General features: G+C 47.3%; 1 protein-coding gene across 1 annotated transcript; it reads left to right on the forward strand.

Moving 5' to 3' along the window:
* Positions 1–5,346: 5,346 nt before the first annotated feature.
* Positions 5,347–52,573, forward strand: PARP1 (poly(ADP-ribose) polymerase 1). The gene is made up of 23 exons (XM_024245982.3): positions 5,347–5,700; positions 11,116–11,281; positions 21,196–21,311; positions 22,897–23,111; positions 24,774–24,873; positions 27,097–27,213; positions 27,849–28,025; positions 30,434–30,581; positions 32,413–32,553; positions 33,459–33,701; positions 33,982–34,050; positions 34,349–34,481; positions 36,334–36,529; positions 39,272–39,400; positions 43,098–43,181; positions 45,288–45,410; positions 46,001–46,129; positions 47,559–47,657; positions 48,443–48,595; positions 49,529–49,656; positions 50,437–50,498; positions 51,518–51,632; positions 52,052–52,573. The coding sequence occupies exons 1-23, from the start codon at positions 5,581–5,583 to the stop codon at positions 52,131–52,133; spliced, it is 3,045 nt and encodes a 1,014-aa protein (XP_024101750.1). The 5' UTR covers positions 5,347–5,580; the 3' UTR covers positions 52,134–52,573.
* The last annotated feature ends 18,273 nt before the right edge of the window (positions 52,574–70,846 follow it).

The raw sequence follows: 70,846 nt of genomic DNA on the forward strand, positions 1-70,846 counted from the left end.
TAAGAGAGCAATAACTCCTAGACTATGTTGCATTCATTAAACATCAGCTCAAGATATTGGAAAGTAAAACATGTAATGGCTAAAATTTGTTAATCTAATGAAAGATGAACACAGCAGAAGCTTTCATCAGTGACCTAAGAAATTGACCTGAGACAGCTTCTCATTAACTTGCAAAAAGTTAGAGATAAACAGAACATATGAAATTGGGAGGGTATTTCTAAAAATGAAGCAAAGCAAATAGCCAAATCAATGATAGAAAAAAGAAAACTGTCCCCACATCTGAAGATCTGATTTTTTGGATTGCAGGGCCGTTTAGTCCTGAGGAAGAAGAATAATGTAAGATACAACTGTGGCAGACACTGCTAGTTGTCCTCGGAAATCTGTCCCTGCCTTCTTCCCAGACATAGGCCAGCCTGCACTCCCATCTCCCTTGTCTCTAGGTGTGAAATGGGAGCCCAGCTCCTCTGTGCAACTTCTGCCTCACCTGCTTAATAGGAAATCCCTGGTGTGGGGCTTTAGACATCCCCCCCAACACCATCACCACACACACATACACCAGCAGTCAGAATTGTGTGTCTTTCTTCTTTCTTTCTTTTTTTTTCTTTTTGAGACAGAGTCTCGGTCTGTCGACCAGGCTGGAGTGCAGTGGCACAATCTCGGCTCACTGCAACCTCTGCCTCCCAGGATCAAGGGATTCTCCTGCCTCAGCCTCCTGAGTAGCTGGGATTATAGGCACCACCACGCCCAGCTAATTGTTTTGTATTTTTAGTAGAGACAGGGTTTCACCGTGTTAGTCAGGCTGGTCTCAAACTCCTGACCTTGTGATCCGCCCGCCTTGGCCTCCCAAAGTGCTGGGATTACAGGCGCGAGCCACCATCTCTTCTTTCCACTCCTGTTCAATCTTGACAAAATATAAAACCAAACCAAGACAAATCAACTTTATAAAATAAAGGTAAAGTTGGAGGTCTCACACTTTCTGATTTCAAAACTTACTATGATGTGGTGTTGGAATAAAGACAAACATATAGACCAATGGAACAGAATAGAGAGCCCAAAAATAAACCCTCAACATATATGGTTAAATGATTTCAACAAGGGTGCCAAGATCATTCAGCGGGAAAAGGACAGTCTCTTCCACAGATGGTGGATCTCCACATGCAAAAGAACGTAGTTGGACCCATACCTTACACCAAATGTTTGTTGTGAGTTTCTTTACTTTTTTGTGTGTGTGGAGACAGAGTCGTGCTATGTTGTCCAGGCTGATCTAGAACTCCTTACCTAGAGACACTGCCAAGGTAAGTGAGGGCCAAGTGGACACTGAGTGATTCTGTGCCTCACTGAGCAAAAATAACTAAACATGGGCGAAGGAGAGCCCAATGATCCCAGGGGCAAAATGTCATCACGGGCATTCTGCGCACACTTGCCAGGATACAGGAGAAGCAACCAGACGCTTCATTCATCTTCTCAGAATGTTCGTTAACATGTTCAGAAAGGTGGAAAACCTTACTTGCTAAAGAGAAGGAAATTGGAGGCATGGCCAAGAGTATTCAAGGCCCTTTATGAAAAAGAAATGAAAACTGATATCCCTCCTAAAAGAGAAGTAAAACAGAAATTCAGAGATTCTAATGCACCCGAAAGGCCTCCTTTGGGCTTTCACTTTGTGTTCTGAGTACTGCCCTCAAATCAAAGGAGATCCCGGTCTGTCCACTGGCAGTGATGCCAAGAACCTGGGAGGGACATGAGTGACCATGCTGCAGATGGCAAGCAGCCCAAAAAGAAGGCTTCTCGACTGAAGGAAAAGTACCAAGAGCAGAATGCTGCATATCCAGCCAAAGGAAAGTTCATGTGGCAAAAACGATGCTGTCGAGGCCGAAGAAGGCAAGAAAAAAAAAAAAAAAAACAAAGCAGAGAAAGACAGAGAAGGTAAGGAAAATAAAAAATGAAGTCGATGATAATGACAAATAAGGTGGTTCTATGGCAGCTTTTTTTTTTTCTCTTGTCTATAAAGCATTTAACCTACCTGGACACAGCTCATTCCTTTCAAAGAAAAAAACTGTAAAGCCACATAAGATTTATTTGTAAACTGCATGATGGCGTTCTTTTTTCATTTTTGTATTATTAACAAGAATTATCAAGTAATTCTTTAGACAACCCTGTCCTGGTGGTATTCTCTATAGCCACCAACTTTGCCTGGTATACTATAGGGGTTATAAATCAGCATGGGGAATTTCAAATTTTAGGCACAGTATAAGTTAGTTGTATACAAATGTGAAGTAACATTATTAATTAAACTGTTGGGCTGCGCGAAGGGAGGGCCAACTGTGGGATTCAGTCATTCATTCGACAAATATTGGTGAGTGCTTGGCACTGTTCCAGGCACTGAGGCTATTGCAACAAAACAGACACAAGCTCCTGCCCTCATGGAGCTTACATTCTGGTGAGGGATACAGAGCCACCAAAAAGGATGGCAGCTGGGCCATGAGAAAGGATCAAAGTCAGGAAGTTAGAATTCGGGGATGGATTGAACATGGGACAAAAGAGAAGAGTCAAGTTGACTACAAAGCATTTGGCCTAAGTAATGCAAAGAATGGTGGGCCATTTCCTGAGATGGGGAGCACTAGGGCAGTTTTGGACATAAACGGAGATGCATATAAGCCATCCAAACCGAAATATTGAGAAGGCAGTAGGTGATAGCTGGCTTTCCTTAGGTTCTAGGGCAGGAATTCTTAACCTTTTGTGTGTGTGCCTAGGACCCCTTTGGTGGTCCATGAAGCCCTTTCCAGAATAAATATTGTGGAAGAACCTACCTTAATGCTATAGTAGCTTCTAGGTACATTATCAGGCAAACTATCCCAGAAGTTACAGAACAGAAAGCCTCACAGACCAAATTATGATGCTTGAATTGCAGGGTTTATTGAATCAGTTTAAAACCACTTACAGCAAGAACTTGATGGGGTGAATAACATACACGGGATAGGGTACAGGCAAGGCAGATGGACCACACCACCAGAACCTAGAATTAGGGAATCCAATCCTTTCCTCTCCTCTCCTCTCCCGTCCCCACCCCCCACCCCCCCACTTTTCTCTTCTTTTCTTTGCTTTTTTTGAGACAGTCTCACTATGTTGCCCAGGCTGGAGTGCAATGGCGTGATCTCGGCTCACTGCAACCTCTGCCTCCTGGGTTCAAGTGATTCTCATGCCTCAGCCTCCCGAGTAGCTGGGATTACAGGCACGCACCACAAAGCCCAGCTAATTTTTGTATTCTTAGTAGAGACGGGGTTTCACCATGTTGACCAGGCTGGTCTTGAACTCCTGACCTTAGGTGATCCACCCGCCTCAGCCTCCCAAAGCGCTGGGATTACAGGCATGAGCCACTGCGCCTGGCTAATATTGATATGTTTTCCCTCTCTCTGCCACATCAGCCTGTCCCACTAACAGAGTTGACGATGCTCAAGGTGGCTCAACAGAGGGTACCTGGAGCAACTCACACTACACTATCAGAGAGACACAAGTGCAAGCACACTCAGCCACAGCTGCAGCTCACCAATCAGCCTGCTGAACAGACCTGAACTTTAGCTGCATTTTTGGGGCAGAGCATATGGGTGGCAGGATGGGACCATAATCTTATCACCAATGAGTGGCCATTTAGGGATGATATAGTTGTCAACCCAGAGATGGCATGATCATGCCTTTTGACTTGGTCATTCTCTAAGTAAAACTTTTATTTGTTCCATCATATTTTCCACTTACTCTGTTTACCTTCAAAATATCTTTTTTTTTTTTTTTGAGACAGGGTCACACTGTCACCCAGGCTGGAGTCCAGTGGCACTATCATGGCTCACCACAGCCTCAACCTTCAGGGCTCAGGTGATCCTCCCACCTCAGCCTCCCCAGTAGCTGGGACTACAGGCATCTGCCATCACCCCCAGCTAATTTTTGTAGAGACAAGGTTTTGCCATGTTGTCCAGGCTGGTCTTGAACTCCCGGGCTCAAGGGATCCGCCCACCTCAGCCTCCCAAAGTGCTAGGATTATAGGCATGAGCCACTGTGCCCAGCCTACCTTCAACGTATCTAACTGGTTACTAACTTTTAGGATTCAGCCTATGTCTCACAACCTTCTTGCTTACTCAACATCCTTGTCTCTTAAGCCACTAGCTTCTTCTCTATGGTTAACATGTTTTATGAGTTTTATTCATCTGCTTATTTTTCTTATCCTCTATACCAGAATTGAATATTTTCAAATACAGCACACTCATGTTACAATCTTTGAAATGAAAAAAAAAATGCATAGGATTAGAAAAGAAACCAATTTTAATAAACTATATTTTAAAGTGTAGTTCTATATTAAACAACAAGATCTAGGCCAGGTGCAGTGGCTCATGCCTGTAATCCCAGCACTTTGGGAGGTCGAGGTGGGAGGATTGCTTGAGGCCAGGGGTTCAAGACCAGCCTGGGCAACATGGAGAGATTCCCCATCTCTTTCTTTACACACACACACACACACACAAAATATCTGATAGCAACAGGTCTAGTCATTACCACAATTTCGAGTAGTGATGAGCTTAATAATATTTTGAGTTATCACCAACAACTGTAAAGTAACATGAAAACATCTGTGATGACTATTTCCCACAAAGTCACAGGTACTGCTAATACTCCTGGGATTTGTAGTCAAATTCATAATAAAGGAAACGCTAGGTTTCAGTTGGTATTTTGTCCCGACGGTCTATGGTTAGAACGCCCGTCCAAGCCAGGGGGGTGGACCTAACACTGCAGGGTCCACCTCGGGCCAATCAACTATATTCCTGAGGGGGGGGCCCTGCGCGTCCCGGACCCAGCCGCCCTCAGGGGAGAGAGGACACACTTAAGAGTTTGGGGCCGGCGTGGTAGCTCATGCCCCTGATCCCAGCACTTCGGGAGGCTGAGGCGTGAAGAACACTTGTAGCAGGAGTTTGAGACCAGTCTAGCCAACTTGTTGAGACCCTGTCCCTAAAAAAAATTTTTTTTTTTAATGAGCCAGTTGTGGTGAGCGCATGTAGTCCCAGCTACTTGGGAGGCTGAGGTGGGAGGATCGCTGGGCTCAGGAGTTCCAGACTGCAGCGAGCCGTGATGGCGCCACTGCACTGCAGCGCGGTGAGACTCAGTCTCAAAAATAAAAGGGGGAGGGGTTGGGAGTAAAACTAGTTATGAAAACAAGTAAGACTTCCCGGGACAGAACAATCAAAGGGGTGGCGCCGGGTCCTCCAAACAGCTACTAGCTCAGCCCAAGCCCCGCCTCGGCCCCCAGGGCAGCGGCCCGCAGAGCTCCACCCGCAGGCGCCCGGGAAACTCCGCCCCGCGGCCGGCAGGGGGCGCGCGCGCCGCCGGCCCCGCCCCGTGGACGTGGGCTCCGTGGGCGTTCCCGCGGCCAGGCATCAGCAATCTATCGGGGAACGGCGGTGGCCGGTGCGGCGTGTTCGGTGGCGGCTCTGGGCGCTCAGGCGCCTGTGGCTGAGTGAGCGCACGCGGGGCGGCGAGGCGGCGGCGTGTTTCCAGGTCGTGGCGTCGGGCTCCCGGAGCTTTGGCGGCAGCTAGGGGAGGATGGCGGAGTCTTCGGATAAGCTTTATCGAGTCGAGTATGCCAAGAGCGGGCGCGCCTCTTGCAAGAAATGCAGCGAGAGCATCCCCAAGGACTCGCTCCGGATGGCCATCATGGTGCAGGTGCGGGCCGCTGTGCGGGCGGCGGGGCGGGGACGCGGCGCCCCGGGTTAACTGTGTCCGGGAAGGCTGGGGGAGGGCGGGCCCAGGGAGCGAGCGGGCCCGAGCCCGGGCCCTCGGAGCGGCACTTGGGGCCTATGGGGCCGCGGCCGCCCCTCCTCCCGAGCGGCCCGGCCGACCCTTCCGGAAGGTTTTGCTGATGTTGCAGGAAAAGCCCGGGAAATACAGTCTGCAGCTGGTGTTGCCTTTCGCTTTGTGAAAACGAGGAGCCGCTTCTCCTCCTTTCGGGGTGGTGGTGTTTTATTACTGCCGTTGGCCTCAGGGGTTGGGGGGGAATTGTACATGGTCTCTTTAAGCTAATCTGATTTTGACCTATCTTGTTCTGGAAGGTTTTTGTTCTACATAGATGGTGGCGACTGGCATGTGGGGTTTTTTTTTTTTGTTAAACCTATTTTTGGCAGTCATTTCAACACGTCATTTCAACGCTCACCCTCATTTTTTATTTTAATTAGGCAAAACTATGCAGAAAGGTGTCATTTCTGTACAGTACATTCACTTTGAGCCTAATTTGTGCTTTAAAATAACATTTTCCCCAAATTTTCCAGATTCACAGACGCGTTCTCTTGGTGCATTTGCAGCTGTCTGGTTTGAGTAAGAGTGGCTCCAGGGGGTTTCTCATGTGGGCTTTTCGATACATTGAGGATCCCCTTCTGAGGTTTCCTGAGCCTTCTGTGAGGTGGTGGGCTTGAAGGCCCCTGTCATTTCCCAGGGGCTCCTGCCTCCAGCTTCCAGTTTGCCGATGTCTGCCTTTGTATTAATAATTCTGGTTCTCACCTGCCCTGTTCCTCCTCGCTTCCAACGTATTACCCAAGCTTAGTGCTCATGGTCAAGGTAGCTTGATTTTCCTCCCTACTATGAGCTGTAATGTGTTTTAGGAATGACCAGATAGCCCTCAGTGGATTTTCAGTACTTAGAGAGTACAAGGGAGAGCGACATTTACCGAGTGGATACCCAAATGCCAGGTGTACTTCCGTTATCTTATTTCACAATATGTCGGTCATCTTGGTGTCCTCGGGGCATACCTAAGTCTGTACGTGGCACACAGTGCTTATTTGGTAGGCATTTGTTAAGTTCTAAGCACTCTGTTAGGTTTTAAGGACACAGAATCCACCTTTGGGAATTTCCAGTTTGGTTAAACGGGAATTGACTGGTAAACAAACATTACCGTAAGAAGGGATGAATGCCACCTGATGGAGCTGTGCTCTAGGCATTGTGTGCCTAGGAGTCCTAGATGACCCAGCTAAGGGTGGAAGCTTGATTAGTAGTCGTTAATTCACAGAAGTGGAGCAGAAAGATGAGGATAGGAAAGTAGACAGGGCCTACAATTTGAAGAGCCTTGTTTCCCACTAAGGAACCTAGAACTTAGCTTGAATATATAAGGCAGCCTGTTATGAAGTTCTCACTCCTGGTGCAGGAGTTCTTAACCCAGGGTCTGTGGGATGGTAGGTAGAACGCAAGAGGTCCATGAGTTTAGATAAGAAAAAATTGATATCTCCATCTCCACTAACCTATAGATAAAATTCGTTATTTTCTCTAATCATAAATGTAAGCAGCAAAGCAAAGGCATATTAGCAGTCCCTATTATTTTTTTCACCAGTGGTAATTACAGATATTTTCATATCACTTTACAGTTGGGAGTTTCTCAAAATATAATTTACTCTCATTGCTACAAAAATCACAGTTATTAGAGACAGTACTAGATCTTGTTATTTAATACTTTAAAGCTCACGGGTTACTGTACCCAAATTACCTTTCAAATGTTTTGATAATTATTTCAATATGTTTCCTTTTCGAGCCTTTTTGTTTTGTTTTTTGAGATGGGGTCTCACTGTGTTGCCCAGGATGGTCTCAAACTCCTGAGCTCAAGCGATCCACGCACCTCGGCCCCATAAAGTGCTAGGATTACAGGCGTGAGCCACCACGCCTGGCCATTTGCGAGCCTTTTTATTACGCATTTTTAAATGTTATTCCGAGAAAGGGACATCCACGGGCCTTAACAGGTGGGCAGAGTACCGTGTTCTAGTGGAAAGACAAACAGAAAACCCAAGTCCAGACAGTGTGTTGAGGCTAGAACAACACCGCTGTGGAGGAAGTTAGAGGAGGCTTAGCTGTGGGGGAGGCCGGATGGAGGAAACTGAACCTGATCAAGTTTGACATTCTGGGGCCGGGCTCGGTGGCGCATGCTTGTAATCTCAGCACTTTGGGAGGCTGGGGTGGGCAGATCACTTAAGCTCAGCAGTTCGAGACCAGCCTGGCCAACATGGTGAAACCTGTCTCTACAAAAAAATGCAATGATTAGCGGGGCATGGTGGTGCATGCCTGTAAGTCCCAGCTACTCCGGAGGCTGAAGCTGGAAGATTGCTTGAGCCTGGGAGGTGGAGGTTGCAGGGAGCTGAGATAGTGCTACTGCACTCCAGCCTGGGCGACAGACCCAGACCCAGACCCTGTCTGAAAAAAAAATAGTAATAACAACATTCTGGGCTTTCCTTTGAGAAACTCTTTATTATTAAAAGTAACTGTGATTTTTATGTAATGGTGATTGAGGGTGGATTCAGAGTTTTAATTCAGAACTTAAAGTTGGTCTGGTAGGCTGAGCTGGTGAAGGCCAAAAAGAAACAAGCCTTTTCACTTGCTTGAATTTAAATACCTTCTTTTACATTTACATGGGAGTATTGTTCTCTGAGTATCTGATACCTGATACTTTAGCCCTCATGCCTGGGGCATCTTGGGAGGGATGAGCTGGGCCCTCCAGCATTTTGGTGGGAGGAGGATGGCGGTAGACCTTTGAGTTGCTCTGTCCTGGGAGGGTTTGAGCACCCGGAGGCATGCGATGAGGTCAGTTCATTCTCACTGTGGCGTAGGTGGACAGGTAGCATGGCCTGTTCTGCACAGAAAGGAACCCAGTTCATCAGTGCTGGTTGGGTGAGGACCCTGGTATGTTAGGTGCTCAGTTTTTGCTTGGGTGCAAAGCCAAAGATTCTGCGCCTTGCCTGGGCTGTGCAGCTAACAAATGGAGTCGATAGTCTTGTGACCTTGGTCTGGTGCCTTTCTGCCACATCATTCTCAGTCCTGAGTTTTAGGGCAAAGCATTGCTTTGGTCAGGGATGCTTCTGCTGAGGCTCTTGTCCTCTAAGCTTGTGCTGTGATTGCACCATTGGGCAGCACCTCTAGGGTGTCCAGCACTGTGCCAATGGTTGGGGGAGACAGCACCCAGACCAAAGGGCAGCAGGTCTGGGGCCCCTGGCAGAGCCAGGAAGAAGTGCCATAGCCATTACCTGTGCCCTTTTATACAAGGGTAACTAGAGCATTGCACAGGAAGGGTAGACAAGGGGTAGACAAGCAGGCAGAGCCAGGTCGAGGCCATTGCATGATAGCCAGATGCTTAGGGATCTGTATCAGCAGCCTAGTTGAGATCTGGTGGAACGTTTGAGAGCTGGAACATGAGTATGCTCTCAGAAATGCCATTTGTTGTCTCTTCTACAGCAGGAATTTCCACATCCTTCCTTTTTTCTTCCATCTGACTTGGAGCCCTAAGCAAACACTGCGTGCCCTCTGTGACAGATGTTGCTAGAGAATAGCAAGATAGGCTCTTATGAAATAATCACCAAATGCATAGTTCTTAGCGAGGGGAGCTGTGGAAGGGGCACTGGGGGATCTGAGGGAGTGCTCTGAACAGGGCCGAGGAGCATTCCAGACCCAGGGGAAAGCTGACATTGAGGAGTCCTTGAGCTGCCATAGTCTTAGCTGTGCATTCTAATACATCACATCCAGAAAGAGGCCACTCACAGTGGAGAGAGGCCACCTTATCATTGCTTTTCCAGAGTATTTTCCCTGTCCCCACAACTCCATCCCAAAAATTCAGCACATTTACTTTTAATGCTGTTTTAATACTCTTATTGCATCTGTGTGACATTTAGCTTTATGTTCTATAAAAGCAGATGTTTGGGACTTCCCTTACTTTAGTCAGATCACAGTTGGTGTATTTTTAAGTAGCTCTTCCTGCCGGGCAGTGGAGTGTGGTGGGAGGAATCATAGTGTCAAATCATTCATTTGCTGCCTCTGTAACTCCCAACCCCCCAGGCAAGGATTTCCAGCCCCGCTGTCTCCATGTGAATGAAAGTGCTGGTTCCCACCCAGAGGCAGATTGTGGGATTACACAGGATGGCTTATGAAAGGCGCAGGGACCCACATGACATGCTGTGTCTTCCCCTTCTTCCCAATCGCTGTCACCGTCCACTCTGTAAAGCCAGGACTGGGTGCAGTGGCTCACGCCTGTAATCCCAGCACTTCGGGAAGCCGAGGCAGGCGGGTCACGAGGTCAGAAGTTCGAGACCAGCCTGGCCAACATGGTGAAGCCCCATTGCTACTAACAATACAAAAATTAGCCAGGCGTGGGTGGCACGTGCCTGTAGTCCCAGCTACTCAGGAGGCCGAGGCAGGAGAATCGCTTGAACCCGGGAGACAGAGGTTGCAGTGAGCTGAGATCGCACCACTGCACTCCAGCCTGGGCGACAGAGCAAGACTCGGTCTCAAAAACAAAGCCAGACAGTGCTCGAGGCCTAAGAGCAGAACCTGACCCTGTCACAATGAAAGGCCTAGTGGGAAGCAAACCACCTGGAGAGGGGAACTGTGTTCCCTGTGGCCAGACTTCCCAGGTCCTGCACCTGGGAAACTGCGCCCCGGAAGGCCAGTGAGCAGCTGACTCCAGCTCCAGGCATGCTGCCCTGAACCATCCGCTGTCACAGTTGCCTCATAGACCTCCATTCATTCCACTCCCATCTGTGTGGCTGCTGCGAGCTTGACACTTTTTTCTGACACACTTTCTCTGCTTTGCTCATTATCTGGGTCTTGTTCCTCGTTATTCTTAACTGCAGAGGCACTTAAAGAGCCCTTTTCTGGGACACACAGGCCCTTTGAGTCCAGGCATGCCTGGAGCAGTTGTCTCGCTGTTCCCAGCAGATGCTGCAGGATTGTGACTCTGCACAGGTGTCTTCTGTGCATTTCACTAGGCCACAAGGCAGCTCACCACTAAATGTAGCAGTGTGTGGTCAAAAGGGACGTGGGGCAGAGCTCAGTGGTAAAAGGCCACCTTTTTCGTGGCTGTGTTTGGTGTCCCAAGAGAATGAGCTCAAGAACAGTGGGCTACAGTCTTCTGAGCCTTGGGGAAGATCGTGAGAAGGATGCTGCGGCTCTTCATGTGAGAGCAGAGGCTGTCCTTTCACAGATAGGAGAACAAAGGTTTCATGTGCTATCCCATGACTGGGGCTGGGACTGGGGTCGAGGTCGACATCAAGGTCTAGTGGGTCTAAGCCAAAAGTTAACTGCTCACTTACTTCCCTCTGTTTCTCTTCCTTCTAGTCGCCCATGTTTGATGGAAAAGTCCCACACTGGTACCACTTCTCCTGCTTCTGGAAGGTGGGCCACTCCATCCGGCACCCTGACGTTGAGGTGGATGGGTTCTCTGAGCTTCGGTGGGATGACCAGCAGAAAGTCAAGAAGACAGCGGAAGCCGGAGGAGTGACAGGTGTGTACAAACTGGGGCAGCACAGGCATTCAGCCCCCACCCTGAAGCTCCCAGGAGGGCCTCGTCTCAGAGAGCAAAGCAAACCTCCCCCAGCTTGTCCTCTCCCACACGTGCAGATCAAGAGTATGGTGCCCATGTTATTTCAGTAACACCTCCTGGACTCAGCATCATCTGTTGCATGGTATTTGGTATTTTGTTTTTCCAGATGCTTGGAATGTAGCCTTTAAAGTTGTTTTGTTTTTAATAGACTTTATTTTTGTTCATGGCAAAAGTAAGCGAAGAACAAAGAGTTTCCAGTACCCCCTCCCCCTCCCACCACACAGGCTCTTCCTTGTCAACACCTCCCACCAGAGGAGTACATTTGTTATAATTGAGGAACCTACACTGACACATCATTATTGCCCAGAGTCCAGAAATTCCTGATGTTCTACATTCTATGGGTTTGGACAAATGTATGATGACATGCATCTGCTGTTATAGTATCATACAGAGTAGTTTCAGACCTGCACCCTTCTGCAGCCCCCTTAAGATTAAGGAAGAATAACTCATCTCTGAGAGGGAAATGAGGTAGGAGGTGGGGCTCAGACACCAAACCAAACCGAGGACTAACTAAAGCAGGGACAGAGACGAAGCAGCTTTCCATAAAACACCCACCAGTGTGCCATATCAGTTCACCATTGCCATGGCAATACCCGGAAGTTACCACCCCTTTCTGTGACAACAATCTGATGACCTAAAAGTTACCACCCCGTTTCTTAACATGTCTGCATAGTCTGCCCCTTAATTTGCATATAATTAAAAGTGGGTGTAAATATGACCTCAGAACTGCCTTTGAGCTGCTGCTCTCAGCACACTGCCTGTGGGGTAGCCCTGCTCTGCAGGAGCAGTCACAGAGCCGGAACACTGCTGCCTCAATAAAGCTGCTTTCTTCTACACCAGCTCGCTCTTAAATTCTTTCCAGAGCGAAGCCAAGGACCCTCCCAGGCCAATCCCCGATTTAGGGCTGGCCTGCCCTGCATCAGTTTCACTGCTCTAAAAATCCCCTGTTTATCCCTCCTAATTCCTGACAACCACTGCTCTTTTTACTGTCTCCACAGTTTTCTCCTTTTATGTCTTCTCCCATGTCTTAGTACAGGTCACGTCAGGTGACATAGAGAGCAGAGCAGAAAGCAAAGCTATTAAAGGCTTTATAAGGAGATGTAATCCTAGGACAGCAAGAGAGAGGGAGGAAGGGGAGGCAGGAGGGCAAGCACAGTGCCATATGTTGTCAAGCTGGCCATGGCTTCATGAGAAACAGCCAATGGCTTGGTCATGCAGGATGCCCTCATGCAAGTCCTTTGCCACCAAGCTTCAGAAAAGCCCCTTGGAGCAGGAGGAAGGGAGCAGCATTATCCATTGGTTCTTTCTGTCTGTTTCTCATTGGTTTTAGCTCACCTGAGGTGCTGTGGTTCTCTGCACTTCCAGATTGTGTTACTGGCCTCTGCACAGTCACACCCTGCAGCCAGAGCTGCCTCTAGATCTGGAAGTGGTGGGAGGACTCAGAGTCCCTGGTTTTGAAAGAGTCGGCCTGTTGGTGACAGTGCTGTGTTTGTTACTGTGGTGATCACTACAGGATGGGTACGCCAGGGTGTGGCCCTTACCCTGAGGTAGTGACAATGCTAGGGAACAAGGCTGTGGCACCAGCAGCCACTGTCAGGTAGCCCAGCCTGGAGATACAGATGAACTACATCCAGTATGTGTAATTTTATGGTTCCTTATTTCTTTTAACATCTAAATGTTTACTCTGTTTGAAAGTTATCCCGGTGTGTGCTGATGTGTGGTGTGAGGCATGACTCCAGTTTTATTTTTTTCCAGATGGTGATCTAGTTTCCCTACTTTGTTTTTCTGTTGTTGTTTTTTGTTTTTGTTTTGTTTTCGAGATGGAGTCTCACTCTGTTGCCCAGGCTGGAGTGCTGTGGCATGGTCTTGGCTCACTGCCACCTCCGCCTCCCAGGTTCAGGCGATTCTCCTGCCTCAGCCTCCCGAGTAGCGTGGTGCCTGCCACCATTCCCGGCTAATTTTTTGTACTTTGTTTATTGGCTTATTCATCTCCCCCATTGAGAGGTGTCTTGTATCATGCACAAAATCTCTGTATTTTGGGGTCCTTTTAAGAATTTCTGTCCCATTGTCTGTTTAACCTTTTTTTATATGTAAACTTTTTTTTTTTTTTTGGAGACGGCATCTCACTCTGTCACCCAAGCTGGAGTGCAGTGGTGCGATCTCGGCTCACCGTAAGCTCCGCCTCCCAGGTTCATGACATTGTCCTGTATGTAGACTTTTTTTCTTATAGCAGTTTTAGGTTCACAGCAAAATTGAGTAAAGTACAGAGTTTCCATATACCCGCTAGCCCTCCCCACCCCACACATACACAGACTTGTCCACAATCAACATCGCCACCAGAGTGGTCCATGGTTATAGCTAATGAGCTATATTGACACATCGTTATGGGAGTGGTCCATGGTTATAACTGATGAGCTACATTGACACATCGTTATCCCTCGAGGTCTGTAGTTTACATGAGGGCTCACTCTTTGCATTGTACATTCTGTCAGTTTAAACAAATGTACATTGACATGCATGTACCTTTATGGTAGCCTCCAGAGTCCTTTCACTGCCTGGGAAATCTCTGTGCTTTGCCTAGTCATTCCTCCCTCCCCTCTAACCTCCAGAAACCACTGATCTTTTTGCTTTCTCCATAGTTTTTCCTTTTCCAGAATATAATATAGTTGGAATCATACAGAAGGTAGCCTTTTCAGATTGGCTTCTCTCACTACAATGTGCTCTTAAGATTCCTCCATGTCGGGCCGGGCACAGTGGCTCACGTCCGTAATCCCAGCACTTTGGGAGGCTGAGGCCAGCGGATTACGAGGTCAGGAGTTCGAGACCAGCCTGGCCAATATGGTGAAATCCTGTCTCTATTAGAAATACAAAAATTAGCCGGGTGTGGTGGTGTGCGCCTGTAGTCCCAGCTACTCGGGAGGCCGAGACAGGAGAATTGGTTGTACTGGGAGGCGGAGGTTGCAGTGAGCCGAGATCATGCCACTGCACTCCAGCCTGGCAACAGAGCGAAACTCCGTCTCAAAAAAAAAAAAAAGATTCCTCCATGTCTTGTCATATTGATACCTCATTTCTTTTTATTACCGAATAATATTCCATTGTCTGGATTACCACAGTTTGTTTATTCATTGACCTGCTGAAGGACATCTTGATTGCTTCCAAGTTTTGGCGATTATGAACAAAGCTGCTAGAAACATCCACCATGTGCAGGTTTTTATGGGGACATAAGTTTTCAACTCCTTTGGGTAATCGAGTACAATTGCTGGATCATGTGGTAAGGGTATATTTAGTTTTGTAAGAAACTGCCAAGCTGTCTTCCAAAAAGCTGAACCATTTTCCATTCCCACCATCAATGGATGAGAGTTCGTATCATCGTACATCTTTGCCAGCATTTGATGTTGTCATTGTTTTGGATTTTGGCCATTCTAATAGATGTATAGTATTTTATTATTGTTTTAATTTGCATTTCCCTAATACTATAATTATCTTGAACATCTTCTCATATGTTTATTTACCATCTGTATATCTTTGGTGAAATGTCTTTTGCCTGCCCCTACCCCCACTTTTTTTTTTTTTTTTTTTTTTAAGACTGTCTTGCTCCGTCGCCCAGGCTAGAGTGCAGTGGTGTGATCACAGTTCGCTGCAGCCTTGACCTCTGTCTCCCACCTCAGCCTCTTGAGTAGCTGGGACTACAGGTGCGCACCACCATGCCTGGCTAATTTTTTTAAATTTTTTGTAGAGACAGGGCCTCACCTTGTTGCCCAGACTGGTCTCAAACTCCTGGTTTTGCTCTTTTTAAAATCACATTGTTTGTTTTCTTACTGTTGAATCCTAAGAGTTCTTGGTATATTTTGGATAACAGCCCTTTATCGTATGTCTTTTGAAAGTATTTTTTCTCAGTGTGTGGCTGGTCTTCCGCAGAGCAGAAGTTTTTAATTTTGTGAAGTCTAGTTAATCAGTTACTTATTTAGTGGGTTGGGCTTTTGGTGTTGTTTGTAAAAAGTCATCACCAGACCCAAGGTCATCTAGATTTTCTTCTAGAAGTTTAACAGTTTTGTGTCTTACATTTAGGTCTGTTACCCATTTTGAGTTACTTTTTGTGAAGGGTGTAAGGTCTGTGTCTAGATTCCTTTATTTTTTTTCTTTTTTTTTTCGCATGTGGATGTCCAGTTGTTACAGCTCCGTTTGTTGAAAAGACTATCTTTTCTCCATTTTTGCCTTTACTTTTTTGTCAAAGATCAGTGGACTGTGCTTGTGTGGCTCTGTCTCTGGGCTCCCTGTTCTGTCCCACTGATCTACTTATGCTTTTGCCAGTACCACACTGTGTTGACTGCTGTGGCTTCATAGTAAGTCTTTAGGTTGGGTAGTGTCAGTCCTCCAACCTTGTTACTGTCATGGCAGAAGGCAGAGGAGAAGCCGGCAGTTGACATGGCCGGAGCAGGAGGAAGAGAGTGAGAAGGGAGGTGCTACACATTTTTCAACAACCAGATCTCAGGAGAACTCACAAGTATCATGACACAGCACCAAGGGAGAAATCTGTCCCCGTGATCCAGTCACCTCCCACCAGGCCCCACCTCCAACATTCAGGATTATAGTTTGATAGGAGATTTGGTGGGGACACAGATCCAAACCATATCACTGTCTGCCCTTCTTGCAGCAGCTGGTCCTTGCAGCTGTTGGTATGTCTGACTAGCTGCTTGCTGCAAACAGATTAGTAACGGCTCAGAATTGGGAATTTTAAAAAGTAAATAAATTTGCCAAGAAAGGGTTCAGAGGGTGAGTATGTCAGTTTTAACAGAGGACAGTTCTCATTCTGTTGCCTAGGCTGGAATGTACTGGCATCATCTTAGCTCACTGCAGTTTCTAACTCCTGGGCTCAAGCAATCCTCCCACCTCAGCCTCTGGAGAAGCTAGGACTACAGTTGCCCAACTAATTTTTTAACCTTTTTTTTTTTTTTTTTTTTTTTTTTAAGATAGAGACAGAGTCTCACTGTGTTGCCCAAGGGATCTTGCTTGGCAAGACCCCAGGCCGGTCTCAAACTCTTGCCTTCAAACAGTCTCACCTCTGCCTCCCAAAGCACAGGGTTTATAGGCATGAGCAAATACACCTGGCTGACATTTTTCTTGTTCTGTGGCTGTTTTCTCTTTTGTATTCAGGATAGAAGAAGTTGTAGGTTTAGGGGCATAGATATGTTATATCTAGTTATAATTTAAATATACCTAAGTACATAGACAGATAGATAATCTCTGTCACCCAGGCTGGAGTGCAGTGGTGCCATCTCAGCTCACTGCAAACTCTGCCTCCCGGGTTGCTGGGATTACAGGTGTGTGCCACCACACCTGGCTGGGTGTTTTTAGTAGGGATGGAGTTTCGCCATGTTGGCCAGGCTGACCTGAGTATAATTTTATAATATGAAAAGGCATAATAATTTCACTGAAAATGTGTCTGTTTGTGAAACCATCATAACCATAGTTAGGATACTACCTACCAATTGTCCGGGGATTTTTCATCCAGAGAGCCTAACTTACTATTTTTAGATAGATGAAAAGTTTAATTCATCCCAAATCCTCTAATTCAGAAATGACTTATTAACATGTGGGATATCTCCTTAGAAAATACCAATTTGCTTGTGAGTGTGCTTGATTTTCTTTCTTTCCTGCAGAATTGAGATCCTACTCTAAGTATCACTTTTCTTACTTGATTTTTTTTTTTTTTTTTTTTTTTTTGGTGGCAGAATAGGCATAACATAAAATTTACCTTAACCCTTTTTTTTTTTTTTAATTTTTTTTTTGAGACAGGGTCTTGCTCAGTTGCCCAGGTTGGAGTACAGTGGCGCAATCATGGCTCACTGCATCCTCTGTCTCCCGGGTTCAGGCGATTCTCCTGCCTCAGCCTCCCAAGTAGCTGGGATTACAGATGTGCGCCACCACGTCTGGCTAATTTTTGTATTTTTAGTAGAGGTGGGGTTTCACTATGCTGGCCAGGCTGGTCTTGAACTCCTGACCTCAGGTGATCTACCCACCTCGGCCTCCCAAAGTGCTGGGATTATAGGCATGAGCCACTGCGCCTGGCCTGTCTTAACCATTTTTAAGTGTAGAGTTCAGTGGTATGAAGTAGATTCACATTGTTAGGCAAACATTACCATCATCCAGCTCCAGAACTTTTTCATCTTCCCAAACTGAAACTCCCAATCCATTAAGCAATAACTGCCTGTTCTCCCTGCCCCTCATGACCACTGTTGCTTTTGTCTCTGTGAAGTTGACAACTAGCACCTCATGTAAGTGGAGTTAGACAGTATTTGTCCTTTTGTGTCTGGCTTACTTCACTCAGCATAGTTCTTCTAGGTTCATCTGTGTTGCAGCATGTGTCTGAATTTCCTCCTTTTTAAAGACATAATAAACATTAATTGCATGAATATACCATATTTCATTTGCCCATTCGTATGTCAGTGGACATTTAGGTGGTTTCTGCACTTCGTTTTTTGTTTTTTTGAGACAGAGTCTCACTCTGTTGCCCAGGCTGGAGTGCAGTGGCCTGATCTCAGCTCACTGCAACCTCCACCTCCTGGGTTCAGGTAGTTCTCCTGCCTCAGCCTCCCGAGTAGCTGGGATTACATGCATGCACCACCACATCCACCTAATTTTTTTGTATTTTTAGTGGAGACAAGGTTTCACCACATGGGCCAGGCTGGGATTACAGACGTGAGCCACCGCACCCGGCCAGGTTTCTGCATTTTGGCTATTATGAATGGTATTCATAATATTCATAACAATGATAATGAATATTATTAATAATGCTATAATGAACATCAGTATACAGATATATGTTAGAGACCTTGCTTTCACTTCTCTGCTGTATATACCCAGAAGTGAAATCACTGAATCATGGTAATTCCATGTTTAATTTTTTGAGTAGCCTCCATCCTGTTTTCTACAACAGCTCTTCCATTTCCACCAGCAAGACAAGGGGGTTCCAATTTGTCCTCATTCTTATGAACACTTTTTTTGTTTTAAATAATAGTCATCCTAATGTGTGTGAAGTAGTATCTCACTGTGGTTTTCGATTTTCATTTCCCTAATGACTAGTGATGTTGACCTGTTAGTACTTTTATAACTTGATATTTACTTTTCTCATGTTAAAAGTTACAGATTCCAGTGCACCGTAGTCATTTAGTGAGGTTTTGCTAAATTTCATGCAGTATTCCAAGTACTTGACATATTAATTTAATCGTGTCGTTTGTCAGTTTTTACAGGTGAGGAAGTTCAGGCACAGAGAAGTTAGGTAACTGACCCAAGGTTATACTGGTAGTAAATTCCTGAGCCAGGATTCAAATCCAGTCTGTCTTGCTTTTTTTATTTTTTTTCAAGACAAGATCTTGCTCTGTCACCCAGGCTGGAGTGCAGTGGAACGATCACAGCCTCCACTCCAGCCTTGGCCTCCTGGGCTTAAGCAATCCTCCAGTCTGCTGAGCAGCTGGGACTACAAGTGTGAGCTACCGCACCCAGCCCTGTCTTGCTTTGAGACTAGAATTTTAACCTTTTAGTTATATTACAGATAGAGCTGCTGCAAACTTCTTGTACATCCCATGCACCTGTACAGTTATTTCTTTAATTCTAAGATGTGCAGTTACTGTTCAGAGATGAACAATTTTAAGGCTTTCTATGTATGTGCCAAATTGCCTTCCAGAAAAGGTTGCTTCAATTGCACATACTATACCAGCAGTATATAATGTACCCATTTCTCTACTAACATACCATTCCTAAGTGTTTCTTTTTTTTGGAGTCAGGGTCTCACTCTGTCACCCAAGGCTAGAGTGGAGTTGCACGATCCTAGCTCACTGTAGCCTTAAACTCCTATACTTAAGCAATCTTCTTACCTTAGCTTCCTAAGCAGCTAGGAGTACAGGCGTGTGCCACCATGCTGGGGTTTGGTTGTTTTGTTTGTTTCTTCCTTAAATGGAGGAGGTCTCTATGTTGCCCAGGCTGGTCTTGAACTCCTGGGCTCAAGTGATCCTCCTGCCTCATCCTCGCAAAGTGCTGGGATTACAGGTGTGAGGCACCATGCCTGGCCTTGTCTTTTTCTTAAGGAAATGTAAAAGATACTGACTCTTTGTCATAACATTTTACAAATATTTTTCCAAGTTTGACATTTTCTTTTAATTTTTGTCTATTGTATTTTTTTTGCCTCATTAAAGTTTCATCTTTCACTAACATTTGTGTAGTCATGTCTGTCTTCTCATTTGTGGTATGTCTTTGGTATTATATCTGGAATATTAAAAATGATTTACATAGTTACATGCACAGATCTTACGTATACAGTTCAGTGAGTTTTGACAAATGCTTATACATATCTAGCATATACCCCATTGAGTTATAGACATTTCTGTCACCCTGGGAAGTTCCCTTGTACTTTTTCTAGTCTTTTTTCCATGACTCAGGTAACCACTGTTCTGATTTCTATCCCCATAGATTAATTTTGCCTGATTTAGAATTTCAGGAAGAAAAGGAATTGTATACCCTCTTACATGCTTTCTTCACTCAGAGCAATGCCTGTGAGATTCATCCAGGTCATCTTGTATGTCATTAGTTCTTTTTATTTCTGGGGAGTAGTCCTTTGTTTGGATATCTCCATTTGTTTATCCATTTTTCTGTAGGTGACTTTGGGGTTGTTGCCAGTTTGGGGCTATTACAAATACAGCTGCTAGGAATTTGATTGGCATCTCACTGGATCCGTGGATCAAACTGCAGATAATTGACATCTTAACAGTCCATGAACATGATGCATCTCTTCATTTATTTAGGTCTTCTTTGATTTCAGCAAAGTCTTATAGCTTTTAGTGTAGAGATCTTGCACATCTTTTGTTAAATTTATCTAAGTGTTTTATGTATCTTAACGCTGTTTAAGTAACAGTGCCCTTGCCTTTTCCAGTATGTTTATTGCTAGTATTAGACATTTTTGTATGTTTGTATATTGACAGTGTGCCCTGCGTATTTGCTAAATTCACTTAATTTAGTAGGTTTTAAAATAGATTTCTCAAGATATCTCTTAGGAATATCAAATAGAATCATCTACAAGTAGAGATGGCTTTACTTACTATTTTCCGAACTTACACCTTTTGTTTCTTTTTCTTTCCTTAATGCACTTACTAGAACCTCCAATACAATGTGGAATAGAAGTGATGGGAAGATAGCTTCGTCTTATTCCTAATCTTAGGCAAGAAACATTCAACTTGGGAATTTATTTTTATAATAAGAGAAGAATCCAGTTTTTGTCCCAAATGGCTAGCCAGTGATCCCCAGAGCTCTTTGTTGAATAATTCAACCTTTTCCCACTAATTTGAAATGATACCTTTAGTACCTATTTAATTCTTACATATACTTGTGTCTGACTTATATCAAAATATTTCCTTTAATTCAACACTTTGGTAAATAGAAGTATAATGGAAATTAGAAGGCTTAGTGAGACGTCAGTATGCTTCCAGGCTTTTAAGGTATGCACCTAATAAGTGCTTTCTAAAGCGTGGGAGGGGCCTCCAGAGGAAGGGGAGGAGGTGGAATGTCAGACAGCTGACCACCCCCTGATATGCTGCTCTTTCAAGGAGCTCAGTCTGAGAAGGGTCGTTTATCTCCAGAAAAGAAGCTCTATTAGCTGACCATGGTTGTTACAAACAGACAGATGAGATGGACCAACTGTAGTCTCCCAAGGCATAAGGTGTCCCAGTGGAAGGATCCTGGGGAGGTAGAAGAGGACAGGGGGCTCCTCTGAGCTGCATTTTGGGGCTGTTGAGATGAGCATTGCTGTCTGTTTGATTCTCCAGGCAAAGGCCAGGATGGAATTGGTAGCAAGGCAGAGAAGACTCTGGGTGACTTTGCAGCAGAGTATGCCAAGTCCAACAGAAGTACGTGCAAGGGCTGTATGGAGAAGATAGAAAAGGTAAGATCTTGGGGGCTCAGATCCCTGAACTTTATGGATTGCTTGCATTGATGTTATTGGCTATCTCAAGAGAAAAGAAGAAATGGGGGCTTTAGGGTGCTAGCTCAACGCAAGTGATTAAAAATAAAGTGAAGACATTAGTATTGACCAGATATGTCAGTGACTTCCAGACAGGTCTGGTCTTCCTTATCACGGTCCTGTTCTCATGTATGTATGCATCTGCTCTTGGAAAGTGTTAACAAAAGGAGTCTCTTTTGGACCCAGCAGTGGCTGGGGAGAGACTGTTTGTCTGTGTTTTATGGTAGAATTAGGTATAAGGAGTGTGTTTACCCTGTTATGAGCCTCCAGCCTTCTGTTTAATCAAAGGAACTTCATTAACCAGGCATTCCCACCAGCTCTAGTCCTTGAAGGCTGACAGCCAGTCAGAGAAAATGGATGGAGACACAGGTAGAAGGGAAGGCTTGTGCCCCACAGCCTTCTCACCCTTCTCTAATGTGACATGCATATATTAATTGATTCATTTAAGGCATTAATTGAAAGTTTCTGCCTCCTGGAGGCATTGCACAGAAAACTGAGGTTAGCCAATGGGTATTTAGAAAAGAAAAACATGGAATTGCTATATCTTCTCCAGCTACCTTCAACCACCAAAAATTTAAGGCAAACATTAAGATCCTCTTTACCTCAAGGGGAGTGCCGGATGGTATGTGCTGCTGGGTTACTGGTTTTATGTAATGCCAGGAGCCCCTCCTGCTGCATTCTCTGGATTGAGCCTCCCAGGCCTGGAACTCTCCTGGGAATATCAGGCCTGGGGACTGGGGACCTGGGCAGGCTGGCAGGACTGGATTCTTGCCTGTGGGTTTATTACTCCTTAGGGGGTGTCATCTGTAAAGAGACTAAGGAGGCCATAGGAGGGTGGGAGTGGACAGAAAGTCCCTGCTAGTACAAAAGCGCTGCATTGGGGGCTGGGCACGGTGGGGTGGTAGGCTGAGGCAGGAGTATTGCTTGAGTCCAGAAGTTCTGGACCAGCCCGGGCAACATAGTGAGACCTCATCTCTGCAAAAAAATTAGCCAGGCGAGGCCGAGGTAGGAGGGTCACTTAAGCCTGGGAGGCAGAAGTTGCAGTGAGCTCAGATCAAGTCACTGCACTCCAGCCTAGCACTCCAGCTAGGGCAAGACCCTTGTCTCACAAAAAAAAAAAAAAAAAAAAAAGTGCTGCATTGGAAGCCCATGCAGGTGTGCAAGGCTCTAGCTCTGCCCAGCACACCATACCATGTGTTTTTATGCCTGCCCCAGGTCAGCAGAAACATCTTAAGGGGAATGTTAGCAATTCTTCACATGTCCAGGCAGGTAGGTAGGTCGCCAGCCATTTGGAATTTAAGGAACCCTGAGTCTTGAGGGTGGGTAACATACAATACTTGATGACCTGAGAGAGCTAAACCTCTCAAAAGCCCGTGAGTCTTCAAGTTGGCGAGCAGGCCTTGGCTTGGACCCTCAGCTCCTCACTGGCTGGAGCACAGGCTGCCCGTATCATGTTCACTATCCTTCCTTGTCGCTCCCTTGGTACCACATATGGTTTTTCCTGCAGGGCCAGGTGCGCCTGTCCAAGAAGATGCTGGACCCGGAGAAGCCACAGCTAGGCATGATTGACCGCTGGTACCATCCAGGCTGCTTTGTCAAGAACAGGGAGGAGCTGGGTTTCCGGCCCGAGTACAGTGCGAGTCAGCTCAAGGGCTTCAGCCTCCTTGCTACAGAGGATAAAGAAGCCCTGAAGAAGCAGCTCCCAGGAGTCAAGAGTGAAGGGTGGGTGGAGCACTGCGGGGTTGCCCTGGGGCTTCAGTGAGGGGTTCGAGGGAGGCCCAAAGGCTCTACAGGTTCCATATCACTCCTCTGTTTCCCTTCGCTGACTGTCAGTAAGCCAGGGAGATGCAAACTGAGGAACGGTGACAGCAGAGATGTGAGGGCAAAGGACAGGGTAGGGAAGGACAGCCAGGGGTTCCCATGGCCTCTGCCGAGAGCCCTCTGCCCTGTGAGACCTGCTTCCTGGTGGTCTATTCCCCTTCCAACATCTGAGCTCCATGGACAGGCTAACTACACTTTTCCCACCACAACCCTTTAGATACTTAAAAGACCACCCTCCTTCCCTGGGTGAGTATTTGTTTTGCCTGGGTTGATCACTATTCAGAACAATGCTGGGAGAATCATGACCATTTTTAGTTAGGGGATGGGCAGTGGATAATTTTCCTGGCTTAGAGTTCAGAATGATAAGGGTTTTGCATGGTGTTAAAATTTAGAATGGGAAGGACCATCAGTGACTGTCTTGAATCCATGGACACCTCTTGCTCTCTCCAGTTTACCCTCTGCTGGTCCCTCAGCCTCAGTCTGGAGAATTGTTTGTTAACAAGCACACCAGGGGTGGTGTGGCAGAGCCTGCTATGCACCCTGCTCCTTGGACGGTGACTGGGCAACCATCGAGCAGCCATCACACATTATCTCAGTTCATAACGCCTGTTCATTGCAGCAGCACATGGGGATCTAGAATGTGCAAGAAAACTGAAAAATCAGGCCATGGGTCAAAAAGCCCACAGGGCATTGCAGCACATGATATAGGTGTTGGAGTTCATCAGCTCCCACTTACGCCATGATAACTGCCAGAATGTGTTGAGCGCATTTCGTATGCCAGACACTGTATCAAGCCCTGTATTTGGACTGTTTTCATTTGCCCATCACCAGAGTTCTGTGCGGCAGATGGTATTCTTTTCCCTATTTTAGGTTGAGGAAAGTGCAAGGGTTTGTGCTCAGGTCTGTGTGATAGCTGAGACTGACAGACCACTGTGGCCGTCTTGCCCCTGTATTTTGGGGGCAGGTGATAGCCTCAGAGCCGTGTTTGCTGAGCCAATTGGGGCAGGCTGGTTAGCACTGCTTTGACTGTCACTTCTTGTCAGGGCTTTATGTGGCAGTACAGCCCCACCTCTGTGAGCAGCCTTTTTCCCTTGCTCTGTATTTTAGCTCGAAAGGCCTAGCCCCCTGGACTTGTGCTTTGTCTTTCTGCAATCCCTACCCCCTAGCCATGGGCTTACCTCTAGCCTAGTCCCTGCTAGAACCTTCCAGGCCAGGAGATACATGGTTTTTTTTTTTTTTTTTTTTAACCTCAGATGGGGCCTGAGCCCTGGATTCTTGTAATGGGTTGTTCTGAGTCCCTGGAACAACCCTAGCCCCTTTCCCTGGCTGGGAGAGTATGTTCTGAATTGGATGGTGTCTTCTGCTATCTTGGTTGCAAATACTCCCTGAGTAGACAGTGATCGCCTAAGGGCACTGAGTGGGGCAGGGGTTAGGGAGTGACAAGTGTGAGTAGGCCCTACAGGGAGTTGATAGAATGACATTAAGATACTGCATCACCGCAAGTCATTGGGTGTCAGACTTTTAATGGCTCTGGCTCTCTCTCATATCCTGTGTCTCCTTCAGAAAGAGAAAAGGCGATGAGGTGGATGGAGTGGATGAAGTGGCCAAGAAGAAATCTAAAAAAGAAAAAGACAAAGATAGTAAGCTTGAAAAAGCCCTAAAGGTGAGTTCTCAGCTCTATGTCTCCTTTCGACATTCTGCTGCCTGGATTCTCTTTCTCATTCTGGGAAGACAGTTCAAGGAGTTGTGTCCCACTTACTAAGACATTTAGCAAATTGATGGCAGTTATTAAATAGCATGGCTTTTCCCCAGATTGTTTTCCCTCCTCCAAAAGAAACCATTTTTATTTGGAAGAGAATCCACATTAGGCTGTAGGTGTCTGACCTGCAGCCAGGCTTGAGCAAGGGCTGAGTGCTCTGTTTCCGCTCACCAACCTCATACTGGGATGACAGAGATTCATGCTTTGGCCAAATTATGCACTACTGTACACCCTGCACCTTTGTGGTCACTTGCAAACTTTGGAAAGTGAATACTTAATTAGAGGATGCCAAAGATTCTTAGCATAGACAAATGGCTTGAAGAGATCAAGTGTCTCCAAATTTTTTAAATGAAGATCTTCATTTTTAAAAAAGGAATAGACTGATAATGACAGAAGAAAACTATCCATTAAATCAGTGGTCCTTGACCAGAAAGATTCATCCTTGTGTTGATTATGTGTGTGTTGAAGCAAAGCAAAAATTATTAATCAGAAAATGCTGGGTGTCTGGGAAATTGGGGGAGAACAGTTGGTCTCTCTTGAGAACATGATTTCCATGAGCCATCTGTTTGTGTCTCTTCTATAAGTATTCAGTTTTTACTAGTGGTACTAAAATTAAAAGCAATTTCTTATATGGTTCTAGTTGCTAAATAAGAATCACACATTTTGTTCAATTGTCTTATGGTAAAAAAGTGTCTGTCATGCACCAAAACTGGCTGCAGGAGAACTGTGGTGCCACTTCACATTGGCCATTTGGTGAGATTAGTGTCCTTCTCTCTTCCCTAGTGATATCAGAGATGTATAGAGAGTCAGAAAATTAAAATGCCCCTCAGCGTTCCCACTGTGGCACATCTGTGTCTGTTGGCTCTCCCCCCTTGGTCACCTAGGTGACATTGTTGTACTTCTTCCGTTTAACCCTGTGTCACTAGACCTTTTCCTCATCCTCTCATGTCTCCATTCCTGGTGTCCCAGTGTATGCTGTGTGTGATGGAGAGGAGATGTCGAGAGACCCCTTAAAAATGAAGCTGGGAAACAGGTGCAGACGTGTGTGCCTGTACCTTTGCCAGTGGAGTTAAAATCCTCCTTTGGTACTAATAGCAACCCTATGGGATATGATAGGGCTGGCATTTTTGTCTCCATTTTGCAGAGGTGGAATCTGAGCAGAGATGGTGAATAACTTGCCCATTTTCCTGGGGAAGGAGGAAACTCACCTCAGCCTTTAAAATGGAGAGGCTGATAGCTTCCTCAGCAAGCTTGATTGTTATGAGAATAAATGAGATGAGGCCGGGTGCAGTGGCTTGAGCGCCTGTAATCCCAGCACTTTGGAAGGCCGAGGCAGGCGGATCACTTGAGGCCAGGAGTTTGAGACTAGCCTGGCCAACATGGTGAAACACCGTTTCTATTAAAAATACAAAAATTAGCTGGGCGTGGTGGTGCACACCTGTAATCCCAGCTACTCAGGAGACTGAGGCAGGAGAATTGCTTGAACCCAGAAGGTGGAGGTTGCAGTGAGCTGAGATCGCACCACTGCACTCCATTCTGGGCGACAGAGTGAGACTCCATCTCAAAAAAAAAGAAAAAATAAGTGAGATGACACGTAAAAGCATCCAACCAAGAGTAGGCACTTAATAAAGATTAAAACTTCCATTTTCAGAAGAGCTTAAATACATTCCTGCATGATACTGAATATAATATACCATCAAGGAAATTGGTGTTTGTGAATCATTCCTACTCTAAGATTGGTGGAGAATGGCCATACCCTGCCTCCTCTAGTTGCTGATAAACGTGGGCCGTGGGCTCAGCCTAGCACTTCCAGGCTCTTACCTGGTGTTTCTGGGGATTGATTTCTGAGGGTTGGTTCCAGGAGCCTTGGTGCAGTCTCCCCCACACCCTTAGGGCTTCCTCATCACCTTCCACAGTATTCTCTGAGAGACCACACAGCAGGTTTAATTTGGTGTCCACAGGAGCATGACCGGGAGCCAAATCCTGTGCTAATCACCCAGATTTGCAGGGGCAGCTCGCTGGTGCACAAGGGTATAACTGGAGGCTCAGCATGACCAGGGCTCCTCCTCCAGTTGGATTCTTCCTTTGAAAAGAGCTGGCCTCTCAGCCCCTGGGTCTTGTCCATAGGCTCAGAACGACCTGATCTGGAACATCAAGGACGAGCTAAAGAAAGTGTGTTCGACTAATGACCTGAAGGAGCTACTCATCTTCAACAAGCAGCAAGTGCCTTCTGGGGAGTCGGCGGTGAGCTGCCTTTGTGTTAAGTGGGACACGCATGTGAGGCAGACCCCGTCGTTGTGGAGTGACTGTCCCAATGGAGTGTGGGAGGCCCTCCGTGTGAACACCTGCTGGTATTAATTGCAAGGAGTATAAATCGTGGTTGTGTTGCACGGTCATCACCACCATCGTGGTCACCATTTTTCTGGGGTGGATGGGGCCGGCATTCACACGCCCCACTAGACATCTTCCACGTTAGTGCTTGCTCTAGAGTGTCAGGCCTGTGAAGAGAGGAGCGCCCCCTCCTGAGGAGTGGCATGACAGCATCCCATCAGTGTCCCCAGCTGGCCCTTCTCTGCTGTCATTCTTGGAGTTGGCTTGGCACTGTACTTTTGCAACGCCAGTGGATGCTCTCCCTTCATTTCTAAATCACTGAGGGATGGGGGCACTGCAGGAACACTTGGAAATAAGGTCTCCTACATTACAAGAATCCAAGCTCCATTGTTAACCAAGGGGGGGTGGGGTGTTAAGAGCCCCACAGCAAGAAGCCTCTCTTCTTTGTAGTGAGTGGAATCTGTGCAAGTTCCTCCATCCCACATTAGTAAGTGTCCTGTTCTGTAGTCCCGCATTTGCCCTCTGACGTGTTTCTCCACTGGCTGCAGATCTTGGACCGAGTAGCTGATGGCATGGTGTTCGGTGCCCTCCTTCCCTGTGAGGAATGCTCGGGTCAGCTGGTCTTCAAGAGCGATGCTTATTACTGCACTGGGGACGTCACTGCCTGGACCAAGTGTATGGTCAAGACACAGACACCCAACCGGAAGGAGTGGGTAACCCCAAAGGTAAGGGGTAGGGGAAGATCCTGGGATCTGTTGGGAGAAAAACCTGGCCCCACTTTCTGCGCTTGTTTATACTTCAGGTCCCTGAGATTGCAGGGCCATGTTCCTCAGACTTCTTTACAGTTGTGTCATCCTGTTAACCAGAATATAAAATTATATGTTTGCAAACTACACAAATGTAGAACCAAAGCTCCTCTAAGTATGGAGTAGAGGTTTGTCCATTTGGTATAAAATGTTGCTTGCAAAGACCATGAATAGTTTTTATTTATTGAATGCCTCCTATGTGCCAGGCACAGTTCTAGGCTTGAGGGACATATGGTGAAGAAATGGATAGTAATTCCTGCTTTCTGATACAAGTTTTTTTCAAGGATTTTTCCTTACCTTAGTGCTAGCAGGAGAATTGGATCCAGGGTTCACATATCTCCTGGTATTGCACGTTCTCTCTTTTTTTAATGGAACTGTTTATGGAATTCTCAATGCAAAATACCTCCATGGGGAGCCTCCTTTGGAGCCATGCTGGTGGGGTTCTGGCAGTATCTTTGTGGGGCTGGCTGCTCTGAGGCCCTCACCTGTGCCCCCTCAGACTCAGCAGGATCCAGGCCCAGCAGCCTGGGTAGGTGCAGAGCTCTGCCACTCACCAAGCTGCTTCCCTCGCTGTTGCCTGCTCCTGGGTGGAGCACTTGGAACGGCGGCACACAGTACACGCTCAGGAATCGTTACCCGAGTAACAGTCGACATTACTCGCTCTACACCTACAACTGAACTCCATTTCCATCGGCCCCTGGCTCACTTGTTCACTGCCATGATTGCATGATCCCTCCTAGTTTTCTCTCTGTGCCTTTGAGTGCTTCCTCTAAAATAAATCTGACCTTGTCACTTCCCCCACCCTTAAAATCTTATACTGATTCCCCAATTTTTCTGGGTATGCAAATCTTACAGACCCTTACATGGTATTTGTATTTCTTTTACTATCTTTGATGGGGAAATAGTAAGATGGCAATAAGCAATGTGCCGTTCCTAGTATTTTGTATGTCAATTGTAGAGCATCTATATACATTTTTAAAGGTTATGTGCATGTGCAAGACAGGTTTTCGGTTATATGTCAATTGTAGAGCATCTATATACAATTTTAAAGGTTATGTGCATGTGCAAGACAGGTTTTCGGTCTGGCAGTGCTTGCTGCCCATGCAGTGACACTGTTGCCCCGAGGCACTTGTCCCACAGAATCAAGGCCAGCTCTGTAGCTTGTCCTCAGAGCCCTGTGATGCGGCTCTGCTGACCTTCTGCAGCCTCTTTCTGCCACCCTTTTTCTCCTTCTCACATACCCCTCTCCCCACCCCACTGCCAGTCTTGCTCATTCTTTTTAGGAGTACCTAGCAATAGGGCGCCTGGCCAGGGCGCCCCACATGCCACCTGTGCTACACAGATGGCTGTGCTTAGGCAGTCCCCTGTGTTTTCAGCTCCCAGCGGGCTTAGCAGATCACTGCCTCCAAGTGCATGCTAGCGTTCCCTGTCTCACATCACCTTAGCACACCTCTGGCATAGTTTAGCTCCTGTGTTAAAGTTCACCTTCCTATAGCTGATGCTTAAGTCACAAATGAGATACTTTCTGAAGAGCAGAAACTGTCTTTTTAACCAAACTATGGTTGGTAGCACATATTAGGTGGTCAGTGTGTGTTGGAAGCAATCTGTGACCTCTTGTATCCAACTGACACCCTGAACACGGGCATAGCTGGAAAGGGCAGTTTCTTGATTGGATGAAGACCTGGGAGCACAGTGTCTTTCCCTGAGCTTCATGTATTTGATACTTACTGAGTGACCATTTAGAGCAAGGCCCCTTGTAAATCACTCGGAGTGAAGAGTGAATTGTGCTGATGGAAGAATTTATAGTGAATACCACAGGGCTCTCTGCATTCATTTTTCCTTCTTCTAAAAAGGAAAGCAAATACTGTGATTTCCTTTTGGGTAATAATCTCCCAGTGTATATAGTATTCGGGGTCTCGGAGTTCTGGAGTAGGCGTGTGATCCCACAGAGGCCTGTTAACTCTCGAAGGGAACAACTCAAGAATGAGGCCAGGGAGGCTGTAGTCATACAGCAGTTCCAGTGGTGGTTCCCTGACCCAGTTGGCCACTGGTTTCTGTTTTTGTTTTTTTTAGGGAAAGATTTTTCTCTTAAAGCAGCCACAATATCAGCCCTATTATAAATGTAAAAGTACCAGAAATAAGTACTGTAGCAGCAATAATACTGTCTTTCATCCTTAAAGCCTCACATTTTTCTATTTTTTGTTACTCTTTATTGTAAGAAGAAAAAAAGAGATTCTTTAATTTGGACAAGCCAGATCCTCTTTGGTCTATGGGGTGGTTACTTCAAGGGAGAGCTGGCTTCTTAACTAAAACTTAATATTTTTTAGGAATTCCGAGAAATCTCTTACCTCAAGAAATTGAAGGTTAAAAAGCAGGACCGTATATTCCCCCCAGAAACCAGCGCCCCCGTGGCAGCCACGCCCCCGCCCTCCACAGCCTCGGCGCCTGCTGCTGTGAACTCCTCTGCTTCAGCAGGTACAGCATTTGGGGCCCCGGTCTTAGAGCTGCTTTCCAGGAATTGTTTGCCCACTACTTGCTGGTGGTGTGGAGCTGGTGAAGAAAGTATCCGTCAGGGGTCTCTCTTTGCTGACCCCAGCATGGGAAAGCCTTGCCCTGCAGGGGATAGGCCTTTTGGCTTGTTAAACCCCCGACCACAGCAAGGTGGGAGAGTATTAAGAACATAGCATCAGCTGGGAGCAGTGACTCACACCTGTAATCCCAGCACTTTGGGAAGCTGAGGCAAAAGAATTGCTGAGGCCAGGAGTTTGAGACCAACCTGGGCAATGTAGCGAGACCCCATCTCTACAAAAATGTTTAAAATTAATCCGAGTGTAGCAGCATGTGCCTTTAGCCCTAGATACTCAGGAGGCTGAGGCGGAGGATCCCTTGAGCCTGGGAGGTCAAGCCTGCACTGAGCTATGATCACGCTACTGCACGCCAGCCTGGGCGACGGAGTGATACCCTATCTCTAAAAATAAACATTGTAAAAGAACAAGCACCTCTTATTCTGGGAGGCTAGGAGAGGGGCTCCTAAGAAAGGCTAGGTCGAAAGCCTTACCTGGAGTTGGGCGCAGGGTCTCCTGCCTGACTGCACTGCAGAGCAGCATCCCAGGCCTCACGCTCCAGGCCGCCCTGCGCCCACCAGTCATCCAGGCCCTGGTGTGATGCTCAAGTCTCTGTTGTATGCAGAGGGAGTTACTAATCAGCACTAGTGAGAAATGCCCCAAGCCAACCAAGACAGTGAGAGCAATGTATTTTTTTGGCAGGAAAAGTGACCCACTGCTTATTTACTCAGAGACATGTGGCATAGTCTGTTGGTGAAGGTCACAGTTTGGTGGGTGGAGGATGAGGGTTCCTTCCTTGAACGATAAACCTGTTATTGACCTCCTTTTCGTATCTTGAGAGGGGACCAGTGGTCACTGCAGTGTGTGTGGGTGGTCATCCCGAGTCCATTGTGCTGCTGGCAGCCTGGGTCCAGGTGCCCACATGAAGGGCCAGGTGGGGGCTGGCATTCTGACCCCTCCATGGAGGGTTCCCTCCTCTGCTTTCCCCTGACTTGCAGTTCAGCATAAATCAATAATTTTGTTCTTTGGAGACCTCAGCAGTTTCAGTTAAACTGTCTGTCAGTGTTTCCTAGTTGTTTGCCCTCACAGGGAAGGCAGGAAGGACTTTTCCTTGCAGCATCTCCAGTTCTGGAAGGGTGTCACCAGCACTGTGTTGTTTGCTGTGAACAGAAGGCAGACCCCTGTCCAGGCCTTTCTGGCCTGGGTCAGTGCACACCAGGCTGCTGCTTTTCTCCTAGAATCGGTTAGCTCAGCTCCGTGTGATTGTGCTGGCCACTGCTTTGAGGGACTATCATGGATATGTCTCATTTTAAAATGGGGTTAATTAATAAGAATTGCAGTTTGTTTGGGAGAATAACAGAAGGAATTGGGGGTTCATGTGACCTTACCCCTCTTCCCATCCGACTCCAGCCTCCTGGTCCCTTGTCCGCAGATGCAGCCTCCCTAGCCTGACCTTGGTGCGGACCTGGGGTAACCCGCAGCTGCCCGGCTCACACCAGCAAGGCTGGCCTGGCCATGGAGTGGTATTTTGTGGCTTGCTCCCTGCCCAGTCCTTTCTGTGTTGAGGGACATCTGTAGGTGCTCAGGTGGCAGCTTGCTGTCCCGTCCTGTTTTCTCGCGAGTATATTTTCATAGGCTTTTCCCAGGAGCTCGCTGCTTGGCTCACCTGCTCCTCCACGTCCCCTTACTAGGGAGCAGCACCAGAGCTGGCGTTGCTGAATGATTCTCTCCTTTCATCCCAGATAAGCCATTATCCAACATGAAGATCCTGACTCTCGGGAAGCTGTCCCGGAACAAGGATGAAGTGAAGGCTATGATTGAGAAACTCGGGGGGAAGTTGACGGGGACGGCCAACAAGGCTTCCCTGTGCATCAGCACCAAAAGTGAGTTGAATCTGAATTTGTGCAACAGGGATAATGCTTCTGTATCTTAAGGTTGTGATGACGAGTCAGTGAGGAAGAGTCGAACACAGTGCTGAAAAACTGGATCTTAACATCATCATCGCTCTGGTTCTTTATGAAGGGAAACCAGTATTTGCTCTCAGTGTTGCTGCTTTGTACTATAGATTCACATGCGTTGCATGTTCTCAACTAAAGACGGTAAGCTGCTATAGGTTGAGTCTCCCTAGTCCCGATGTCCAAAGAAATTGCCTCAAAATTCAACACTTTTTGAGTGACAACATGATGCTCAAAGGAGGTGTTCATTGGAGCATTTCAGATTTCAGAGTTTTGGATTAGATGTTCAGTCAGTAAATATGAAGCAAGTATTTTAAGGTCTGAAAGGTTTCTGGTCTCAAGCATCTCGGATAAGGGAATCTGCTCAACCTGTATTCTCATCACTTCGCACTGCTCTGTAAGACGTGCGTAGATATCTGCCAAAACAGAAGTTCACGGTTCAGGTATGTTTGGAAAAGGTAGGGTGAAACAAAGGTAAACAGGTTTCTGTGTGGGTTTATTATGCTGATTACCACTGTAGGTCTTCAGGAACCAGAGGAATAGAATACAGGATTTCCCATACATATTTGACATCAGGGTGTTTTTTCTTTGGAGTGTCTGTTAACATCGTGCTGTAGAATGGTTTGGAGAAGGCTGCCCTGGCTCATCATACCTTAGAAAAGGGGGAATGTTGCTGATAAAAACACTCTTGGGAGCATTAGACTTGGAAGCAAAGGAGAGCTGTGAATGCTGAGGGTTTGAAAGTACACAGTAAATATAACTATAGTAATTTGAGGTTTCAGTTTTGTTTTAAACTTGTATTTTGGTTTTTTTTTTCCTTTCAATTTGAACAGAGGAAGTGGAAAAGATGAATAAGAAGATGGAGGAAGTAAAGGAAGCCAACATCCGAGTTGTGTCTGAGGACTTCCTCCAGGACGTCTCCGCCTCCACCAAGAGCCTTCAGGAGTTGTTCTTAGCGCACATCTTGTCCCCTTGGGGGGCAGAGGTGAAGGCAGAGCCTGTTGAAGTTGTGGCCCCAAGAGGGAAGTCAGGGGCTGCGCTCTCCAAAAAAAGCAAGGGCCAGGTCAAGGAGGAAGGTGAGGGCCCCAAGCTGCCCCCTCCAGGGCCAAAAGCCGGGGACATTGGTGGCCAGGTTGGCCTGCACGGAACCTCTCCCTTTGTGTCCCTGACATGGCCTGTTGAGTGCTGCAGAGCAGGACACAGAATGGCAGGCGCTTTGGGGTGGCGGGAGGAGCGTGTATATAGAAGCCGAGTTGACAGATGATGGGAATGAGAACAACTAATTTGCCTTCTACCTTCCCCTTACTTTTTAGTTACATTTAACTTCATGTTTACATTTTTCTGTTCCCTTCCAAGGTATCAACAAATCTGAAAAGAGAATGAAATTAACTCTTAAAGGAGGAGCAGCTGTGGATCCTGATTCTGGTAAGCAAACAGGACTGCCAGCCAAGTGGGCTGTGCCGCCCCCCAACCCCCAGCTGACTAGGAGCACGCATCCGAATGCCCACAGCATACCTGGGGCAGTGTGGTCGTGCCTTTTTCCTTGCTCAGGCCTTCTTCACCAGCTCCCCCAGTCCTGAGAACACACATTTGTGGGGAGCCTCCCGAGGGTGGTGTTAGTGTATCCAAGAGGCGTGAACCTCAGGCCTGCAGATCCCTTCTCCGTGAGAGCGCTAGCCCCTCAAGGGGAGAGAAAACTGTAGGTGCTTTGCCTCCGGGACAGGACTGGAACACTCTGCGCATGTCCTGGAGAAAGGTGGGAAGGTCTTCAGTGCCACCCTTGGCCTGGTGGACATCGTTAAAGGAACCAACTCCTATTACAAGCTGCAGCTTCTGGAGGACGACAAGGAAAACAGGTGAGTTCTGCAGGTGTAGCCTGGTTGTGCAGAGACATGGGCCCGTCCTGCATTGGTTAGTGCTGTGCCATCAGCCTTGTGAAACCCGTTAGGCCCAGTGCCTGGGGAATGAAATCTAATCACAGAGATCAAAAACAAATTATAAGGCCTTTGCTTAAAGGGGAGAAAGAAGCCACTTACTAACCAGTAGCATTGCTGTCCTTGTACAGTTGTCCCAAGGTATGGTTTCACGTATTCTTCTGCTGGCTTTTCTTTTTGTTTGGTGTTTTGTTTTTTGTTGCTGTTGTTTTCCAACTATTTGTTTTGTTTTTTGAAATAGTCTTGCTCTGTTACCCAGGCTGGAGTGCAGTGGCGTAATCACAGCTCAGCGGAGCCTTGACCTCCCAGGCTCAAGCAATCCTCCCACCTCAGCCTCCTGAGTAACTGGGAGTATAGGTGCGCACCACCATGCCTTATTTTTTATGGAGACAGGGGCCTCGCTGTGTTGCCCAGACTGGTCTCAAACTCCTGGACTCAAGTGATCCTCCCGCCTCAGCCTCCCAAAGTGCTGGGATTACAGGCATGAGCCTCTGCACCCAGCCCCAGCTGGCTTTTCTTTCAGCTACTTGAGTCAAGATTTTCTGATTTTACGTATGTTTTAAAACTTTGAAGCAAATAAAGGTTGGCAAGCGTTGAACTTACTCTTTAATGTTCAAACTCCCTAGTAACTAAAGAGTTTGGATTTGCCTTTTTTTTTTTTTAACATGGTGAGACAGGCAAGGTTGGAGTCTGGATCGTGGGGTACAGCAGCTGGGAGGTGGTGAGAGGGTGGGCTGGCTTTTGTCCTTATGTTTCTAGGCAGAGTGGTCCTTATCTAGCGAGTTCATTGCCCCTCAGTACAGCCACTACAAAACAGGATTTATGTGTCAGTGTAAAGGCACGTGGAAGGAACTCTTACTAAATTCTAACGTTGATTGTGGATGTGGACATTTTTCTGGTGGCTTAGATTTGCTGGTGTTAAGTGAAAGGGTGGTGTAGGCTGTTAGGGTCAGAAAAAATTTTCAACGTAGATCAAGGTAGTGCTTCTCAAAAATTTTCACAGGAAAAACCAAGCAGAGAATGAATTTTTATACCCCTGTTCAGTAGCCCAGAGAATGGCCAGGGAGTCCCAAATTTTCTTTGAAGTCTGTAGTTCTGTCTTTAAAATGTACACAAATCTTGTATGTGGGTTTATGATATATCTATATTTATTATGAAATGATAATTAAGTTTTGCATTACCTCTGCTTTGAGTTAATCAAAAATTAGCTCATCCAAAGCTGAACAGCACAGTAGCTGGGTATGTGCGATGTGTACCCTCAATTGAGCTGGAATTTGAACATGACAGCCTGCATCTCTAGGTCACCGGACCTGAGGAGCCATTGCCACTGCCCTCCTCATTTCATCATGTCTTGGCCTTGGATCTGAGTTGAAAGTTCATTATTTTTAGGGTACAGATGTAAGGGTTGACTCCTTGAACACATGACTTCCAGATAGTACTTTGTATTTCTTTGGGGAGAGGAGTAGAATCATTTTTATGCAAAGGTCTACAGACTCCAGGATTCAGTCCTCAGGCTTGGCTGCCAGAACCAAGTTTAAACTATTCTTTGGCATTTTTTATAGTCAATATGATTTGAAAGTTTAATGAGAAGTAAAATAAAGACCCTTTATTGTTATAGCAGTTCCGTTTGTTCTGTGTTAATCACCATCCTTTTGGGGTGTGTAAAATTCTTCTCCACCTGAATGTAATGGCAGGAAATGGGAACTCCTCCTGAAATGGGACAGCTGACCCACCTTCCTTCCCACCCTCCTTCCCACCCTCCTTCCCACCGCAGGTATTGGATATTCAGGTCCTGGGGCCGTGTGGGTACGGTGATCGGTAGCAACAAACTGGAACAGATGCCGTCCAAGGAGGATGCCATTGAGCACTTCATGAAATTATATGAAGAAAAAACCGGGAATGCTTGGCACTCCAAAAATTTCACGAAGTATCCCAAAAAGTTCTACCCCCTGGAGATTGACTATGGCCAGGTAACCACATAATGCCCTTACACTGTCTGCTTCTAGGAAAAGGAAGGGACACCTTATTCTAGAAAATCCACATCGTGGATCAGATGGCATCATAGTAAACATACTACCAAATGTTGAAAGGAGAATACTAGTCCTTCACAAATTCTCCCCCAAAAGTAGAAGAAAATACTTCCCAGCTCATTGCATGAAGGCCAGTACCACCCTGATACCAGAGCCAAAGCAGCACAGGAGAACTACAGAGCAATTTCCTGTGAATAGACATGCAGAAACCCTATGAATAGAGATACAAAATCCTAACAAACCGAATCCAGCAGCATAGACGGATCTATACACCACTCCCAAGTGGGATTTATCCCAGAAATGTAAGGTTGGTTCGACATTTAAAAATCAATGTAATATATGAATAGAATGAAGGACAAAAACCACATGATCATCTCAGTAGATGGCAGAAAAAGCATTTAATACAGTCAGCACCTTGAAGTATGAGATAGAGCTTAAATGAGAATTGTGGTAGCATCTTTGAGATATCGAGGAGGAACAGTCTTTTCATTTACTCCTGAAACAATAGGGCGTAATTCACAGATTCCAGATAAGGCTTTTTATCTGAATCCATGGTCACCCTTGATCATGTGACTGGTCTGTCATGACAGAATTATAGTAACTTGACCTGCTCTGCTAGGTCACACTTTATTAGTCCCAAATTATTTCCTAGTGCTATCTCTGTAGTTTTGGGCGTCTCCTTACATCTGTTAGCACACAGCATTCATTGGTCTATTGGTTGACATTTTTAACTTTTCTGTTTTGTCTTTTTTCTTTGCAAAATGCTTGCCTTTTTAAAAATAAAAATTTATCACTTTTTTAATCAGATAAAAGAAAACATTTATTTTACAAAAAGAGATCTGTAGGTGGGTAGAGATTTTAATTCTAAATCTTTGAGGCCTAGCATGTCTCAAAGGGGGAATTCTTTAGTTTACAGAGGGCCTCATGAACTCTCCATATTAAAAATAGGATTTACATCTTGCTTATACAATGATGAAGCTCAGACAGTAGACTTTCAGGACAGATTTAGCCTGACTCAGTAGTGCCCTTTACTGAGTTAAATATTTTAAAAATTTTTGAGAAATATTAATACTAAGGCACAAAAAACTAAGATTGCCCAGATTTAACCACAGTTAAAGTAATGGTAGATATCTTTTTCAGTCAGCTTTCACTGCATATGTACGTTTCCCACCACCATATGTACCATGTTACAACCATCTGCTTTTTGCCCTAATGTACCAGGAGCATTTCCTTATGTCTTCTAGAGCAGTGCTGTCCAATAGAATTATAATTCAAGCCATTTCAATACATTTAAAGTTTTTTATAGCCACATTTTAAAAAGCAAGAAGCCAATGAAATTAATCTTGGTATTATTTAACCCCATATATCCAAAATATTCTAATTTCAACACCTGATCAATACCAACAAAATTATTAATGAGAAAATTTCCCTTTTAGTTTTTTCTCTACTAAGTCTTTGAAATCTGGTGTATATTTTGCACCTACAGCACACCTCAGTTTGGCCAGTGGCTACTGTATTGGCCACTGGCTGCACCAATCCAGAGCATTATTTAAGGCTGCATTGAATCCCATCCTGTGCATGGGCTAGAATTCATCATTAAGCAGAACAGCTTCCTGTCTCCTGTTAGTCATTTAGATTGATTCTGGGCATTTACTGTAATGATGCTGATATACATTTAAATATTTGTGTGCCTCTGTGATTGTTATCATTACAAGTAGTTACTGGGTCATAAGGTAGATACACTTAAATAAGGGTTTTGAACACATAGATACTTTGCCCTCCAATGAAGTTACACCCAGAAGATAACAGTACATTTAAGATGATGTTTCAACACTGAGAGTAGGTCTACTATGAAGGTGACAGCAGCAGCCATGAACACTAACAACACAAGTTAGCTCTTGGGTAAGCCAGTCTGATTCCAGGTTCAAAGCCCGATGCCAATTCCTTTCACTCCAAATACCAAATTCCGTTTTAGTTGCTAGGGACACTGTGCTGGACAGAGCACAGTCTATGCCCTCATACAGTTCAAGTCTAAAGAATTAAAGCAGTGTCAGTACAGTGTGATCTTGATATAACCTGGGTTCTTCAGACAGTGGGGGGTGGAGTCTCAATAGTCTATTAGGCAGTGTAGGAAGAGGACGGACAGCTAATGCTTTAACGCTGTCAGGCTGGCTGGCAATGCATGGGACTGGTTGCTTGGTCCTTTGGGAATTTAGAGAAGGCTATATAAACTTAGTCTTGCAACTGGCCCTTGTGTGAGGAAGTGTAAGAGAAAAGAGAAGGAATTTGTCCATCAGTTTCATGTCCCATTGCTCCAAGATTTGCCTCTACAGCTGCCCAGCACTTCCAGGTTGGGCATGAGTGGTTACTAGTCAGGTTCCCAGGCAGGGACTAGCAACCCCAGGGTGAGTCAGCCCATGCAGATGCTGCAGTGGCAACTAGAATAAGAATCTGGAGCAGCCAAGAGAACTTCAGGGCAGGCACAGGAAGAGTCTGACCCATGTGCAGCATCAGGCACACTCATCCTGGCCACTGTTTTCCACACCTTTTTGATTAACACTCGGCTTTTTTTGCTGGTGGCACTCTAGCCTGTGTCCTTTGTCTGCAGCCCAGCGCCACAGATGCAGATACTTGCTTGAGTTGTTGATTTGGGTGTCTTAGCAATGTGCTTTCTTCCTGAAGGATGAAGAGGCAGTGAAGAAGCTGACAGTAAATCCTGGCACCAAGTCCAAGCTCCCCAAGCCAGTTCAGGACCTCATCAAGATGATCTTTGATGTGGAAAGTATGAAGAAAGCCATGGTGGAGTATGAGGTTATTGCGCTTTATCATTTTATCTGTAAGCATTTGCTGTGGATGATTATTTGCTGAGCTAGTGAAGAGCTCTCTGCCTGTTCTTGTTTCTGTTTCAAAAACAGAATACGTTGGCTGTCAGCTTCTCGTACCTGTCCTTCAATCTTAAATTGTGTGAGTGTTGGGGCCTGGAGTGGTTGCACTTTTGCAGAGTGTTATTTGATTTGCAGTGAAGCATGTGGTATGTTGGAGAGAGTTGTTCCCTGGTCCCTAGTCCCCTTTGTACTCTTTTTTTTTTAGACAGAGTCTCACCATGTTGTTGCCCAAGCTGGTCTCCAACTGCTGAGCTCAAGTGATCCACCCACCTCAGTCTCCCCAAATGCTAGGAATATAGGTGTGAGCCACCATGCCCGGCCCACCCTTTGTATTTTTCTCCTTCATGCCGTGGCAAGGTGTATTAGCCATGCTTCCTTTGTGGCCCAACCAAACCAACCAACTGGAGTTACCATGGGAAGTGCAAGACAGCCCACTTAGAGTAAAAGAAAATTGCTGTGACACTTGATTCGTAAGATAAAATTCATACCAGTTTTTAAAAGGTTGGCAGTGGGGTGGGGGTGATGGTTGTTGGATTAGTCATGCTTCTGTCCAGGGCAGAATGGCAGAGACTGCAGGCAGAGGCTCCGTGTTTCCTGTCTGTTCTCCCTCTCATCTCCGCTCTTCCTCCAGGAGATGAGTGCAAAAGGGCGGCCCCCTTGTTCTTGCTGCTCCTAGCCTCAGAGCTCTTAAGTACTGACCCTGGGGGCCTTCAGAGCAGAGATGGTCCCACCTGGCCAGCAAACACCCTCTCCTCTCTTCCCTAGCTGCTGAACCCAGAAGCTTCAGGCTGCTCTGAAAAACAAGCAGCTGCGATACATTTGGTTATTCCCTTTGTTCTAGGCTCCTAGGAACCAGCGGAGGTTAAGAGTCTCAGATCAGCCTTAAGCATTCCACCCTTCTCCATGGGGTTGCTCCCTTCACGCTCACGTTCTACTGTCTTCCCAAGTCCTTCCTTATAGAACCTCCTGGCCTGCCTTAGAGCTGGGAGGACCGGGGGTCAAAGCTGGGCAGTATAAACCACTGGCAGCCTAAGCCCCATGGACATCAGGGCCAACCCAGTATCTCCCTGCCAAGAGCTCAGCCTGGCAGGAATGCTCACGCCTGTGCTGTTGTAGAGTGGAGTGTTGAGTTACATCCTCTAACGGGTTTAAAAAATGGCCAGGGCTTGTTCGCTGTGCTTGTTCAAATCGCTGTGTAATCTGACTTTTGTTTATGAGGTCACTAGTGTGAACAACTTACGGGTGGGCTCACTGAGAATTAGGGACGGAGGTGGAGGGAAAGGTTGAGAGGTGCTACGGTGAGGGAGAAGAGGGGCTTGTTTCATTCACGTTTGGAAGTCCTGCACATCATTTCCAGTCTCCCACACCTTGGTCTATCTGTGATTCATAGAAGTTCTCAGCTATTCTCAAACCCAAGTCCTTTCCTGTGAAATGTTTTTTTGTTGTTGTTTTGTGTTTGGTTTGGTTTGAGATGCAGTTTCACTGTCTTTGCCTGGGCTGGAGTGCAATGCACGATCTCGGCTCATTGTAACCTCTGCCTCCTGGGTTCAAGCGATTCTCTGCCTCAGCCTCCCGAGTAGCTGGGACTATAGGCGTGCACCACTGTGCCTGGCTAATTTTTTTTTTATTTTTAGTAGAGATGGGGTTTCACTATTTTGGCCAGGCTGGTCTTGAACTCCTAACCTCAGGTGATCCACCTGCCTCAGCCTCCCAAAGTGCTGGGATTACAGGCGTGAGCCATGGCACCCAGCCTGAAATGACATTTTAATGTTTTTCACTGGACAGGTAACTAGTTTAGCAGGAAGAAAAGGGACAGGGGCGCTGCTTGCTGAAACAAGCTAAAAGGCAGCTAGCTGGAAGTGTGTGGAAAGCGGGGTGCCTACTCCTGATCTCAGCGGGGTCCACGTGGGATTGGGGTAACCATGTGGAGAAGTAGACACAGTGGCCCTCAGGGCTTCATCCCCAGCACCAGGGGAACCTGACTCTCCCTGTGAGGAGGGCACGTCCTGAGTACAGAAGGGAATGGGTTCCAGGCAGTCAGGACACATGGCGGGGGGCAGGTTTCCAGGCTGCAGCCCTAGGAGCCTCCTCCTGGCTGCAGCTGGGGCTTGTGGGTCCCCAGTGCCAAGGTGTTTCTCCTACTTTTCTGTTTCTCTCTAAACTGGGCAGCTGTGGAGCCACTGCTCCCAGCCCACCATCCAGCGCTGTGCCTGAGTTTCTTTTCCAGTACTGAGGGCGGCCTGTGTGGATGGAGCCCACCTCTTATTTTTAGTTTGTGCGTATGTTTTTAGGGGTGTACAATTAGGGAAACTAGGTATTTTCTTTTTTTACATAAACACCAGAATTATACAGTGTGGAAAATGTCACGCCCTTCAGAGCTCTGCCCTCACTCTGGCCATGCTGTGCCGTCAGAACTTCTTTTGGGATTCCTTCTTGAGAATTGCTTTCAGAGCTGGTTGAGGGTCCATACCAAAGTCACTCTGTTCTTTTATTGTACCTTGTTCTTGGCTTGAAATAGATTATCCACCTTCTTCCCCAGATGTGGCTCCGGCTGCTTAATTCTTGCCAGAAATCAGATCTTCCCTTAGGATGGAGTTTGCAGTGTTGAGGGTACAGGGAAGCCCATGCCAGGGCTTGTGGATGTTATTAGAAGCTGTTGGCTCCTGGTAGGTGTCTGATGAGCTGTGAGCACTTTTCACATCCTTTTATTTAATTTTATCACCATAGCAGTTCCATTTCTAAGATTCTTGTTGAGTTCTTTGTTCCAAGCACTGCAGGAAGTGCTGGACATGCAGAAATGGAAAGGCGCAGTCGCGGCCCCCAGGGAGCTCAGAAGGGTCTATTGGCAAAGCCCCAGAGACGATGTCCCAGGATACAGAGTGTGGGGCCCATTGGTACACAGGTGTCTCCACGCGGCGGCTGAGCCAAATAAGCAGGGCTGCTCGCAAAAGGGAGTGAGTGCCTTTTAAGGAAGGTGGCCCCACTTAACAAATGGAAAATGAAGGCTGCAGATCTCATGCTTCTTCCACTGCAGCTTCTCTTGATGGCAGGCAGTTCCCAAGATATGAGCAGTAGCAATATTTGTTGGAGGTGACTGATCTGAAAGGGACGGCATTGATTTGAATGTAAGTCCATAAGTTCAGGAATGTGTCCTTTTTAAAAATAGTGTTCAACACTTGAAAACTCTTGGTTCTTTTCCAACTGGGAACCCAGGGGTGCACTTAACTAACTGCCTTGGCTCTGGGACCCCAGGGAAGGCCACTGGGTGGGGTGGTCAGCATGATTTATGAGCCCGCATCTGCACATCAGAATTGGATGGGAATTATGCTGTATCTTTGTCCAGACGTGCTGGGCTATTTGAAACTGGGCATAGGGGCAGAGGAGACATGGTTGGCTAAGCCCAGCCGTAAAGGAAGTGAGCAAGAATCTTCAGGCACACTGCCATCCCTCATGGTGGGGTGGGGCTACAGACTCTGGATTTGGGTCACTGGTGTCCTCAGGAAATCCCAGCAGGCTCCTGACTTCTCCTGTTGGGGGCCTGATGGTGGGCTGCCCGGTCCAGCTTTCCTGCGATCACACTGCACAGTGCCCAGCTTTCAGAGCGAAATCCCCTGTCTCCTCAGATCGACCTTCAGAAGATGCCCTTGGGGAAGCTGAGCAAAAGGCAGATCCAGGCCGCATACTCCATCCTCAGTGAGGTCCAGCAGGTAAGCCCAGGGCCACCAGGGGCCTCCTGGAACCCTCCTCTGGCCGACTTAGGGGGTGAGACCTGGGGGTGGCAAGGGTAACATCTACTCAAGGTTAAGAAACTGGAAGTACTAAACTGCACTTCACGAGGGTTTAGATTTTTTTCAGTTCAATAAATGACAAGTGCCTGCTACTTAAAAAAGTTTATCACAAAACTAATGAAGAGCAACATTTTTCAGTTGTCAGATACGTAGTAAACTGACCATAAACTTGAGGACGTTGGTTACCCTATCTCTTAAAAGTAAAGTCATCCCTCTGTATCCTCGGGGATTGGTTCCAGGACTCCCTCGGGGTCACTAAAATTCACTCATGTTCAAGTCCTAGAGTCTGCCCTGCAGAACCCATGGAGGAGAAAAGTTGGCCCTGCACATCTGTGGGTCTCGCATCCTGAGATTTTTTTTTTTTTTTTTTTTGGTGGGATTTTTCTTTTCTTTTTCTTTTTTGAGACAGAGTCTTGCTCTGTCCCCCAGGCTGGAGTGCAGTGGTACAATCTCAGCTCACTGCAACCTCCACCCCCAGGTTCAAGCGGTTCTCGTGCCTCAGACTCCCAAGTAGCTGGGGTTGCAAGCATGGGCCACCACACCTGGCTAATTTTTTTGTATTTTTAGTAGAGGTGGTGTTTCACTATGTTGGCCAGACTGGTCTCAAACTCCTGGGTTCAAGTGATCCGCCCGCCTCAGCCTCCCAAAGTGCTGGGATTACAGGCATGAGCCACCACACCTGGCCTGAGAATACTATATTTTTTATCTGAGTTTGGTTGAATTCTCAACTGCAGAGCCCACAGGTGTAGAGAGCTAACTGTATTTATTGAAAACATCTGTGTATAAATGGACCCGCATACTTCAAATTGATTGTTCAAGGGTCACCTGTGTTGTGGTTTTTATTTTATGTGTCCTTAAGAGTTAGGCAGAGTTTATTTTGCAGTTACTAGGAAGTCATCAAATGGAAGCCTCTTTCATTCATGTTATTTCAACATTCTTTGAGCATCTTTCAAGGTCTCCCAGTCCCGGAGCCTTCCAGCTACAACCTGGAGGGGCTGGAGGGTTCCGCTTGTATTTGTGGGTGGGTACAGGCCTGGCCTATAGAAAGAAGGAAAGCACACAGGAAGCAGAAGTGGGCCCAGGCAGCGGGCTTTCTGGCTGGTGCTGGAGAAAAGGCCCTGAACCGGATCTGTCAACTCCGGCTCTGAGCAGTGAACCTCTCTCCTTGTTCCTCACTGACTGAGAACTTACAAGGCTTTCCTCGGCCCCAGCTTCTTCCCATGCAGTACTCTTCAGGAAGATGAGCTAGAATAGCATCCTTACCCATTGCCAGAGCCACCTGGGCAACACAGATGGAAGTTGTACAACTTGGTGAAGTCCGTGTCACAGCGAGAAGCAGGCGTGGGGCTTCGGCCCTGCTGGTGCCACTTCATATTCCCTTGACCTTCCTGTGGTCACCTAGGCTGTCTGCCAAATTCCTGGAATCCCAGTGGCCCTGCTCTTCCATCTCTGTGCATTTTTTGCGCACCCTTTGCATATAGAGCACCAGGTGACACTGGCAGTAAGTGTAAGGGTTGCTTAGCCTTTCTGTGCCTGGCCACTTCAACCTCCAGGTACAGTAAAAACTAATTCCAATGAAGGTCAGTGGACGCAGGGAGCCTGACTGAATTTTATAGCGATGGGCAACCTCCTCCCAACATTTTATTATGAAAATGTTTCAAACATACAAAAAGTTGAAGGAATTTTACAGCAATAGTCATGAGCCCACCACCTAGATTTTACAGTTAACATTTTGCATAGTTGTGGTGGGGTTTCAAATGTCTGTAACTGCACAGTTCTTTGTACAAATGAAACTTCATGGGAGAAGCCTATCACGTGTTGAGCGGTGCTTTTAGAGGATGGGGGTCCTGCCCTGCTCTTTAACAGGAAGGTGGTCTTCTAGTCGTTTCCCATGTGTCCTGGCATGTGCACATACCACGCTACTTCTGGACCTGCTGCAGCACCCACCTGCTAGAAGAGAAAGCCTGGCCGGGGGCTCGGAGCTGCTCCCTCAGTCTTGCGTTCCTTCTGTCCCCTCCTCTCCAGGCAGTGTCTCAGGGCAGCAGCGACTCTCAGATCCTGGATCTCTCAAATCGCTTTTACACCCTGATCCCCCACGACTTTGGGATGAGGAAGCCTCCGCTTCTGAACAATGCAGACAGTGTGCAGGTAGCGCAAGGGTTCAGAAGGGACTGCAGGTCTGCTGGGCTGGGGTGGGACTACCTTGCAACCGTCCCTCCCCATCATGATCCCTGAGGGCAGCACCAATGCTGGGAGGGCCACCCTCTTGCCCTTGTTTTGAAGTTGGGTTTCTACCCACATTGATGGAGGCAGAGCTGTTTTTCCTGCCCGTGTTCTACCAAATCCATTGGGGAAAGAGCGGTTGGAGAGGGACAGCCTCTCCCTCATAACAGCATCTTCCTCCCCATTTTCCCTCCCTGCCTTTTAAGAGAGCTCCTGGCTCAGGACCCATTTGTCTAAAGTACCTTCACTGTAGGTCCCAAATGTCAGCATGTACGAGAGGAAAGACAGTTCTTCCACCTCTCAACTCCCCCAGGTCACAAGGCCTTGTTAGCATTCCAGAAAGTCCTTATGAGCTCTCAATATGTGCAGCAGGTAACAGGCTGGCCGTGACCAGCAGGAGGGTTTGCCCTTCACTGTGTTGGACGTTCTCTGCATGTAGGTTTTCTCTGCCACCTGGGTGAGTCTGTCTCATTCACCATGATACCTAAGTCGGGGGCTTTCTTTTCCTCCTCCAGGCCAAGGTGGAAATGCTTGACAACCTGCTGGACATCGAGGTGGCCTACAGTCTGCTCAGGGGAGGGTCTGATGATAGCAGCAAGGACCCCATCGATGTCAACTATGAGAAGCTCAAAACTGACATTAAGGTAACAGGGTCAGGCCTTCCTCAAGCATCTTAATCTCTCATCCTGAGGGCAGCGGTCCCAAACTTCCATGTGTGTTAGGATCTCCTGGAAAGCTTGTTAAAACACAGATGGCTGGTGCCCAATAATTCACTTTTCTGACAAGTTCCCGGACATTGCTGCTGGTGGTCCTTTGAGAACCTTTGGGCATTTCACGTGTAGATAATGCACCTTGTTTGCAAGGCAGCCTTCCAAGCCAGCACCTCAGCTTGGCGTACAAATTGATTTTTGAGGGTCTTACCAAAAGTTCTTTTTTGTTTGTTTGTTTGTTTTTTTCCTCTCCTTAATCTAGAGAGGAGCTCTGTTTTTCTAAACCCTTGTAGCGTGAACTTTTAGAAGGCTTATTACCGGTGTCCATTTCAGAATTGGAAATGCTTGATGGCAGCTGTAATAAAAACACAATGCTTGGGTTCATTTTTCTCTGGTGCTGAAGTGGCCTGTGTTGGCACACACAGTCTCTAAACACCCTGCTTAGACCAACTAGAGGAGGGATTTTTGCCTCAGCTTCTAGATGGCCCAGTCCTTGAGCCTGTCTCTACACTCATGTGCCCCATTGTCCTCAGCCCATTCCCTGCAGTGTTGCAGGGGTTCGGGTGGGCGAGAGTATGTTGAGTCTGGTACCAGGTGTTTACATCACTAAAGAAAGAGCCTTGGCTTCTTTCCTAGGACAAAGTATTGATCTATGGGTCCAAGCAGGGTAAGACACCACATGTCATTTGTTTTGCCCCTAGAGCACCTTCCTGATGGGAAAACTGTAGGTGTGGTTCTTCGTGAAGGGATTCTTATTCTCTTTTTACAATTCTGAAGGCTTTTAATTAAAAGACAGTGAGGTAGACCAGCATTCCTAGGTTTTCTGAACTTTGAATATAAATATGAAAATAAAACATAACTAGTCTCCGCCATAATACTCAGGCTTACTGAGCATAGATTACATCAGCTATTTGACAGATGCTTGTTAGGCTTGTGCTCTGAGCCAGGGATAATTTTAATTGCACATCATAGCTGTGACTTCCTCTGGCCCATTGTGTTTTAACTCATGCTGAGCTGGCCTCTCTTCCAGGAGCCAATTGCTTGTTCTGGAGATGCCCTGTTCACTGACAGTGAACCCCACATTCTAGCTTCCCTGATATCCCAAAACATAGAATTTTAAGACAAAAAGGAACCCTGAGATTCTCTAGCAGCCCAAATAGATGAAGAGGTGGAGGCTCAGGGAAGTGGAGCCACTGGCCCAGGATCTGCCCAGCCCACAGGCCTGGGACACAGGCTCTTGGTCATGCCCGGCTTCCTTTGAGGAGTGTGGTGTTGAGCTGTGCATCGACTGAGCCTGAGCATTCCTCCTCTGTAGCTCTCCTGGGGTCTCTTTTGTGTTAATCCCAAGATTCTGTTTATCCAGGTGGTTGACAGAGATTCTGAAGAAGCCGAGATCATCAGGAAGTATGTTAAGAACACTCATGCAACCACACACAATGCGTATGACTTGGAAGTCATCGATGTAAGAATCCCTTCTTCCCCCACTTCCTTCTGTGTCCTGCCAGCTCTTCCCTGCCCACTCCTCCAACCTGGGCCTGGGTAGAAAAGAGCAGTTTATTTACTTTAAATAACCCAAAGAAGTGACTCATTTGTTCAGCAGAAAAATTAGTGGTCTTTTTTTTTTTTTTTTTTTGGACATGGAGTCTCACTCTGTCACCCAGGGTGGAGTGCAGTGGTACAATCCCAGCCCGCTGCAGCCTCTGCGTCCCGGGTTCAAGTGATTCTCCTGTCTCAGCCTCCAGAGTAGCTGGGATTACAGGCGTGAGCCACCACACCCAGCTAATTTTTGTATTTTTAGTAGAGACAGGGATTCACTATGTTAGCCAGGCTGGTCTTGAACTCCTGACCTCAGATGATCCACCTGTGTTGGCCTCCCAAAGTGCTGGGATTATAAAATTAGCAGTCTTATACAGTAGTTTGGGGATGGCTTTTTATTCTGTTTTAAAGGACATTTCCTGTCCCCAAACCTGGTCTCAGAACATAGATTATCAGAGGTCCAAGATAAAGTTCCTCAAGTGCACATCTGCTGCATGGTAATACTAACTAGCAATGGCTGGGCTTTGCTGGGCAGGACCTGGACCTTCCATCCCAGCCTTGCGGAAAACATTTTTTTACATTGCAGCAGACCTTAAGTCTTCTAGCCTTAGGGACAGCTGGTCATTTCTCCTATATCCAGTCCTATCTTTCAGTCAACCAGAGTAACAAATGGCTTCTTTTGTCCTTCCCTTTGTTTACTACTCCAACCAGATCTTTAAGATAGAGCGTGAAGGCGAATGCCAGCGTTACAAGCCCTTTAAGCAGCTTCATAACCGAAGATTGCTGTGGCACGGGTCCAGGACCACCAACTTCGCTGGGATCCTGTCCCAGGGTCTTCGGATAGCCCCGCCTGAAGCGCCCGTGGTATGTGCCTGGCCTGGCGAGGGGTGGGCAATACCTGTCTCTGCAGGTGTCTCCATAAAGAACTTTGAGTAAGAGGCCTAGTTGGCTTAGGGGGATTCTGCCAGACATCCTTTCTTTGGGCCTTCACCCTTTTATCCTCCTGACCCTAACCCTGTCAGGGGTTTCAAACACAGTTTCTGGAACAAAGGAGGTAGAGCATCCAGGCCAGGGCCTGCTGCAGATGCTAATCGGGTGTGTTGACAAGCAAAGAACAGACACGTGTGGCTACAGGCCAAGCTGAGTCCAGGCTTACCTCTACCACTTCCACCCAGGCCACCTCTGAGTGTCAGTGTCTTCAGCAGGAAAACGTAGCGATGAATGAGTAAGGCTTTACCTAGACACGAGGGATCGTGATGCCACCTGCTGGATTCTAGATGGGTCCACCTGGACAGGGCCTTCTAAGCCTCTCGTTTCACAGTTGTAGAATGAGGAGGAGAGAAGTTTAAATGATTCTCTCTGGTGCTGTGCAGTAGTGTATAACGGGCAAATGGCCTACCCTTTGTGAACCTCGTGTTTCATTTACAAAAGGGAATAAAAATACCAGCCTGCATTCCTTGGGTGTTGACAGGCGCTAGTTTAAGTAACATGGATGAGCTCATTCCGTCCTCACGGCAGCTCCATGAGATTATGTTCCCCATTTGAGAAAAGAGGCAAGTACAGTCCAGAGAGGTTACGTAGTTTCTTGCAGCTCCTTGGCACCCGGCAGAGCTAGGATCTGAGCAGCCTGGCTTGTGAGCTAAAACTTTGGTATTTCCTCACCATGGGCATTGTGAAAATTAGAAGTGATGGATTGCAGCACTTAGCTGGGTGGCTTGCTCAAGTTGGCACTCAGTGAACAGCTGTTCCTAATTTCCCATCAGAAGATTCTCAGCTGTCCCTTTTCCAACCTTCCAGACGGGCTACATGTTTGGTAAAGGGATCTATTTCGCTGACATGGTCTCCAAGAGTGCCAACTACTGCCATACATCTCAGGGAGACCCAATAGGCTTAATCCTGTTGGGAGAAGTTGCCCTTGGAAACATGTGAGTAAACCTGGCTCTGGGACTGATGGCATTTCATGGAGACAGATGGAATGGGCCATAGGCAGAACTCCCCTTGGCTGGGAGAGTGGAAATTCCCCACTGCAGTTACTGGACCCACCAATTAGGATTCTTTTCTTATAAGTAGCAGAATCCAATTCAAGTTAAGGGAACAAGGGAGATACAAGGATACTTCAGGAAATGCAAGGGCAGGAACGCAGCCAGGCCTCCAGAGCTGGCAGTGTCTTCTGTCCTTGGACTGGGAAGCAGAGAGATTGAGTTGCACAAAGGATGATCCCCCAGGCCGCCTCCTCCACTCACCAGTGTTTCAGTTTTCTTAGACCAACCCAAATGGAACTGGAATTTTAATCCCACTTCCAGATTCTCCATAGAGAAAGATCTGATTAGTCCAGCTTGATTTGGACATCACCCTAGTCCTGTGAACTGTAACCAAAAGCACAGGGTCATGTAAAAGGCCAGGGGTCTGGGGACTGTGGAATGTAGATGGAAACCCAGAGCTGCTGACCACCCTCCAAATAGGGCCTTGCCTTGAAAGTGGCCCCATAGCAGTGATTGCTGGGCACAAACTATGTTCAGCCACAACTGCAGCTTCAGGTTCTGGAGCAGTTCCAGAAGCTCAGGAGGGAGCCTGAGCAGTTAAGATGGTCTGGGTTTTGTGGGCTTTTATCTCATCTCTATCTCTGATCTTATTCTCCTAATCAAACTGTTGGTTTTGAGAGCCCAGTGTGAAGGCCTCTTCTGAGACTGTCCTCTTTTGAATAGGTATGAACTGAAGCACGCTTCACATATCAGCAAGTTACCCAAGGGCAAGCACAGTGTCAAAGGTAAAGTGTTTCCAAAGCTGTTGCTACAGCCCAAGGCACCCTGGACAGCACAGAAGCAGGGGGGCTTGCTATCCTGAGAAGGCTGCCTTGTGGCTGGCTGTCAAACAGCTGGAGATTCATTTTATCTTTTCGAGGGGTGTGTGTGTGTTTTTGTTGTTGTTGTTTGGGGGGGTGGTAGTGGTGGTTAATATGCTGCAGCTGACCATAATTGGAGGTTCATTTTATTTATTTTTGTAAAAAAAAAAAAAAAATAGGCAAGCTCTATAGCAGGAGGTTCATTTTTAAAAACAGTTCACTCTCTGTGGCTGCAGCTGGTATCACAGATGCCACAGGAGAATCTTGGTGCAGGCACCAGTAACCAGGTGCATGGGTTTCGGCTTTAACCTAACTTGTAGCTACAGCAGTGAGGGACCTCTCGTGACATAGTAGTGCCTGGAGAATCTTGGATTGCTAGAATTTGCAGCATATGATTTAGAACCTTCCACTGCCTGGTTGAAGTGGCCGCTTTGAAATTCTATTGAGCCGAAATGTGATCCTATAGGGAGGGTACTGCCACTGTTCTCATTAAACTCAGTAAAGGTTGATGCCCTGGGAACCTTGATTTATTGCCTTAGTTTTATATCTGAAGAAAGATAGAGCATGTCTTTAAAATGAGCACATGAGGCTGAGTGTGGTGGATCACCTGAGGTCAGGAGTTCGAGACCATCCTGGCCAACATGGTGAAACCCTGTCTCTACTAAAATACAGAAAATTAGCTGGGTGTGGTGGCGCGCACCTGTAATCCCAGCTACTCAGGAGGCTGAGGCACGAGAATTGCTTGAATCCGGGAGGTGGAGGTTGCACTGAGCTGAAATCACGCCATTGCACTGTCGCCTGGGCAACAGAGTGAGACTCCATCTCAAAAAGGAAAAAAAAAAAGAAAGACCACCTGGACTCAACATCAAATAGAGCTCATCTCCCTGGAAGCTTTGTCACATCTGCTCTCACAGTTCATGTCACTTGTGACTTCTGTTTTTCAGGTTTGGGCAAAACTACCCCTGACCCTTCAGCTAGCATTAGTCTGGATGGTGTAGAGGTTCCTCTTGGGACCGGGATTTCATCTGGTGTGAATGACACCTGTCTACTATATAACGAGTATCCTTTCTTGAGTATGCTGTGTGAGCACAAAGGGATGTTCTCGAGCTACAGAGTCACTTACATGCTGTCAGATTACCCGGGGCAGACAAGGATTAGAGGCTGTCCTGTAATGTGTCCCATGGTGACTGTTTCCCTTCTGTGGTCCCTCCCTGTGCACAGCCTGGCTTACAGAGTATGAGCCTTCCCCCAGTTTCCAGAGGATGATCTCCTCTCCTCTGCCTGAAGAAGACTTAGAGTAACTTTCAGGCTGGCATTGAGCATCCTGCCAGCCCTGGGGAGATGAGGCAACCCAGCCCCATGAAGAGGCCTTAGAGTGACTTTCAGGCTGGCACTGAGCGTCCTGCCAGCCTGGGGGAGATGAGGCACGTGTACCCTCTGTTCTATGACTGTTGGCTCCTTAACAAGCTTCCCCTCAGGTACATTGTCTACGATATTGCTCAGGTAAATCTGAAGTATCTGCTGAAACTGAAATTCAATTTTAAGACCTCCCTGTGGTAATTGGGAGAGGTGGCCGAGTCACACCCGGTGGCTCTGGTATGAATTCACCCGAAGCGCTTCTGCACCAACTCACCTGGCCGCTAAGTTGCTGATGGGTAGCACATCAGAAAAGATTTTACAGAAACGCGTTAAAGGTTTTCTCTAACTTCTCAATCCCTTGTTTTGTGTTGTGTTTGTGGGGAGGGGTTGTTTTGGGGTTTTTGTTTTTTCTTGCCAGGTAGATAAAACTGACATAGAGAAAAGGCTGGAGAGAGATTCTGTTTGCATAGACTAGTCCTGTGGAAAAAACCAAGCTTTGTTAGAATGTCTGCCGTACTGGTTTCCCCAGGGGAGGAAAAATACGCTTCCACCCTTTTTTCTAAGTGTTCGTCTTTAGTTTTGATTTTGGAAAGATGTTAAGCATTTATTTTTAGTTAAAAATAAAAACTAATTTCATACTATTTAGATTTTCTTTTTTATCTTGCACTTATTGTCCCCTTTTAGTTTTTTTGTTTGCCTCTTTGTGATGAGGGGTGTGGGAAGACCAAAGGAAGGAACGCTAACAATTTCTCATACTTAGAAACAAAAAGAGCTTTCCTTCTCCAGGAATACTGAACATGGGAGCTCTTGAAATATGTAGTATTAAAAGTTGCATTTGAAATTCTTGACTTTCTTATGGGCACTTTTGTCTTCCAAATTAAAACTCTACCGCAAATATATTTATCCAAGGGCTAATAGTAATACTCGATTAAAAATGCAGATGCCTTCTCTATTTGTGTATCGCGTGTCTGGTCTCATTCTGACTACAGATATGGTTAATCTTCACAGTGCAAGGTCCCAAGAGACTTTGGGGGGATTGTTTCTACCCTTATCTGTGAAACCCCAGAACGTGCCAGGCAGCAAATAGCATTGCTTAATGGGAATGCCCCACCTAAGGGTGGGCCAAGCACCAGGCATAGGAGACACTTTTTTTTTTTTTTCGGCTTATCAGATGCATTGTGGTGATCAACTCATCCTGCTCTCTGGAGGACTGCCTTTCATACACCACATTGCCTCATACAACTACTCTACATTTGAGAATCATACTTAAATGTTTACGTTTCAGTTGCCTGAAAGCAGGGCCAGTGTCTTATGTCACTTCTGACCTTTTACAGAAGGGGACAAGTGAGGTAGTAGCTCACACCTGTAATCCCAGTGCTTTGGGAGGCTGAGGTGGGAGGATCATTTGAGGCCAGGAGTTCAAGACCAGCACCTTTGACCTGGAGACCCTCTCTCCTGATTATCCAGCAATCCAGGCTCTTCGGCTCTTGGGCTCCTGAGTATTCTGTACTCTTTACCTTTTTTTTTTTTTTATCAGCACAGAGAAAGGCAATTACCCTCACAGTACCTGATTAAACAAGTATTTTTAGGTTGGAGTGATTACTTAATGGGTTCCCTGTAATCAAAACTGGTTTCTTTTTTTAAGGAAGATTCACATTTCTCAATCTATTTTCCTTTCAAAAGAGAAATTAGCATTTTATGTTTTAGTTTACACATTCTGCTTTTCTCTCTTCACTTTAAAAAAATGCAAGTCCTGGCCGGGTGCAGTGGCTCATGCCTGTAATCCCAACACTTTGGGAGGCCAAGGCGAACGGATCACGAGGTCAGGAGATGGAGACCATCTTCGCCAACTGGTGAAATTCCGTCTCTACTGAAAATACAAAAATTAGCTGGACATGGTGGCGCGCACCTGTAATCCCAGCTACTCAGGAGGCTGAGGCAGGAGAACCGCTTGAACCCAGGAGTCAGAGGTTGCAGTGAGCTGAGATCATGTGTGGCAACAGAGCGAGACTCCAGTCTCAAAAAAAAAAAAAAAAATTCAAGACATATCTCAGAGTAGCAACTAAAATGTGATAATTTAATTTAAAAATTAAAGCCAACCGTGAACCTGGGGTTGGAGCCTGCAGTGAGCCGAGATCGCGCCACTGCACTCCAGCCTGGGCAGCACAGCGAGACTCCGTATCAAAAAAAAAAAAAAAATTAAAGCCAGCCTTGCATAGAAACTCGGGGTGCTCCATGAGAGAAGAGAGAGGTATAGCCCTCTGCCCCTCCTGGTGAGCTGCCCTCCTCCTGCCTTTGTGCCTGGAAGTGGCCTTGGCCAACAGTAGTTGCCCAAGGCAGTACTGGGCTCACATTTCAGAGCACACTGTTCAACACAGTGGTGCATGCATACATCTATAAAAGATGCACTACGTACACAGTAGTGTTTTAGCCAATATGCTCGCCAATGAATTCTGCATCAGTGGTTATCTCTTGCTACACAAGAGGTGAAGAACCATTCCTTCAGCGTCCCAGAGCACTAAGGCAAAGCTGCTGTAGAATGATTTGCTTGGAACTTTGCCTTAGGGCAAACCTCAAGTACTGCTTTTAGGAATGAAATCTAATGGTGGCCTTGTCCCTGGTGCGGGCATAGTATGTACTCAGTGTTCATTGTTTACACCAACAGCCTGGAAGCTGCATTGTCTTTTGGCCTTCAGAAACCTTGTATCTTAACTGTTAAGATCTGAACATTGGGAATCATTCACCTCTGACCTGTTGGGCTGGTTTTACTCTGCTCTATAAAGTACACCCAGGTGCTTGAGGAGTTCACATTTCTCAAAGTGGTGTCATTGCCTTTCCCTTAAATTCTGCTTTGACTCCTCAAAGACTGGTGGTGGTTTTTTTGAGGCATAGTGTTTCCACCATTTCATCAGGCAGGGCCTTCCAAATTGAGTCTAAGTTGGGGCCATTGGGGTTTAGGGAGGTCTGATACAGTGCTTAGCATCCCACTGCCCCCTCACTTCTGCCATTCAGCCTCAGCATGGAAGGTTAGATGGCAGCTTCCCTTTGGCACGTGCCAAATATGCCCATTTGTATGGCTTAAGAGGTCAGTGTTGGTTTTCTCATTTCTCTCTACTGTTCTCTAGAGTCGGTCATCTAGGTTATAAGAAGATATATTTTGGAGACTTCAAAAGTAAAGAAAATGTGGCCTGTAAACACCTTCCTCCTCAGCGAATTAGCCCTTTTGTGAAAAATGTTGCCCACTGGACCAGGGAACAGTGCTGGTAATAGGGACAGCTGGTGTGCATCCTATGGGCCATGTGGACTGAGAGCACTCAGTGTCGCCCACCACTGTGGCATTCTGTATAGCTTTGCTTGTGATCAGCGACCTCATTCCATAGCACAGAGTCCAGCATGAGGCTTGTACTTAGAATTAACTGGTTTTGCCACATGCCCCATCACCCAGAAATGAACTAAATGAGGAGTAGAATGGCTCATGATGGTGCCAGTTGTGAGACAACGTCCTGAAGGGATGGGGTTTCATCTTACGGATGCAGTAGAGGCTTGAAATCAGAGACCAACCTGGTGTTTCCCCATGGCCAAAGCGCATGGGTCTGGGGACCAGTGGGTGAGGTGGGAGTAGTTCCTCTTGCTGTCACCACATCTGATACCCCCTCACAGGGCTTGTGTTTGGAGGTCTTAGTCCCTAAGGGAGAGACGCTTTTAGGGGACAACACAATTATAGTTTCATCGACTTAGAAGATGAGGCTACCACTTGGCTGTTTGGGGCTCCTTGTACCACTGCAGCAATGTGCAGAGGAAGGGGGTGACCTTGCTGGCAGAAGTGACTGATCCTGATTACCAAGGGGAAAGTGGGATGCTGCACAGGGAGGCAAGCAGGACTATGTCTAGAGCCCAGGAGATTCTTGGGAGGGCTTTAGTGCCACCATGTCCAGTGGTAAAGGCGAGGGGAAGTATAGCAACCAAAAACACTGCAACTCCAAAAAATGACAGCACTGTGGAAAATTCAGACCCTTCAGGAGTGAAGGCTTGGGTCACTTTAGTCAACAGGTTCTGGCTGAGGGCAAAGGAAATAAGGAATGGGTACCAGAAGGAAAGTCACAGATGTCAACTATGGCTTCATGACCAACTACAGAAAAAAAGACCAAAGCAGCCAGTTAGAGGGGCAGAGACATTGCAGGTTTTGGGGGGTTTTGTTGTTTTTTGCAGTTTTTTGAAAGAGAGTCTCACTCTGTTGCCCAGGCCAAATTGGAGTGCAGTGGCGCCATCTCAGCTCACTGCAACCTCCACCTCCCTGCAACCTCCACCTCCCGGGTTCAGGGGATTCTCCCGCCTCAGCCTCCCTAGTAGCTGGGATTACAGGCACACACCACCACGCCCAGCTAATTTTTGTATTTTTAGTAGAGATGGGGTTTCACCATGTTGGCCAGGCTGGTCTCAAACTCCTGGCCTCAAGTGATCCACCTGCCTCGGCCTCTCAAAGTGCTGGGATTATAGGCATGAGCCACTCCACCCGGCCGAGACACTGCAGTTTTAAGCCACAGAACAAGTCTAGCCTGAGTGTAGGGTTTCTGATGGTGAGTTACAATGGCTATGCGTACACTCAAATTGAGTTCTTTATTATAGGGTACCTATAAATGTGTACATCACATTTGTACCCCTAAATGTCCTGCCCTTTAGTTCAGTGGATTCTGGATTCTGAGGATACTCTTGGTCCTTTCCAGAGATGAAGGCAGGCACGGGTCAGGGCTCACAGAAGGGAATCCCTATATTCTTGGGGTTGTCTGACCCAGGGCTCATGCCTGTCTGGTGCTTTCAGCCAAACCTCTTTCTCATGAACTCTGTAAAAGGAACAATCAGGCCATTCTGAATCCCCCAGATCTTGTACCTACCTTTTAGAATTGTCTTGAGAGTGTGTGTGCTGATTCTCCTAAAGTACTTCGTGTGGTTCCTGACCTATAATAAGTGCTCCATAAATCTTAGCCATTATTGTTAAAATCCTAAAGAGTGGTTTTGCTCGAGTCTGAAGCCAAAAAGGAAGCTCCAGGTAAGAGGAGAAACTAGAAAACAGGACACAGAAACCATCCTGTGTTTTTTCTATCCTGTGAAAACATCACCATGACACTGGCCTTCCCTCTCAGTGTGGCCTCATCCTCCATGTCCCTCCCTGTAGTCCCCTTAACTGTGAAGTGTCCAGCCTCTCCAGCACTTAGTCCCAGGCCCAGCTCCACTTCAGGCAGGCCTGCTGGGGCTCAGAATAGCCCAGCTGCTGTCTCAGCAGATGGCCAGGCTAATTTTAGCCATGTGGTACTCACCCAGGGACCAGGCTGGGCTTTTTAGATTTGAATAAGCCAGTGTGCAGCTTTGGTTTAGAGCCAATAACAAAGTTTGGAGTAGTTGTGATCTCTGTGTCTGCCTAGCACTATATAAGATTCCAGAAATATAATTTTAAAGGATTTTGTTTCTGTGAACCAACAAGAACCCAAGCTATGGAGCCAGCAGGCAGTCAAGCCAGCAGGGTGTTGATGGAGGGTGGTGAGAAGCAGATGGTGGCACCAGCTCCTGCCTCTTCTCCCTGATGACAAGCGGGTGGCAGGGCCTCAGTATCCTGGGTGCACTGTGCTCTCACTGCTCTCCTGGCCAAAGTGAAAGAAGGCAGCAGCCAACTCAGCCTCCTGGATCATCCTCTGAACCACTCGTGTGTGGCAGGCTGCATCTTCATGCTGTGGAACGACTGTGGTCAGGAAGAAGTCAGCCAGATGCCAGCAAGAACCTACTCTGGCACTTTCATGTGCAGTCCCTTGAGACAACCTAATGCGAAGTAGGCAGATGTGGAAACAGGCTCAGAGAGGTAAGAGGTCCCAAGAGAGGCTGAGATTGAGCCAGGTTGAGAACATGTGTCTTTTCCATTGTGATGTTTCTACCTTATTATTCTTCATATGTGAAGACTGCCTTTCATCCCAGTTTTTCCAGAGAGTTCAGAGACAACACACAGTGGCTCGGAAAGCCACATTCCAGCCTGCCTTCACCTTTCCACGATTACTTTCTAGTTGCAGAAGCAAGTTGACCAGAGAAGATAGTAGAATGAGGAGACCAGACTAGTCATGCTTCCTAAACTGGGTCCATGAACTCTCAAAAGATGGTTTGGGTGGTCTTCGGGGAATCTGTTTGTCAGTTGAGCTGCTTTCAGCTTAAAAAATAAAAAGGAAAGCCACTTTTCAAGAAGTGGGAGCCGGACACTGTGGCTCACACCTGTAATCCCAACTCTTTGGAAGGCCAAGGCAGGAGGATCTCCAGAGGCCAGGAGTTTAAGACCAGCCCAGCAGCATAATGAAACCCTGTCTCTACAAAAAATTTAAAAACTTAGCCAGGCATGGTGGCGTGTGCCTGTAGTCCCAGCTGCTAGGGAGGCTGTGGTGGGAGGATCGCAATCACTTGAGCCCCGGAGTTCCGGCCCGCAGTGAACTGTGATCACATCGCTGCACCAGTCTGGATGACAGCGAGACCTGACTCTAAAAAAACAAGGTTGGGTGCGGTGGCTCACGCCTGTAATCTCAGTACTTGGAGGCTGAAGTGGGAGGATCACCTGAGGTCAGGAGTTCGAGACCAGCCTGGCCAACATAGTGAAACCCCATCTCTACTAAAAATACAAAAATTTAGCCAGGCGGGATGGCACGTGCCTGTAGTCCCAGCTACTTGAGAGGCTGAGGTGGGAGAATTGCTTGAACCCAGGAGGCAGAGGTTACAGAGAGCTGAGATGGCGCCACTGTGCTCCAGCCTGGGTGAGGCAACATAGTGAGATTCTGTCTCAATTTTTTTTTAATAAAAATGTTAAAAAATTGACGTTTGCAGCGTTGGTTAATTCTGCTTCTCTGTTTCTCTTGGCTTTTCATGGTTTCCAGATGGCAGTTGGACACCTAGCACCACCATCCAGGGGCAGGAAAGGAGAGTTACCCCCTCATCTTTTACCAGAGAGAAAAACTTTTCTCCATTGTTCCCAATAGTCCTCTCTTCTCATCTCATTGCCTAGGGGTTGGGGCACATGCCTGTGCCCCACAGCTGCAGGAAGGCTGGAGTTAGAGTATCAGGTACGGTGCAGGATGTCAGCAAGGACAAAGGGAGTGAAGAATGTGGCCTGGGAGCGTGTCATGCCCTAGAAATTGTGCACAGAAGCTGAGACACAGGCACTCTTGTGGGTAGTGTGTCCATAAGCCCATCAGATTCTCAGCGGCCCATGAGCTCAAGGTCTTTAGAACTTCCGGTGCAGATCATCACTGAGGTGCCCTCAGCTGCTTAACGTTCTTTGATTTTGTGAGAAAAGATGTAAACCATCACAGAAATAGAAGCAGTTGCCCAGAATAGTTGAAGTGGCGGCACTTAGTGCTCATCTCACAGGCTCAGCCAGGCTTTCATGACACTGCGGACGCCATTGGCAACCAAACTCTTCTTTTCCTCCCTAGCTTGTCTTTTTGCTGTGAACTCATGTTTTTGCCCAGGGGATGGTCCTGCTTTCCTTGACTGGGGCCACAGTCTTTTGCCTGAGCAGTTACTGGATTCCAGTTATACTGGTGGCAATTCCATTCCCTCTTAGGATGGGCAGCCACAGTGGTGCCCAGGACACCAGGACCAGCCCGAGGGCCTGTGAGGACCTCTGAGATCTCCGGGGCAGGGTTAGCAACTCCCTAAGAACAAGCCCAGTGAACTGCAGTGTGGTCATCTTGGGCATCTCCCGCATTGGTCCCCGGGGCAGGGATCATCTCCAGGCAGGCCCTGGCTTGTGACAGCACTGATGAAATGCAGGACACCTCTGATAAACTAACGGACACTCAACAAAACACGTCTTAACTACCTTATGTTGAACAAACACAACGTGTGAACAAACCATTTATTTTTCTCCCACTGGCCCTTTAAAATTGTTCAGAGGAGACGCCTTCCCCTCCCACTGGAAGGAAATTCTGCAGGCCTTCCCTTCTGTAAAAGACAGTTTCCCCTGGTGACTCTCAGATTCAGACACTTCCAGCTCAGTAATTGGGATGTCTAGTCCACGGTAACAGTCAAATCTCTGAACTTGATTTAGCATTAACGTTTCTCCCTGGGCTGGAGGCCTGCGGTAGGAAAGAAAAAAGTTGCTTTCTCCTCCATTTCTCAGCCTCTCCTCTTCTCGTCCTACTTTCTAGGCAGTTTCAGGGAAGGTGAAGGGAGGGAGCCGCTGGGGGATAGGAAAGGACTTCCCTGCATTGGCACCCGGTTAATCTAGCTCTTGCAGGCATGTGTCACTGGCTCTTCCTTAGGGTACGTTCATCAGCTTTTCAGGGGGTCCCTGCTGGGTCCCTCAGAGGGCACTCCCTTAAACCAGGCAGGTGCCTGTTGCAGTAGCCCCCTGTGCAGTTCTTAGTGATTAGGCACTTACTCCAGCTCCCTGCTGCTGGGGTCTCCACTGGACAAGACCCTGCTCTCTCCCACTGGACACCCACACCTGGTCCACAGGACTCACTCACACATCCCTGGCCCTGACCATCTCCGGGAGCTTGGCCAGTCCCCACACAGCTCCCCAGTTGCTCCCCAAAAAGCAGTTAGTCCTGTGTCTCCCAGAGGACGGGACTGACCCTGGACCACCATACCTGCCGCTGAGGAGTTACCAATAAACTCCAAGGAGACAATGACTCCCTTCTGCTTAGTTGGGGGAGCATGGGCTCTTGGCCTAGGATAGCCTTCTTAGGAAATGCTCCCTCCCTCTCCATGCTCTGGGCCCTTTTATATCCCCCACCTAGCTGAAGCTCCCAAAAATCATGGAGCTCTTCGCAGACTGTTTCTTTTTCACATATTTTATCTTGAAGTCTCCATTAAAACTTCAATTTTTTTTTTTTTTTTTTGAGACAGGGTCTTTCTGTGTTGCCCAGGCTGGAGTGCAGTGGTACAATCTTGGCTCACTGCAACCTCTGCCTCCCGGGTTCAAGTGATCCTCCTGCCTCAGCCTCCCCAGTAGCTGGGACTACAGGCGCATGCCACCACATCTGGCTAATTTTTATTTTTATTGTTTATAGACATGGGGTCTGACTATGTTGACCGGCTGGTTTTGAACTCCTGGGTTCAAGCAATCCTCCTTCTCAGCCTCCCAAAGTTCTGGGATTACAGGCATAGCCACTGTGCCTGGCCACAACTTTGATTTTAACATTCTGTTGCACATTTTTAAATTTGATCCTCACACCAACCCCATGAGGGATATTATGATTGAGTCTACATATGGGAACCTGAGGCACAGCGGGACTAACCTGCCCAAGCTCATACAGTAGATGACTGTTTAGATGGGCCTTTCCTTGCCTGGCGTCTACACAAATCCTGCTTATTGAGTGGACCAAGTGACAACTCCCTTCACATAACCCAAAGCCAGCAGTCAATACGCTCAGCAATTTGTACAAAGAAAAAATTGTTGCACCTCCAGGGACTCTTTTCGGGGGTGCTGGAAATGTGCGTGTCAATTATGATGTCAAATCCGTTGAGTCGCACACTTTAGATAGTTTACTGAAGATAAATCGCACCTTAATAAATAAAAGTTGATTTTAAATGCCATTCAAAAAACAGCAACATCAACTCCTGCCCCTCAGTGGTAAAAAAATTAGAGCCAAGATGTCATAGGTGGACCAAGTTAGACTCTGCATAGTGAGTTGGTAGAAGTCATCAAAGGGAAGAGGGAGCCCAGCAGCTCTCCAGAGGCCATGCCCCTCACACCTCAGGGGAGAGAAGATGGGACTTTCTGCTTCCACTTCCTGTTTCCCACAGACCTGATCCTCTGCTTCTTTCTTTTGGATACCCAGAGTCTTTGTCACTTTCTCATAAAGTTTCCTCTTTACTTGAGTCAGCCCAGCTGGGGGCCTTCTCCATCCAAGAGCCTTGACAGTGTGTGCAGCATGCAGGGGACGGGGGCAGGGGGGTCTCACTATTTTGCCCACGCTGTTCTCTCCTGGACTCAAGGGATCCTCCCACCTCAGCCTTCCAAAGTGCTATGAGCCACCACGCCCAGCCCTCATTCTATTTTATTTTTTTTTGAGAAGAGTCTCGTTCTGTTGCCCAGGCTGGAGTGCAGTAGCACAATCTTGGCTCACTGCAACCTCTGCCTCCCAGGTTGAAGCGATTCTCCTGCCTCAGCTTCCCAAGTAGCTGGGATTACAGGTGCACGCCACCACACCCAGCTAATTTTTGTATTTTTGGTAGAAACAGGGTTTCACCATGTTGGCCAGGCTGATCTCAAACTCCTGACCTCAGGTGATCTGCCTGCCTCGGCCTCCCAGAGTGCTGGGATTACAGGCGTGAGCCACAGCGCCCGGCCCCTCGTTCTATTTTAAATCTTTCAACTACTGCACTTGCTTATCACACTATATATACATACATTAATTTGATAAAATTTGGAGATTAGGCCGGGCGCTGTGGCTCACTCCTGTAATCCCAGCAGGAGTTCAAGACCAGCCTGGCCAACATGGTGAAACCCCATCTCCACTAAAAAAAATACAAAAATTGGCCAGGCACATCATTGTCTGATGCGTGATGCAATTTTGTGAGGAAAAAAATATATATATATGCATTTTAGAAAAAAGGATTGAGAAGAAAACCCCAAAATGGAAAAGTAGTAATCTGTATGTGGTAAACATAAGAGTAATTGTAATCTTTGGGGTTTTTCACATTTTTTCACAATAAGCCTGTACAATCAGATAATAAAAACCATCAACCTTTTAAATAGGATTGGGAAGTCTCTATTTTCCTGTCACACTCTCATTATCCCTACTGTTTAGCACACACAAGCACTGGGCTTGGGTTCCCCAAGTCCCTTCACTTTCCCCTTGTTAACTGTGGTGCCCTCAGCCCTGGCTGGAAGGCACTGTGGCTGGGGACGTGGGCACCAGTGGTGGCTTCTGCTGGTGCTTCCTTTCCACAGCAAGCTTCTCCTGGTTCCTCCGGCTCCGTAGCACTGGCCAGATCGAGGTTGCCAAGCTTGTTGCCAGGGCTGGTTACCTCCAAGAAGCTCCTGGCCTTTACTCCCAGAACGCACACCTGAAAGACTGCTGCTGGCCTCGGTTTCTAAGGAAACTTTCTTCAGGCCTCATCCCCTGGCAGAGCATAATTACCCGCTGGAGAGAAACAAAGTGGCACTCATTTTTCTGCTTGAATCACTTCCAAAGGGCTTATTGTCATTTCTGACTGGGACGTTGGGTTTTGTGGAGGAGAAGTTCCCCTTGGCCAAAAGTAGGCTCTGAGATAAGGAAATCAGGAAACCTGCCGGCTGATTGAAGATAAGGGAGCAGTGGCCTGTGGAACAGGGCTCCCCATAAGAACGCTGTACAGTTCTGGCACCTCAGGAACTTGCCCACATTTGCTGATTGCTAACAGCTGCCTGCTCCCGGTAACAACAGGCAGGAAAACTCTAGAGTTGTAAAAGGGTCTGTTTATTTGCCTTTAATAGCCACGAGAAGGGGAAGCAGGGGAGTCTGGGCCCCATGCTGCAGCCCTGGAGGCGAAGCGTGGGTGGAGGCCTGGGTCAGGGCCTCCCGCAGAGGAGAGAAGGAGGCAGGATGGGCCTGAGGAGTGCAACGTTCAGGGTGGAGTTCCCAGCACAACCCCACACCCTCAGTGAACCCCGAGAAGTCTTCTTTAGAACCCAGGATCTCGCCAGGTGCAGTGGCTCATGCCTTAATCTCAACACTGGGAGGCTGAGGCAGGAAGATGGCTCGAGGTCAAGAATTTGAGACCAGCCTGGGTAACATAGCAAGACCTTGTCTCTACAAAAAATAAAAACATTTTAAAAAATTAGCTGGAGGCCGGGTGCGGAGACTCACTTCTGTAATCCTAGCACTTTCGGAGGCCGAGGCAGGTGGATCACCTGAGCTCAGGAGTTCAAGACCAGCCTGGGCAACATAAGGAAACCCTGTCTCTACCAAAAATACCAAAAATTAGCTGGACGTAGTGGCAAGCACCTGTAATCCCAGCTACTTGGGAGGCTGAGGCACGAGAATCGCTTGAACCCGGGAGGCAGAGGTTGCAGTGAGCTGAGATCGTGCCACTGCACTTCAGCCTGGGCAACAGAGCGAGACTCCATCTAAAAAAAAAAAAATAGCTGGGCATGATGGTACAGGCCTTTAAGTCCTAGCTACTCGGGGGGCTGAGGCAGGCCGTGCTGTGCTCTGTCCTTTCTTTCACTCTCGGGTGATGAATGGGGCCTGCAGCGGGTGAGCCCCAGGGGCGAGGACACACAGAGGTTTCGTTGCCCATGTGTGACAGACCCACAGGTTGTATCTGCTTCCCAAGGAGTAGGCTCGTTGTTCCTCTTCCGCAGTGCCTTCACGCCACAAAGCACTGTCCTCTCCCATCCTGAGAGGCTCCGGGAAGGGAGGCCCCCCACCACCCCAACACACAGACGTCATTTGGTCAGCACCTCCCAGTAACACTCAGACTGCTAAGGCAAGGGATGGTGGTGCCTGAGCCTGACTGTTCTCTTCACAGCCCCTGCTTGTTCCAAAGGTGATCAAAGAGGTGGCAAGAAGTAAAACTGGCAGCATTTCCAGGCCAGGAAAAACACCGGGGCCCTGTTTTTAAAAACCCTCTGCTCCATCGGTACTTTTCTCCAAGTGCTCAGCTGAGCTCGCCTGACGCTTCAAGGGCAGGTCACAGAATAGTCTATTACCGTCTCCCTCCTTTGATCCATCAAAGCGCAGGATTGAGGAAGCCATTTTACACCCAGAAGCCTCTAAGCATCTCCTTCTCCATTCTGAAAACAGAAAATCACTACCAAGAAATGATTCTCTAGAAAATCTTGAGAACTAAGTTACAAAATCAAATGGACTCTGCTTTCTTTTTCCAAGAACTGTCTTAGGACCACGATTCCTGGGGGATATTGCTCATGATTAATGGAAAGCAACTAAATGAATGGACTGAAATTAAATAAAGCCTCAGGGAATCAGCCCATGACATCCATGAATGGGTGCATTGCTGAACCTGGCTGTACCTCATTTCCTCTGACCAGACAGTAAGAACTACCTTTACTTGCAACATTGTCAGTCCTACTTGCATTAAGTCTAAAAGGTGGGAGTGGGGGGGTCTTGAAACCTCAGCTAATCTTTCTCTTGAAGTGGAGTCTCAAGGTTCACCCGTAAATGTCAGCCCCTCAGTCCTGCTTTGGAACGAAATACAGTGACACAATAAGTTGCAAGGACTTTGGATGGAGAGCCCAGGAGGAGGAAAGGAAGGGTATAATGTGAACACAGGAGCTGGGGATAGAATCCTGAGGTTTTCGCTGCTTTGTTAGTTTTTACCTGTCCTTGAAGATGTCTTGATCGGAAGTTACTAGATTTTATCTGTTGGAGCTGGAAGGAACCTTGAGTTATTTAATTTAGGGATTCCATGGGCAGGCTCTGGAATCTGTGACACTGAACTTAATGTGTAGAATTGTGTTGTGGATAGGCTTGCTGGTTTTCAAATGTCCACAAATTCTTTGATGATCCCCTCCTCAAATGGTGGAAGCCGAGGGAAAGGGGTTGAAAAACAAAACAAAAACAAAAAAACTGGTGGAAGCCAGGTCCTCTCCCTTCAGTGAAGGCTGTACTCAGTAACTTGCTTCTAATAAACTCATCATAAAAGGCTTCCTCGTTGCCCTCTTTCTATATATATATATATTTTGTTGTTGTTGTTGTTGATGTTGTTGTTGTTGTTGTTGTGTAGAGACAGGTGTCTCACTAAGTTCCGCGGGCTGGTCTTGACCTCCCGGCCTCAGGCAATCTGCCCTCCTTAGCCTACCAAAGTGCTAGGATTATAGGCGTGAGCCACCACGCCCCCTGGCCCTTGCCCTCTTTCTTTCTTTCTTTCTTTTTTTTTTTTTGAGATGGAGTTTCGTTTGCGTCACCCAGGCTGGAGTGCAATGGCGCAATCTCAGCTCACTGCAACCTCCGTCTCCTGGGTTCAAGTGATTCTCCAACCTCAGCCTCCCCAGTAGCATGCACCACCACACCCAGCTAATTTTTGTATTTTTAATAGAGACGGGTTTTGCCATGTTGGCCAGGCTGGTCTCAAACTCCTGACCTCAGGTGATCCGCCCACCTCGGCCTCCCAAAGTGCTGGGATTACAGGTGTGAGCCACCACGCCCGGCCCCCTTGCCCTCTTTCTTAGCTGACTTGCTCAGGGGAAAGCCAGCTGCCATGTTGGGAGCACACCAGCAGCCCTTACCCGCTGTGTGAGTGAGCGTTCTCAGAAGGGGATCCTCCAGCCCTATTTGAGCCTTTGGATCAGGGTGCCTCTATTGACATTTGGGGCTGGATAATTTTTGTTGCGGGGAGTTATGCTGTGTGCTGTAGGAGCTATCACAGCATCCCTGGCCCCCATCCACTAGATGCCAATAGCATACTCCCCCAACTTAGTGACTATAAAAAATGTTTCCAGATGTTGCCAAATGTCCTCTGAGGGGCAAAATCACCCCTCTACCCTAGCTGACAGCTGCTGTGTTAGATGCCTGAGCCCTGGTCGACATTCACTTCAATCTCATGAGCCAGGATCACCCATCTAAGCTGCGTCCAAATTCCTGACCCACAGAAGCTGTGAGATAAGAAACTACTGTTCTTGGGGTGATTTATTACGCAGCAATAAATTATCAATTCAATAAGTATGTGAATTTTTCAGAGGAAAAGAAGGGTCCTCACCTTTCTTTTTCTTTTTCTTTTTTTTTTTTTTTTTTTTGAGACGGAGTCTCACTGTGTCACCCAGGCTGGAGTGCAGTGATGCTGAGAGGTGACAGCGTGCTGGCAGTCCTCACAGCCCTCGCTCCCTCTTGGCGCCTCCTCTGCCTGGGCTCCCACTTTGGCGGCACTTGAGGAGCCCTTCAGCCCGCCGCTGCACTGTGGGAGCCCCTTTCTGGGCTGGCCAAGGCGGGAGCCGGCTCCCTCAGCTTGCGGGGAGGTGCGGAAGGCGAGGCGCGGGCGGGAACCGAGGCTGCGCACGGTGCTTGCGGGCCAACGCCAGTTCCGGGTGGGCGTGGGCTCGGCGGAGCCTGCACTCGGAGCAGCCGGCCGGCCCTGCCGGCCCCGAGCAATGAGGGGCTTAGCACCCGGGCCAGTGGCTGCGGAGGGTGTGCTGGGTCCTCCAGCAGTGCCAGCCCACCGGCACTGCGCTCGATTTCTCGCTGGGCCTTAGCTGCCTTCCCGCGGGGCAGGGCTCCGGACCTGCAGCCCGCCATGCCTGAGCCTCCCACCCCCTCCGTGGGCTCCTGTGCGGCCCGTGCCTCCCCGATGAGCGCCGCCCCCTGCTCCAGGGCGCCCAGTCCCATCGACCACCCAAGGGCTGAGGAGTGCGGGTGCACGCAGGACTGGCAGGCAGCTCCACCTGCAGCCCCAGTGCGGGATCCACTGGGTGAAGCCAGCTGGGCTCCTGAGTCTGGTGGGTAGGTGGAGAACCTTTATGTCTAGCTCAGGGATTGTAAATACACCAATCAGCACCCTGTGTCTAGCTCAGGGATTGTAAACACACCAATCAGCACCCTGTGTCTAGCTCTGGGTTTGTGAATGCACCAATGGACTCTCTGTAGCTAACTACTCTGGTGGGGCCTTGGAGAACTTTTGTGTCTAGCTCAGGGACTGTAAATACACCAATCAGCACCCTGTGTCTAGTTCAGGGTTTGTGAATGCACCAATCGACACTCTGTATCTAGCTACTCTGGTGGGGCCTTGGAGAACCTTTATGTCTAGTTCAGGGATTGTAAATACACCAATCGGCCGTCTGTATCTAGCTCAAGGTTTGTAAACACACCAATCAGCACCCTGTGTCTAGCTCAGGGTTTGTGAATGCACCAATGGACACTCTGTATCTAGCTACTCTGGTGGGGCCTTGAAGAACCTTTGTGTCCATACTCTGTAATTAATCTGGTGGGGACGTGGAGAACCTTTGTGTCTAGCTCAGGGATTGTAAACGCACCAATCAGCGCCCTGTCAAAGCAGACCACTCAGCTCTACCAATCAGCAGGATGTGGGTGGGGCCAGATAAGAGAATAAAAGCAGGCTCCCCGAGCCAGCGGTGGCAACCAGCTGGGGTCCCCTTCCACACTGTGGAAGCTTTGTTCTTTCACTGTTTGCAATAAATCTTGTTACTGCTCACTCTTTGGGTCCACACTGCTTTTATGAGCTGTAACACTCACTGCGAAGATCTGCAGTTTCACTCCTTGAAGCTAGTGAGACCACGAGCCCACTGGGAGGAATGAACAACTCCAGATGCGCTGCCTTAAGAGCCCTAACGCTCACCGCGAAGGTCTGCAGCTTCACTCCTGAGCCAGCGAGACCACGAACCCACCAGAAGGAAGAAACTCCGAACACATCTGAACATCAGAAGGAACAAACTCCAAACGCACCACCTTTAGAGCTGTAACACTCAACACCGCGAGGGTCCAAGGCTTCGTTATTGAAGTCAGTGAGACCAAGAACCCACCAATTCTTGACACAATGCAATCTTGGCTCACTGCAACCTCAGCCTCCTGGGTACAAGCAATGCTCATGCCTCAACCTTCTGAGTAGCTGGAACTACAGGAGTGTGCTACCACACCCAGCTAATTTTTTGTATTTTCAGCAGAGATGGGGTTGTACTATGTTGGCCAGGCTGGTGTTAACCTCCAGGCCTCAGGTGATCCATCCGCCTTGGCCTCCCAAAGTGCTGGGATTACAAGCTGAGCCACTGCATCCAGCCGGGACTTTACCTTTGTTTGGGGTCTCGGGGTTAAGAACTCTGGACATAGGCCAGCCTTCTAGCCAGTGTGTGACTCCTTTGCATGGCTTCCTTGAGTGTTGGTCAAACCAACACTGCTTGAATAATTCTAATAATCATAACTTTTAAGGTCAGTTATAATTGAATAATTTTAATAATCATACCTTATAAGGCTCAGTTTGTTGTTAAACAGAAAAATTTATTTTACTTTATTTATTTTTTTTGAGACGAAGCTACACTTGTTCCCCAGGCTGGAGTACAATGGGACGATCTCGGCTCACTGCAACCTCTGCCTCAAGCAACCTCCTGCCTCAGCCTCCCAAGTAGCTGGGATTACAGGCGCCTGCCACCATACCCGGCGAATTTTTATATTTTTAGTAGAGACGGGGTTTCACCATGTTGGCCAGGCTGGTCTCGAACTCCTGACCTCAAGTGATCTACGTGCCTCGGCCTCCCAAAGTGCTGGGATTACAGGAGTGAGCCACTGTACCCGGCCAGAAAAATTTATTTTATATGGAGACCAAGTCTACTACCTCAGCTCCCATCTGTGTGGCAGGTGACCTGTGTTTTTTTCAAATTTCCTTCCCAGCTTCCCAGTCCCTATCAAGGCTTAGCTTTTCTATGGCTTACTCTTTTTTTGTTTGTGTGTGTGTGTGTGTGTGTGTGTGTGTATGTGTTTTAGATGGAGTCTTGCTCCTCCGTTGCCCAGGCTGGAGTGCGGTGGCATGGCCTCAGCTCACTGCAACCTCCTCCTCCCACGTTCAAGCAATTCCCCTGCTTCAGCTTCCCAAGTGGCTGGGACTACATGTGTGCACCACCACGCCTGGCTAGTTTTTGTATTTTTAGTAAAGATAAGGTTTCACCATGTTGGCCAGGCTGGTCTTGAGCTCTTGGCCTCAGGTGATCCCCTGACCTCAGCCTCCCAAAGTGCTAGGATCACAGGCTTAAGCCACCATGCCAGCCCCTTGCTTTTTTTTAAAAAACCCATGTTAACTGACTGAACTAATTCTTGCTACTCTGAAAGTATTAGCTGGCAAAAGATAGAGCATATTCTGTTTGGCACTTCTGGAAATAGGAGCATTAAGCAAATCACTTCTGAGTAGTCTCTGCTAGTGCAGGCCTCTGCTGGTGTCCTGGGCATTAGCCACTGCCAATTGCTCGTCCTTTCTCTCCAAATCTCCTGAGGTCATGGACATGCTTTGTATTAGTCCGTTTTCACACTGATGATAAAGGAATACTCGAGACTGGGAAGAAAAAGAAGTTTAATTGGACTTACAGTTCCACATGGCTGGGGAGGCCTCAGAATCATGGCAAGAGGTGAAAGACACTTCTTACATGGCAGTGGCAAGAGAAAATGAGGAAGATGCAAAGTGGAAACCCCTGATAAAACCATCAGATCTTGTGAGACTTATTCACTACCACAAGAACAGTACAGAGGAAATTTCCCCCAAGATTCAAATTATCTCCCACCAGGTGCCTCCTACAATATGTGAGAATTATGGGAGTACAATTCAAGATGAGATTTTGGTGGGGACACAGAGTCAAACCATATCATACTTGAAGCCATAATGCTTGCTGTCAGTTCTCTTGAGGGGCGGTGACAGCTCTATTTCCTTGATGAAGTCAGAGGACTCACAATCCTCACTCACCTGCCTATCTCTCTTCCTGGACTGTTTCCTTGCAAGCCCCTTCAGTCTCTGTTAAAATCCAACATATTTTCCCTTAGCTTCTCTGAAATAGTTCCAGCCCTATTACTTCTACAGCCAGCCTTCGTGGGTTAGAACTACTTGCCAGAGACAAAATAAATGCAAAAAGAGAAGCTAGAGAGCCGCAGAACTCACTCAACCAGGCAGAATGCACAGGAGACTGGCTGAGAGCTGTGCCATCACCACACTTGCTTAGGCTCAATGGCTCTGGGTGGGCGACACTGCCAGCTCTCCTTGGCTGAGATGCATCCATGCTCAGTACTCTCAGAACAGGGAAAAGAAAGACTTTTAACAAATACTGTGAAAAGTTCTGGTTTTCGTTTTTTTAACATTTAAATTTTTAAAAATTATTTTATTTTTTAAGACTGGTGCCGGGTGCAGTGGCTCATGCCTGTAATCCCAGTACTTTGGGAGGCTGAGGTGGGTGGATCACCTGAGGTCAGGAGTTCAAGACCAGCCTGGCCAACATGGCGAAACCCCGC

Source organism: Pongo abelii, chromosome 1, assembly GCF_028885655.2.
Source record: "Pongo abelii isolate AG06213 chromosome 1, NHGRI_mPonAbe1-v2.0_pri, whole genome shotgun sequence".
Classification (NCBI taxonomy): domain Eukaryota; kingdom Metazoa; phylum Chordata; class Mammalia; order Primates; family Hominidae; genus Pongo; species Pongo abelii.

Excerpts from the sequence above, each read along its gene's own strand:
- PARP1 (XM_024245982.3), top strand. The coding sequence starts at position 5,581 with ATGGCGGAGTCTTCGGATAAGCTTTATCGAGTCGAGTATGCCAAGAGC. Across the intron at positions 32,554-33,458 it reads CCTGTGCATCAGCACCAAAA|AGGAAGTGGAAAAGATGAAT; the intron begins GTGAGTTGAATC and ends CAATTTGAACAG. Across the intron at positions 46,130-47,558 it reads AGCTCAAAACTGACATTAAG|GTGGTTGACAGAGATTCTGA; the intron begins GTAACAGGGTCA and ends CTGTTTATCCAG.